This window comes from Equus quagga, chromosome 17 (genome assembly GCF_021613505.1).
Source record: "Equus quagga isolate Etosha38 chromosome 17, UCLA_HA_Equagga_1.0, whole genome shotgun sequence".
In the NCBI taxonomy this organism is placed as follows: domain Eukaryota; kingdom Metazoa; phylum Chordata; class Mammalia; order Perissodactyla; family Equidae; genus Equus; species Equus quagga.
Window position 1 is genome coordinate 13871301 of NC_060283.1, and position 72089 is coordinate 13943389.

Sequence of the window (72089 nt, forward strand, 5' to 3'; positions counted from 1 at the left end):
TATTACATTTTAAACAACTACTCCCTTAAAAAACAGACCTAACTACAAGAATCTGTGGTGCTGGTTAGATTTATGATATGTATAGATATTGATAGCTAAAGTTTTTAAAGCCACTGGTAATGGTAGATTAATCTGAAATAAAGATAAATTATGAAATCATATCATGGAAAATGCATATTTCTGTAAATAGGGAATTTCTGAGAATATAATTCCATCTTTGAGAGTATATTTATTCATTGAGTGAAACACAGACCCGTGAAGTGCTAGATTAACATAGACAGCACTTCTTTAGTACTCAGAGACTATCACAGGGAGTTGTTCCAGAGAGAAACAAGACTTATAAGATAGAATTCTGTAAGCAGTGCTGCTGATCTTGTTGTGCCCACTCTGAGTACTAGGATGTTGGCTTAATTGTTGACTAGGACTACCTGGTAACCACCTGGAGAAGGTCCTTTGACTTGGGACTTGGTGAGAAGGACTGGATCTACACTTTGAAATAGAACTCTATCATTTGCTGTGCAAAATTATGTAACATAGTCAAAGGCTTTGATAAGGGTCTACTTCACAAAGGCCCATCTGGATCTCCTTCTATGATCCCAGGTTCTTCTTATCCCTTGAACCTGGGTGGGGATTCCAATTTCTTTTTTCAGGGTCCTTAGTCTTTGTTTGGTCTCTTCATTTTCAATTTTTAGATGCCAAGTCCTAAGCAGTTGATCCAAGGTATGTTTGTCAAATGCTGTCTTTGCTATGGAATGCCACAGCTCTCTGATTCTCTAAATTGAGTTTTCTTTATCTATATCCTTGTTTCCTTTGGTGACTTCATTGTCATTGGTCTAAATAACATTCTTGGCCACCCATGGCAAGATAGGAGCATTCTGAACTCCTCTTAGCAGGAACTTAAAATGAATCTCATTGCCCAGAAACATGGATGCCTTGATACCTTGTCATTGCCATCCCTCCTCAGGGAGCAGTCCAGGAGCACTGTCATTTAATTAATAGATGCCCAGCATTTTGTGGGCTTCGTTAGCATCCTCACACTCTCATGGAGGTGGAGGGGCTTCATTTAGAGCAGACTTTGCTCTATGTGACAGTCACCTGTCCTCATCTACCCAAACACAGGCAGCTAACAAGAGCAGGTTCTGGTTGTTTACTTCTTATAAAACAGGTTCACAATAAATATATTCAGTTCTCTCTGATCAGGTTAGGTTGGAAATGTTAGATCACAAGCTCTTTGTGTGTAAGGACTATACTTTAACCTCTCTGAAGGTCCCTCCCAGGACCTAGCTTGGAACAAGTTTCCCACAAAAGTTATTCAGCAACAGATTAAGAGATCAGGTTTGCCATTAAGTATAATTTTATGGAAATTTTTAACAAATGCTAGTTTAACTCTTGCTATGTCCCGGGTACTATTCTAAATGCTTTATAAATATTAATTCATTAACTCCTCATTGATAACTCCACAAAGTCGATGCTATTATTATCTTCCTTTACACACAAGAAAACTGAGGTACAGAGAAGTTAGATAACTTGCCCAAAGTCAGGCAGCTAAGAAAATGGCAGAGCTAGGGATTGAAACTCGTTCATCTGACTCTTAACATCTGCTCAATGACACCCTTGGTAAATTGGTCCTTTCTCTTGGCATCAGTTCCTTTATCTGTAAAAGGGCAAGGTGGACTGGATGACTTCAAATATCCACCACATGAAGGTTTAATATGTGCTGAGCACTTTCACACATTTTCTTATTTCATCACCATAACAACCTGAAAATGAAGGCTTAGCTCACTTTACAAGGGAGGAAACTGAGGCTCAATGAGGTTAAGTAACATGCCAAAGTACACATAGCTACAACACGGGGAGCCAGGAGGATCTGCACCAGGTCTTTTTGACTCCATTCAACCATACCACCTCGATGTTTCCTCTCAAAGAGCTCTTCCAATGCTAACTTTGCATAAATTGATTTATTCATTCATCAACCAACTATTCTGTCTCCTCTCTGTACCAGGCACTGGCTCTCTGCTGAGGGGCCACAGGATGAATTAGACCAGATGCTTCCATCAAGCACAATATTATTTGTAAACAAGTCTCCTCTCCCTCTGGTAGAATGAAATGCAAAATAGAAGCAGCTAAGTGACCAGGAGGAGTTAAGACTAGCGTGATGGGGCTCAGAGGAAGGAAGGTTTTCCTGGTGGTGAGCTTAGGGAAGGCATCCTTGAGAAAGCAGCACTCTTTATGGTCCACTTCTAATTTTCTCATTTGAGATGATACCTGCCAAGCATTTGTTCTTTTGTGTTCTTTTTGGGATGGAAAAGGATGATGTAGCATTTGGGAAAGAAGAAGCAGGACATGAGGCCTGCTCCTGATGCTAAGATGGCAAAGACCTCCACAGCCACTGTGTCTTTGCCTTGGGCACTCATGTAGGCAGGGATGAAGGACACCCAGACACAGGAGCAGACCAACATGCTCACTGTGATATGCTTTGCTTCATTGAAAGTGTCAGGCAGCCGGCGGGCAGGGAAGGCCACCAACAAGCTGACCAGACCTAGCAAACCCAAGTAACCCAACATGATATAGAAAAGTTCCAAAGAGCCCTCATCACACTTTACAGTCACTGTGGACCCAGGCTCTGTAGAGTTCACACGCCTTGGGGACCATCTGGTCACCCAGAGCACACACATGGTTGTCTGGACCAGGGAACAGACAGTGGGGATGGTGGTAGGGAGAACTGGACCCGTCCACTTCCTAATCCAAGTGTCTGGCCTGGTGGCATGGAAGGCAGCCACCACCACGATTGTCTTGGCCAGCACAGTGGACACACAGAGTGTGAAGGTGACCCCAAAAGCTGCTTGGCGCACAGCACAGGTGAAGGGCCCTGGATGCCCAATGAACATGAAGGGGCAGAGGAAACAAAGGGCCAAGGAAGACAGCAGAAGGTAGCTGAGCTGGCGGTTATTGGCTCAGACAATGGGAGTGTGGTGGTGCCAGATGAAGACACCTAAGATGGCCAGAGAAAGAAGAAACAGCAGGGCTGTGCAGACAGCCAACACTGTGCCGAGGGGCTCATGGTAGGACAAGAAGTCAAGGGTTTTGGGGATGCACTGACTCTTCTCCACATTGGGCCACTGGTCCTCAGGGCACTTCTCACATGCAGCGCTATCTGAAGGGAGAAAGAGAAACTGGGTCAGAGAACAGAGTGGAGACTCTTCTGGAAATGTTCCCATGGTAAAGCAGTTGTATGAGTTGTGATGGCTTTTTGGTTCACTGTATTTCAGTCTTGTTACTACCAGTCTTCCACATTGCTGATGTCCTTACATCCAGGGCCAAAGACACAGATGGCAGAAATTCTGACAGCTGCTGCTTATCATATATCACACTATAGTGAAAAGTCATTGACACAACAACCTATGGAAGCTCTAACTCCTCTCTAGGCTTCAACACTTTGAACTGAACAACAATTGCGGCAATGTCGTAATTGATAGTCACAGCTAATTTATGCATTTAGTAGTTCATCAGTCTGTTTAATTTAAGGAATGTTTATGGGAGTGCTTACTATGTACACAGACTCTCTCTCTTTTTTTATGGAGTCATCTTTTTCTAAATCACTCCTTTGATAGGACTTATCAGAGCTTTGCTTTATGTAGGGATTTTAAGGATACACTTTGTGGCTGGATCTCCAGAGCAGTCATACATTCTTATTTAACCTCCTTACTTGATTTGTTTATATCTCCATGTCCCTAGATACTTTGATTCTATGCCTTAGTAATCCACAAGTCCAAGGATTTCTTCTTATTTATCACTTCCATCATCTTTGTAGCATCCTGTGACTCCTCCTCAGCAGTGCCTTTCTCTTCAACTGGGCAAAAATTATCCTCAAAATCCTCATCTTTCCCACACTGAGAGTTTTCAGTGTGAGGAGACACCTCGTCCAAACCTGTGGCTTCAACAATTACCTTGATTCTCAACCTGGTCTTCCCGATCAAATCTCGGTCCTTTTCATTGCATTCATTGCCTATTAATCTCCTCCAAACACATATTGAAATGTACACTGCGTCTCTTCTGAAGTAATTGAATGTTTTCCTATTTCCTACACAATAGAGTCTTTGCTCCTGAATCTGGCAAGGAAGGCCCTCTGTGATCTGGCCACTTGCTTCTTACATCTCTTATCACAGTCTGTACTAAAGCCACTCTCAAATACTTATTGCTTTATGCCTTGAGCCTGCCTTTACTAAGTTACTCCTTGGCCTCACCTATCCTTATCATGCTTCATTGCCTTTGAAACTCCACTTGTTGTTCAAGGCCTACATCCCATGTCACCCTCCTCAGTGAAAAGTCCTTCTACATTAGAATAATGTACACTTTATTAAAATAATTGTTTCCATGATATATGCATCCTCATGTTTACTGCAGCATTAGTTACAATAACCAAGTTATGGAAATAACCTAATTATCCATGGGTGAAGAAAAAAAATTTCTTTATATGCATACATATATATATGTATAATATATAGAATATAGAATATTATTCAGTCATAAAAAGGAATGAAATCTTGCCAGTTTCGACAATGTGGATGGACACCAACGCAGCATCCCTCTTTACCTGGTCTCATGGCGATCTCCCCTTTGGGGCAGGGAAGGCAACTGTAGCAGCAGTTTGACTTCTCAGATAGGGTTGACTTCCTGGTCCCCACAGGGCATTTTTCATTGCACATGGAGGAAGGGACCTACATATGAGAGGAGAGAGAGAGAGTTGGGGAGACTGTGGGCAAAATTGAAGAATATCTGTGCTATCAGGTCCTAGAGGAATTAGCAACATCATTCTGACTTACTGGCTCCCTCCATATCTTCTTCTTTGCTCCCTCTCCTTCATTTTTATTTTTTTAATCAAAATCCTTCTAATCTCCTTTTTCTTCGTTTGCCTCTTTCTTCTCTCTCTTCCCTCCCTTTCTTACTCAATAGTTATCAATATGTTCCATGTATCAGTTACTGTGCAGGATATTAGGGAAATAACAGTAGGAAAAACTGAGCTCTAAGGATTTCACAGTCTGGGGGGTGGATGGGGAACCAAGAAATCTTGAAAAGAAAGAAATGAGCATCACTGCTCCACAGACAAAAGGCTGGCCACTGGCTGTTGGGTTGAAATTCGGGTTCCGCCATTTATAGGCTGAGTGACCTTGGGTTTAACCTCTCTCAGCCTCAGTTTCTTTTCAATAAAATGGGATTAGTAATAATATCTATTTTGAAGATTGTGTGAGTATTAAATGAGATGATTTAAGTGAAGCCCATGTTATAGTACCCAGAATAGTGTAAATTCACAACAAATGCTAGTGAAGCAGGATAATATTCTGAATATTCAGAGAAGTTTGTCTTCCACTCTGAGTTCACTAAATCACTTCATTTTATTTTGCAGGGCTCACTTTCCCCCAGCCCAGACAGAACTGAGCCAGTAGATCAGAAACAAAGGCTGCAAACACTACCTAAGCCACTAGTCTATGGATTCTCAACCTTATGCACTACTGGACACTTGGCTGGGCATTATTTGTTACAGAGGGTAATATTTGGATAATCCTTTGGTATGGAGGGCTGTTTTGTGCACTGTAGGATGTTTAGCAGCATCCCTAGGCTCTATCCACTAATGCCAGTAGTATTTCCCCCAAATTGTGACAACCAAAAATGTCCCCTGACACTGCCAGTGTCACCTGGGAGGCAAAATCACTCCCAGTTGAGAACCACTAGTTTCAGATCATGCTTGCAGAATGCATTTTCTTGTAAAGATCTGATACAAGGATTCTGTGGTCTGGAGAAGGGGAAGTGAGTGAGAAGATGCCTAAAACTGTCCTGATTGAAGACCACAACAGCCAGGGGCCAGCCCTTTGTCTGTGGAGCAGTGATGCCCATTCTTCCCTGGAACTCTACGCTGTTCCCTTGCTCATCATCCACCTATTGCTTTCTCCCAGGGTGAGGGATTTGGACATTGAGGTGTGACAGTTGTGGGAATGCAAAAAGAATTACCAGACTAAGATGAGATCAGAGGGAACCAGTTTGCAGTCACTGAGAATGGAAACAAAGCATACTATCCCAGATATGGCAATTTTCTTACTCTTATTCTTATTATAGAGATATGTGGAAAGTGCTTTAGATGCTCGGAGAAGCGGGGGCTTAATCCTCCTAGGTGAGTTGGAGAAAACTGCAGGAGGCTTGGTGTGATAGTTGAGATGCAATAGCACTTAAATTAGAAGTCCCCACCTGGTCACCTTAGATATTTGGGGTCTAGGAAAGGACTTGGTCACCTTAGCTATTTAGAGGTCTGGGAAAGGACTAATGAGATGCCAAGGGTGGTTGTCCATCGTTTGAAAAATCTTGGCATCAATTGTCTATTTCTTGACATAAGGCTGCAAGGCTAAAACAGTAGTTACTCCAGGTAGGCACTATGGCTATCTCAGGGAAATCTTGAACTGGCAATTACAGATAATTTACTTTCCCATTTGCTCATGACTTACCCTTGCCTTTAGCAAGCTCCTTAGTTTTGGGAGCCAGGGAATAGTTTGGGAAGGTGTTATTTGCTGCACAGCCTCAGAGTTGCATAAGTCGATAATCCACCCTACTCTCCCTCTGACCAAGTACCTTAAGTCAGTTCAACACAACAAATACCGCTGGGTGCTTAGAGGTGCAAGGTGCTATGTTGGCTTGGTCCTTAGGGAGCTCTCACCTTTGAGATTCCTTCTTTCCAGATAATAGCGCTGTCATTTATCAGTAGCTCTTCTCCAGGAGGTGCTCTGAAATCAAAATATCCAACAATCGCTGTCTGTCCTCTCTGGTCTGGGAGGATGTACATGCTTTTAATGTTAAGTGTTGCCAGTATCTCCCCATCTTTGGTGAAGAAAATCTCTTTCTGGGCTCTGGTATGGAAGCGAACCTTCTGAGTGTAATGGAGTACCTGAGACAGGGGGACAGAAAATAGAAGGAAAGAAACTGGTTAGGAACAGAACAGGCGGGGGGACTTCCTCCACATCACTGGACCTTTCTCTCACTTCTGTATTTTCCAGAAATTGGAGGAAGACACCTTATCTCTGCACATTTTGTGAAAAAAGAGCTCTGTTTTTCTCATTTCCCAAGTTTGTGTTAATCTGTGTGGGTAGGAAAGTGAAACATAGAGGTGAAAATTGAGTTAATGGAAGTCTGGAAGTCTCGGGTCTTGCCTAAGATCAGTTCACAAACAGGCTGCTCTTACCTTCCAATTTTCCACCATCCAACCACACAAATTACGTAGGGTCTTTCTTTGTGCCAGACATGATTGGTAGCTAGTATACAAAAGCTCAGTCCTGACTTCAAAGGCTTCTCAACAGTGTGGTTGATAGAAAATGTTTTTTTGATTAAAAGAAGATGTAGACTGTGGATTGAAGAGTATGAGTGTTTCAATGTATTCCAAACTCTTCGTAGCTGAGAGAACATCATATTATGTGACTATCAGAGTCCTATTATCATTCCCTTCTGGCAATAGCATAAGTAGTAGAAAAGGGAAGACAGGCAGAGTGCCTTTGGGAGCCCACCAGAAACTTTAGAGTGGGTGGTTTTTTGAACATCTTTGAAAGATGGATTGCCTTTAATCTGTGATTACAAAAATGAGTTGTGATCTTTCCAAGATACCAGGAAACTTTTAAGAAGACCTTTGAAGGTCCACTTGCCCTTGCAATCCTGTCTTTCTACGATTTTTTTCCTTACTCTATCCCATGCTTTGAACCTACTGAAGAACTTTCCTACCTGTTCATGCCATATTCTCTAATACTTAGTAAGTACGATTATTTATTACTCTTTCCAACTAGAGTGTAAACACCTTGAAGGCAAGCATACATTTTGCACATTTCTTTATCCCCCATTGCTCTAAGATGCATGAAAATTGCTTAGTAAATACTTGTGGTATAAACACATATTTGTTGAATTAGGCCACAGAAGCCAAGTAAGACTAGAGGAGGGAGTTTGAGCAAATCACTCGATCAGGGGGCAGAGCTGGGTCTAGAATCCTGAAAGATTTCTGACTTCTTCAGCATAGAAGGCAGTAGAGAGCAGTGGCCCGGTGCCCAGACTCTGGATCCAGGTTGCCTGGTGCGATTCCTGACTCTACCTTGAAGCAGCTGTGTGTTGGACATGTTGTTCTATCTCTTGATTTTCTTGTCTGTAGAAAGAGGACCTACCCCATAGGGTCATCATAAAGATGAAAGGTGTTAATACATATAAAGTGCTTGTAACATTACTTGGCGCAGACTAGCACTCAAAAAGTGTCAACCATTTTTACTCTTACAACCTTTAAGAACTCATACAATGTTAATACTGATAAAATTACCTAAAACCCACCTTAAAGAAGCTGTGCCTAATTTGAAGACTGTTTTTAATGTTAAGAGGACTTTTCTTCTTCTCTGACTTCATTTCTATAACTTTGCTTGGACATTGGCAGTGGTGTGCTGCTAAATGTTTAACAATTGGCTCTCTGGGGAAAAAGCTAAGATTTTAGTGTTTGCTGATTTCCATGGTTTAACAAGCAATTTTCATAATTCTTCATAATTTTACAACTGACTCTCATTGCCAGTAGGAGCCAATTCTCTTTTCAAGATCTTGACCCCTGGTATCTTTAGTAGTGAAGGATTTGAGCCCAAGTCACATAGGCCCTAAATTGAGTACTACTTTCATAGATCATGCTGCCTGTCTGCTAGTCTGTGGCCCACAGCAAGCTGGGATGGACAAGGACTGGGCAGGCTGTCTTGGCTGCTTACCTGCCAAGGTCTGGCGCTCTGTGCATCAGCACAGGTGCCTCCCAGGAACGGTCCTTCTCCTGGAGAGCAGGATAGCAGGTTGTGATAGGCGGCCATCAGGGCTTTGGCTGCCAGGTAAGCTTGGTAAGTGGCTGTCAGATCATGAAGTTTGAAGGCAGACAGGTGGACAGCTGTCATGTTCTCAAGCCCTGTGCAATTCTGAGACCCTTCTCTGGAACTTTGGGTGGAAGCCCCTAATCCAGACCACCTGCATCCATGCAGCTCCTCCCACAGCTTCCTCATCAGACTATTGCCTGGGTACATGGCTGGGCGAAGTGCTAACAGGAAGTCCTCAAAGCCAGGCATTATTCCTGAGGCTATGGTCAGGTCTAAGCTGCCGTTTAGCAAGTCTTGGGTCCTGGGTCCCAGCACCAGGGGGTTATAGGAGAAGGAAGTAGAGAAAATCCACGTCCTCTTGGTCATGCCATTCTCCCAAAGGGCCTCAGCCAGGAGCCTGAAGTGAAAGTGGTAACAGTCACAGATGATGACCGTGGCAGCAGGGCTTGAGGCAATGATGTTGGCTGTGCCCTTGATGCTGTCGCCCTGGCTAATGATCATCTTTGAGAAGGCCACACAGCCACCTGTGTACCTGATGGCCTTCTGCAGCTGCTGATCCAGCCACTCAAAGTTGCCATTGTTGGAACCCACGAGGCCCACCCAGGTCCAGTTAAAGTGATTCAAGAGTTTGGCTAGAACCCAGGGCTGGTGGGCACTGCTGGGCACCGTGCGGAGGAAGGATGGGTACTGGAAACGATCAGAGAACTGAGGGTGCTGAGATCCATGGCTAATCTGGGGGAAGAAATGGGGCTGTAAATTCCTGGCCAGAACATGCTACCACTGCCCCTGCTCTGTCCCCACAGAAGCTCTCAGAGCTGCCCTGTGGCTTGGCTTCATCCCTGTCCTCTCTGTCCCTTTATGTCTCTACATACAAAAAGCTGTGCATAATTAACATATACAACTTGATGAGAGTGGAGATAAGTATACACTTGTGAAACCATCGCCACAATAAACTTATCCACCACATTGAAAAGATTCCTTCTTACCTCTTATTTATTATCATTGTGTTTTTGTGTGATTAGAATACTTAACGTAAAACCTACCCTCTTAGTTAATTTTTAAGTATACAACACATTATTGTTAACTATAGGCACTATGCTGGAGATCTCTAGGACTTACTCATCTTGTATAATCAAAACATTGTACCCTTGACTAACATCTCCTTGTTTCTCCCTCCTCCCAGACCCTGGCAACCACTATGCTACATTTTGCATCTAAGAGTTTGACTATTTTAGATTCACCATATAAGTAATACCATGGAGTGTTTGTCCTTCTATGTCTGTCTGCCTTTTATTTTTAACTATTTTTAACTAATCTCTCACTGGTCTCTGATATATACTATGTTCAGTTCCTTCCAAAGCCTATGGGCTCAGCCTAAGAAGCCATGTCACCTTAAGAAGGAATGCAATGGACTACGGAATCTCTCTTAGGGTGCCAGTGGAAGAAGCAGAGAAGCAAGCATGTGCTCAGTGTGTGTCTTTATACATTGCATAATTCTTGATATTGTTTGACAAATACAAATTCAAGTGATTAAAACTGAGTAATCATTAGAAGAATAGAAACAAGATCTAGAACTTCCAAACACCAGAAGGAAAATTATAGATTAAAAGATTAGGAAATTTCAAGACAAGAAAAACATGAAAAAAGCACAATAAATTTAAAAAAGTAATCATAGAAATAATAAATGAAAGCATAGAAATGCCTTGTAACTAAATTACAAATAAAAATGTTTTCTATTCATTATTTCTATTATTATTATTTATTATTAATAAATAATATAAAGGTATGACAAAGCGAAATAAATAGAGAATTCTATAAGAGGGTACAATAACATCAAGTTCATCAGCAATCAGTAAATGTGACAGGTTAAATTACTCTAGTTAGGAAGAGCGAGCTGTGTTCTCTGTCTGCTGTCTAGATGAACTTTACAGCTGTCTGTAGCCTCTGGGCCCTCTGTAGCCTGACGTCTATGGACCTCATCAAAGAGATTCCCTTCTCTCTGTATTCCAGGAGGAGCCCAGGGCTTAGAGGAGAGTGTGGTTGGAATACTCATGCCCTCAGGGCCCTCTCCGCTCAGCCATGGGTTGGCAGTGGCCACAGCTCTGGTCGGAAAGCCCTTTCCTCCTACCTCCTCCCCTGCCAATGGGCATATCGTCCTACTGTGGCTGTCCTCTAGGTGTTCCACCCTTAACCTGCCCACTGCTTTGAAAAGAGCACCTTCATCACACTTTCGTTGGAGCATCTAGATGTGTTTTGCCTTTTCAAGGGCACAGAGGGGAGGATTGAGCTGTCCTGACACAAGGTAGTTAGAGAAGAGATTCTGACTATAATAGACACTTTCAAATTGTATATAAGCCAAAAGTCATTTATTTGCTATTTAGAAGAGATGTGCTTAAAGCAAAATAACAGGAAAATTCAGTATCAGGGGATGGGTACCATCAAAGTCTTAGGTGAGTCCACTTGCCCTGGAGGCTCTCCAGCCCTCCAACCTAAGGAAGGATGTGAAGCTTTTGGAGAAAAGGGGTCAGAGTTTCAGTCAGTGCAGAGTGTGATTTCTGGTGGGCAGATCAAGTGAGTACCCATAAGATGTGCTAAGTTTTCCTTAACCCAGTTGTTGGCAAAAGACTTCTCATGGCATTAGAAGGATAGTACTGTGGTTAGGTGAGTATAAAAGCTAAGAAACATTCACGGAATTAAGAGAGCATTTTTTTTCCCATGGAGTAACATAAGAACTAAACAAAATATGACTTGTCTATTGATTTCTACCCCATAAAGCCTTCCATGATTCCTGCCCCTCAAACTGGGATTGAGTTCTTACTTCCCGGTCCATGCCAACCCAGGATCCTCCTCATCATCACATATCACTGAGCTCTTTTCACCTCAGACTGTTAGAGCTCATGTCTTTTCCCCTCCAATTAGACTTTAAGTTGGATCCATTTTATTTATCTTAGCTGTTGAGTGCATGAATGAATGCATGTTTTTCTCTCTCACTTCCTCTTCCTCTTCCTTTCTCCTACAGGATCCTCAGGTTACTCAGGGCAGGAGTCTGCTGTCACAGACATTCCCCAGCTGTAAGGAAGCTGTCCCACCAGGTATGTGCTGACAAGTTCTTTTACTTAATGTCTTTGCTGACTCTCTGGTCCTAGACCAGGCAAAATTATACACAGTACTTGAGAACTGGATTTTCTCAAAAGTTAACTACTCCTTCCAGGTTTACACTGTTATCATCATTATGTCAATAACAATAACAATTAACAGTAATGAGCATTTGTTATATTACAAGCACGGGTCATTTCATTGTTAACACCCACGATACCTCTAAGAAGTAAATCCATCGTGGTTAATCTTTTTTACCATCATTTTATACATAAAGAATGTGAAGCTCAAAAGGGATGATTCAGTTTGTCAAGATCACATAAATAGTAAATAGTGTTGTTAAGATTAGAATCCAGGTTTACTGACTTTCAAGCCAATGCCCTTCATAATTTCTAGCTCTCTGGCTTCCCAGTGCATCTCTGTCCAGTCCCCTCTGCTGGTGCACATTCCGGGATTTGTGAGAAACAAGGAACGCCTCTACCAGGTTCTTTAATTTTATGCATTCTGGGGTTTTGCAAAGCCAGAGTTGGGAAAAGCAAGGGCTATTGCCAAATGCTCAAGAATGTCTTAAGATGTAATGAATTTGGAGTTCCCTTACATTTTGGTAACATAAAGATACCACCCAACAGAAGTGGGGTCCCCATTCTTAGAGAGAAGATGAACACACTCGGAGTCACTGTTTGGGCCTCTAGACCCAGAAGTGTGTGGCCTCCAAGGCTGATTGTAAGGAAAACTCACTTAAATGGACTGAGGTTAATCTCTTCACAAGTGACCCATTGGGCTATGATGCTGGTGAGACCTAGGATGTGGGCCAGGCTTTTCCTTAGGTCTGGCATGGAACTAAGTGAGTCTCTCTTCCAGATAGGTGACAATACAGTCATTAAAGAATGACCCAACTTGCCTGGGTGTTTCTGTCCTCTATAAGGGAGAGGACATCTCAATTGAGCTGGACAGATCAGGTTTTATAGCAAAAATAGTACAGTCTCATCCTTATGCTCCAAATCTAGGCTCATGGATTATCCTTCTGAGAAGAATTTGTCTTCAGGTAGAGTCTTCTCTGCAGATAGAGAATATGCTGACCAACCAACACAAGGCAGAATGAGAGTCACATTTCCCATTCTGAGTTAATAAATAGTGTCTGGTTTTGAGAATGACTCTGCACAGCTTGAGCCATACTAGTCATTTCTGGATGGGAACCTCCTTCCTGGAACTATAACATCATCTCCTTGTGCTCTACTCGACTATGATCTCTTTGACATTGGCAGCTGGGTCTTACTCATATTAATACCTTGGGGGATTATGATCTGGCATGTAGCTTTTGTTCAGAAAACATATATTGAATGAGTATGAACCATGATATTTCTAGAGCTACAAAGCAGAGACTGTAATAATTAGCACCTCAGTGCTGAATGTATCTGAGGTTTTATGTTCCCTGCCACTCGACAGTTAACGCAGGAGTGATGGTTTGCTACAACAACCTCCTGAGGGCCATGAGGCTGGATGAGGAGGCTCTACCAGGGAGGGGTGACTTTGTGGGAAGGATGGTCTTGGGTCCAACACCAAGCATCATGTTGGAATGGGAGCCTCAAAGCAGCCTGTAATTGTGGGGACTGAACTGATTTCACGCACTTTAACATTTTTTCAGTTAAAGCAATTAAGGGTTAACAAAGTGACTTAATTTTGTAGGTTTTTTGGAGAGGAAGATTGGCCCTGAGCTAATATCTGTTGCCAACCTTCCTCTTTTTGCTTGAGGAGGATTGTCACTGAGTTAACATCCATGTCAATCTTCCTCCATTTGGTACATGGGATGCAGCCACAGCACGGCTTGATGGGCAGTGTGTAGGATCCTAACCCATGAACCCTAGGTTACTGAAGTGGCTCGTGGGAACTTAACCACTATGCCACTTGGCCAGCCCCCAAAAGTGATTTATTTTTATGCCTTTGTAAAACTTTTCATATAAATAAAAAACTAGGAAAAACTATCTTCTGTCAGCCAAGGGTCCTGATGTCTGACTCAGAAGGTACAGCCACCATTACCCAGCACTCCAATTTGGAACCTTAAGGCTGGGTTGTTTTGCCCTGATCCTCCCACGACAGACCCTTTGAGAGCCATGTGGGTGCCTTGGTGTAAGGACTATCTGGGTTCATGTTTGTCTTCTTGTCCAGAATGTGAGTTTTTCTGAGCACAGGGCCCCGGCCCACATGTGCCTCATGAGAACGTGTCTGTAGCACAACGCTCTACACCATGAGTACTGTGCTGAGTCAAAATTTTGAAAGAATAAACAAAGACCCAAAATAGGCAGCAGTCTCATTTAGGCAAGGTTTCCTCCTCTTTGGTTCTGTATCTTCTACCCCTGGAGTCAAGTTGCCTGGCTTTGAATACCAAACTACTACTTATAAGCTGTGTGATTTGGGGCAAGTGACATTTCCTCTTTGAGCCTCAATTTCATCATCTGCAAAATGGGAATAATAATAGTATCTACCTCACAAAGTTGTTGTGAGGATTAAGTAAGATAACAAAAATGAAGATGATGATAATAATAATAATAATAGGAAATACTGACATAGAACTTACTATAAGTCAGGCATTTTTCTGTTTGCCACATATTAAATCATTTACTCTTCATAAGAATTTTGATATAAGTGTCTAAAAAGCAGTTTCCACAAGTGGTAATCATTCAATAAATGATAGATATTGCTGCTATTGAGTCACTCTCAGCCAATATTGCAGAAGAAAGTGTGTGATAAACTCATTTACCCTGGGGTATGAATGACTGATAATAGCTACACATCACTGCCTTATAGCTATTGAGAATTAAGTGTTTGCATCAAACTGGATGATTTCTCAATTGTGGCATTTGAGGTCTCATCGGAATCTGGAAAGTAAAAGACTTTATATTTCTTGGGGTGTTTTCTAAAGCTCACAGTTCAGCAGTCATGTACTTTACTTCCAGACATACTGGGGGAAAATACAGATTTGTCACCTGGAAAATGATTTGTTAGACATTGCTTCTCTGCCTAATATTTGATGTATATTGATGATCAAGCAGAACTCAAATCTAGGCAAATCTTTCATAGAAACCTCAAGAGATCCAGCAGCACAGTCTGTTACTAGTTCAACTTTTCAGCTTTCTGAGAAGGATGGAGAGGAGGAATGAGCTCATCCTGGCCCGGGTGATAAAAGGTAAGTGCTCTCATCAGCCCTTGGATCATGGGCTACTAGAGAGTATGTGTTCCTGGCTGCTTAACATATCAACAGGAAAATTATGAGACTTTGGCCTAAAGTTACTAAATTTTAACTTTGCCACAAAAGTTTGTTGGAAAAATAAAACCACTGTTTAAAGAGGGCTGGCAACCTCACACTGACAGCTGTGTATACCATGTCATTTCCTTGTCATTTTGTTGCAAACCAGAGAAAATATCATCATAGATCAGCACCAGTTCATGGACCAGCATTAGAGAACTACACCAATCTGGTCCAATACCTGCTCCCTCATTTTGTGGAAGGGGGATCCCAGGACCAGGGAAGGGAAGTGACCCTTTCAAGTTTGCAGCCTGTGATCTTTCTACCTGATTGCAGCTCTATCCTCCAGCACCCAGACAGAATATTCTAGTGATTCCCGTTTTCTAGGTCCATCTCTCACCTGAGGGATTCTGTACATGGAGAGCAGCACAGCCATGGGCTCAGACTCTGGGGAGGTCATCCCTCCAACCACCCCCAGAAGTAGTTTTCGAGGACCGCAGCTGAAGTTAGGCACGGGCCGAGGCTGGTTGGACAGCAGAGCCAGGGTGCCCCCCAGGGCCTGGATCCCTGAGACACAGGAATCATAGATCTGCAGTCCAACGGTGAAATTGGGCAGGGAGGCTGGGTCCCCTTTTGCCTCGGCCACAGCAAAGAGAAGGCCCAGGACATTCAGGAAAAAGTGGACTTTGAATCTTAAAGAGGGGAAAAGACGGGGGAATTAGGATTAGTCAGTAGTATTCTAAAGAGCCACACAACACAGCCCCAGAGAGCCTCTCCTTGGAAGGAGGGAGGATAAGATTGGATTGAATTTAGATGTATGTTTGCTGAAAGATAGAAACCTTGAGGGGATTGGAGATTCTAGGGAAGATTCTAGAGAAGACACAAGTAGACAGACATGGAGAAAAGCTGGCAGCTTCTCTGAGGTGGACAAAGAGACACACATAGTGACACAAACACACATACACACACAGAGTTGTGGACATGCAGAGAGAGGCTGACAGCTATGTAAGCATATACATAGCATCAGGTCCACAAACTCAGGCAGACACCGGACAGAATGGATGTGACACATAAACAGGCAGACACGTGGACTTGGACCAATCACTCAGACGCAGAGACACGCAGACACACAGAGGCAGACATTCAAGTGGATGAGACAGGAAGACAGGTGACACAGACTATAGAGGGTGGGACAGACACACATAGAGATGGGTGGCCATACACACAGGCAGACAGATGGGCACAGGCACAAGCAAACACTTGCAAAGACAAATAACCACACACACAAGCAGAGAACTACAAGTAGGTGCAAAAGATGCATGCTAGAATGCTTTTGACAGAGATTTAGGCGGGAAGAACTAAGACAGACATGTAGTGACACAGGGCCCTGGCTACATACCTCCTGGGTATCTCTCTGGATAGACCCTGCAAACTCAGAGACTGAAATCTGTTTAGAAACCAGTTAAGCCTTGGAAATAACTCAGATATCTGTGGATGCTGGGCTCGCAGGAGAGAGTTACTGACAAGGACAGGCCTGGGGCTGCCTTCCCTTTGGTTGCATGAACATGCTCATAAATGCATCTTAGCACAGCTCCCACCGCCGTCATTCTGAAACTATTCCCAGACCTAAAGCTACTGAGCTCTTCTTTCCATCAAATTTAATGAATGTTAGCATTGTGCAGAGGAGGGCACAAGACCTAGAGAGAGAAGGTGGCTTGCCTTCTCGCACAGAATGGCTCAGGAGAGCTGGGACTAGAATTGAGTCTCTAACACCCAGGTGCACAGAGCGAGGAGCTGACCCTGCCAAGGGTCTCACTGCCAGGGAGTCCTGGAGGATAGGTAATAGATCTGGGACTCCCAGCTGCTACAGTGATCAGGAAGGCTGCTCTCCTTCTTCCCTCTTTCTTCCCTTCCTCCCCAGGGATAAAGAGCATAACCCACCGTTGGCACAAAAGCTGCTCCAGAGGCTGCTGGAACGTGACTTCTGGCTGATCCAACACTGTGTGTAAGGGGGTCACAGCCCCGATGAGCACGTCTCCTTCAGTAGAGAAGATGTCTAAGGGCCTGGGTATTGTCAGGTAGCCAGGGGCCTGGACAGTGTGCCCCATGGACATTTCTGAGAGCAAGGCCACAAGGACAATTGGACAGGGCATGGGGGCTGTCCTTTCCTGTAGATATGAGGCTAGGGGTCCTTTGGTGTCAGATATCCTGGGCCTGGCTTCCTCCAGGAAGCTCTAGGCACATCTGCTGGGTCTGCAGGAGACTTCCCAAAAGAAGGAGAGTGAGTACAGCTGAGCTCCTAGCCTTTGCCCTACCTGACTATACCTTCTGAGTTCTCAGGGACTCTGTGACTCCCTTCTGGCCCTGGCCACCAGCAGCCCCCATCCTTGCCTCTCACATCCTGACAACTACCAACTTTCCTTATTTCCTGGCCGAGGTAATGGGGGACACTGGGAGCAGGAGATGTGCCCTGCCCATCAATACCTCTTCTCTTCCAGGGACCCTGCTATGGGGGCCTGTGTTTATGAAGGAGTCAGTCCTGCCTGCCCCAGGGCCTCCTGGGCCTGCTCACACCCCATAATCTTCAAAGCCAGAATTAATCCAGTGATGTACCGGAGGGACCAGAGGTCTCCAAGGAGGGGCTGAAAAACAAACACTGCCTTGTCAAGTCTATGGCCTCGGGCCTCTCTCAGGTCTTGTCCCTAGGGTGGGTATACTTGACATCATGGTCACAGTGAGGCATGGGCCAGGGGAGGGCTGGCCTTAGGGTTCAGCTTCAATCTGTTTTTGTCCTGAATTCTGTCCCCAGCTCTGATATGACTGCTCTGAGTGATCTTGGATGACTCACCTCCTCTGTCTTTGGCCTCAATTTTCTCTTCGGTGATAGGAAAATATTGAATTCATCATACAGTTCACAAACCCTATTTCAACAGCCAAACTCTTCCATACTACACTACAGAAGCTCAATGCATAAAACCAGACGGGGTAGAGATGCCCTCTGTGAGATAGGGACGAACAGTGGCCTTGAGTTTTGCCTGCAGGGCTCTGCCTTGACCCTCTCACTGGTTTCTTGAGCCTCTTCAAATAGTCTTCCACTGATAAGCACCACAGTTTTATGTAAAGGGACTGAATTGCCTCTAAGGTTCTTTTCACATCTGATTCTCATTTTCAAGTGAATCTGGTCAGGTGAGCATTGGAATAGTCATAACTCTTTTTTTTTCCTGAGGAAGATTTGCCCTGAGATAACTTCTGTTGCCAATCTTCCTCATTTTGTTTGTTTGAGGAAGATTTGCCCTGAGTTAACATCTGTGCCAATCTTCCTCTATTTTGTATGTGAGTCACAACCACAGCACGGCTGCCAATGAGTGGTATAGGTCTGTGCCCAGGAAACTACCCTAGGCCACTGAAGTGGAACACATTGAACTTAACCACTAGGCCATGGGGCCAGGCCCTGAGAATAGTCATAACTCTTGACCCAGGGGAAATTGGGGCTGAGGGGAGGCCAGGGAGAGTCCATACTTGGGCTAGAATGATAAGTTTTAGACTTGTGGGCTGTGCGCTGGGAGAGACTAGGAACATCAAGTGGGCAGGAACCATTAATAAACTAAGATCCAGACAAACTTTGTTTCATTATGAATTGTGCCAGACTTGGCTGAGTGAGGCTGGTCTCTGGGACAAACGGGGCCATGGTTCCAGAGAGATCCAGGTGAACACCTGAGGGCAGGTAAGAGGAGGGCTGGTGCAGGGGCCTCAGAAGGGCCGTTTCAGGGGGCAGTGACAACTGTTTAGTGTACAAAGCATCCTTGAACCCAGTTGCCATTTGGTCCTCATGCAAGTCCACGTAAAGCAGGAGTTATCATTCTCATTTTACAGACGGGAAAGTGAAGTGCAGAAGGACAGAGTGGTTTGCTCCAGGTCACACAGGCAGTAAATGGAAGATATGAGCCTAGAACCTGAGTCGCCTGGACCCTGCCCCACACCTGCAGGGAGGTACAGGTGGCCATGCAGAAGTGGGACAGGGCATCATCTGCCAGAGCCACCGGCTGACTTGTCGGATGAAGCTCCTGATGCAGTTGTGCTGCCCATGTGTTTTGGAATATTTCCCCTTGGAGGTAAGTAGGAGGAGCTTGAGCCATGTCCTTTCCCCTGCAAGCTGTCTCCAGAGCACGCTGCACACCCTGCCCTGGGCTCCAGGAAAGCCCCAGGAGGCCCAGAGCACTATGTCTCTGGCCTGGTTGATGGTTGAAGCCTAGGGTTCCCCTTTGTGATTGAACATTCCTCTTCCAGCCCATGGGAATGAGCCCATGTCACATAGGAGAGTCCCCTTAGTGTGTGCTCTCAAGAGACAGCTTAGATCATCACCAGGATTCGAATCCTGACTCATTCACTCCTGGGTGTGTGAGCTGGGCAAGACATTCATCCTCCGTGCATTTCAATTTCTTCTCTTAAAAGACGGGAGCAATTATTCCTTCCTTGCTCACCTGGTTGTTGTAAGATTAAAGATGAGAGTTCAGCATTTGAAAGAGCTATGTAAAGTTAAAGTGCTATGAAAAATAAGAGACAGTTATCCAGGATTGGAAACAACAGCATATTAGGATCAATAGCAGCTCTCAGGGATGCTCCACAGAGCAGTTTTGGTGAGAGGACTGGGAGGGGGGCAGGGACTGTGCATTGGCCAACCTGAAGGGGGCACCAGGGATTAGGAAAAATTCAGGATTGGAGGTTAGGGTTCCTGAATCTGGTCTGCCACATGCTTTTTTAAATAAAGTTTTGTTGCAACACAGCCACACTTATTTGTTTAGGTAGTATTGCCTATGGCTACTTTCTCACTACAATGGAAGACGTGAGTAGTTGCAACAGACATTGTTCAGCCCGTAAGACCTAAAATATTTGCTATCTGGTTCTTTACAGAAAAAGTTTATTGGATGCCGTATTAAAACAAGCCTTTAGGTTATAAGAAATACAGGGAAGATTGAAATGTGTTAGTTTTCTATTACCAAGTAATAAATTACCTCACATTTAGCAGCATAAAAACACACAAATTTATTATCTTGTAATTTCCATGAGACAAGTCAGGGTATGGGTTATCTTCATCCTTTGCTCAGGGTGTCCCACGACTGAAGTCAAGGCAGTGGGTGGGCATCAATCTCATCTGAGACTCAAAGTCCTCTTCCAAGCCCCATCAGGTTGTGGGTACATTTTGCTGCTTTGCAGCTGTGTGACTGTGGTGCCCATTTCCTTGTTCACTATGGCCAGGGACTCGTCTTGAGCCCATCCTCAGGTCTTTGCCGTGTGTCTCTGTCCTCTCACAGTGCTGCAGCTTACTTCTTCACGGCAAGCAGGGGAATGTCTGTGCTTGTTTGAATTTCTCTTTTGGGCTTTCTCCATTAGGTCAGGCCCAACCGGGATAATCTCCCTTTTGATGAACTCAGAATCCATTGATTAGGGATCTTACTTATAGCTTCAAAATCTGGAAACCTAATAATGGGAATGCTATCCCATCATATTCACAGGTACTGCCCTCATTCTAGGGGAGGACATTATACAAGGGCATGTGTCATTGAAGATCGTTTTAAAATTCTGTCTACCACACATCTTAGCAACCAATCAGACAAATCTAGAATATAGAATATTTATAACACAGCCATCAGTGCCTCAAAGCAAATGAAAAGGAAGGGGAACTCTATTAGATTAAAAGAATGTAAAAATAAAATGTAACAATCAAGTGTAGTGCTTGAACATAGGTTGAATTCTGATTAAAACTAATAAAAATAATAAAATCCATTATTGGATAAATAAGGAAAATGTGAATGCAGACTAGATATTATATTAGGTAATGGAGTCATTGGTCATTTTCTTATGTGTGGTAATGGTATTTATAATATGCCCATTTGAAAGAATATCCTTAATATCCATAACACTAAAAAAATTATTGAAATATAACAAACACTCAGAAAAGTTAATATCATACATGAATTTTCACAATCTTAACATAACTGAGTTACTAGTACCAGATCAAGAGTCAACAAATCACCAATTCTAAAACCGTTCTGTGCACCATTCTGCTTATCACTCCCAATTCTAATAGCATTGATGGATTTGCTTACCTTTGTCTTTTTTAGATCTAGAATCATACAGTGCGTACTCATTTGTGTCTGATTCTCTTCATTTAAATTATGTTAGTGAGATTCATCGAGATTGTTACAGTAAACTATAAAATTTTTGATGGAGCAGTGTTTTTTCTTCATAGAGGTGTTTAATAAGCTTTAAGAAAATTTTGATGAATGGAGGATATTCTCAATTCTAATTGTTTTTCACATTAAACTGTATATATATTTCAGCCCCTGTATTTTCACATGTGCATGTTTTGGGCTCTAGTTAGAATATCTTTCTCTGACAAATTTTTATGAGATAAAATCATAAAATTTTGATTTTTTGGAATGTTTCATCAAATTTAAATGATGATGACAGTATAGACAAATATCAAGTCATTATGTTGTACACCTGAAACTTAATAATGTTATATGCCAATTATATCTCAATAAAAAATGTAAATGCTGAAAAATCATTGCCTTTTTGGTTATTTCACTCCAGATCAGAATTTAATCTTAACTAATTAAAATTAGCAGTTTCACCAAAAGTCTTGCCAAAAGATAACATATTCCAAGCCACAATTATATAATTTCAGAATTACTTCTTGTACAGTTTTTGCTTGTTTATTTTGTTTAGTTTTTCCCTTCCTATGGAAGGAATAAATTTCAACGCCTTCCAGTTTGCAAAATTTGTTTTCAATACTTTGAACTTACTAAAGCCTTCAAAATGAAGGTTTTTATCCTCCATTCATTACATACTTTGATGAAAGATACAAGATTTCTAACTGATTTTAAATAAGCATAACAAAACTTTTTAGCACATTTTAACAGATAAGTTCAATATTATTGTAGCTCACACAGGCTGATTAAGCAGCATTTCGAAGGCTTACATACTTAATACAACACTATGGATAAGAAGCAGGAAACAAATGAGCTGCCATACAGAAGAGTTTTTGTTTGTTTTGTTGTTTTGGTATTCAATCCCATGTTGGTCAAACAATGTTGTAACTCCATTTCTCTAATTGTATCTATATGGAAACATTTGTAAATTTTAACAACTATAGCTTCTATTTTGATGGAAAGACCATATAACTTGTTTGGAAGCAAATCTAAATTATGTGTACCACAACTGATTCCAAATATATGTCTGTTCCATGGTTTCATAATTCAATAAGAACATGATTGTTATCATGTTACTGTGCTTCACCTAAATTTGTATTTGTATTATCACCACAAAAACAAGAAGTGTTGTCTTCATGGTAGAAGTTCTACACTGAATTTACAACAGCTTTCCCAATAATGTCATCTCATCTCTGACAGAAAGAACTTTTGACAGCTTTACTTTGATGAATTGGGTGAAAATATCAAATTATTTGAATAACAGGTGATTTTCCATTTGAAGCATTTAATGACACTGATATAAAACTGTCATCATTCCACTGTGCGTAAAACTCTTCTTTTCTATTGGAGCTGATGCATTACCAAGTACTGCTTTACTTCTCCTTCATGCACAAAAAAATGGAATTAAATATATGTGCTAAATTACCTTTGATGTGAAGGAAAATTCATACTTCACAGAGTGGAATATAAACACATCTGCTATTTTAAAACATTATTTTCAGGCACAGTCTTTGAAAGCAAGTGTTAATCATCTTCAGCACATTTGCACTTTCTACTTTTCACGTCCTTGTGGACATCACCGTGACTCCTGTGATGGATGAAAAATGCCTTCAAACATCTTGTGCAAAATACATGTTCATCATCAACTTCCTGGAGTAACATGCACTTCCATTTTTGAATTTATTGCTACCCAAATTGTTTATTGAAAAATATAAAAGTGATACCAAACAATAAAAATAAAAAAATATATCGCTGTGGCTTTGCACCATACAAAAATAGACCAAATGATGGTACCAAAACCACTGTAGCAAAAGCTTCAGACTACTCTCCATATGCTCTACAGTGCTTCTTAGTCTCTGTGTTCTGGACATTTTTCGTGTATGCCTAAGTGCCTGTCAATGGACACCTGTTGGCTTCATGTGCTTTGGCATGGGCTGCAATACAGCTGACTGGTGCAACAATGGCTGCCAGGAGCAGCAGTGTCAAAAATTTCTCTCACCATCACTCTAGACCAGAGAAATCAGCCCTCCCTATATCCTTGTGTCTGAGTGATTTTTTTTCTTTTTTCTTAAACAGGAAGCGTCTCGTGTGCTGTCCTCGGACAAGAGATTTGATTTTGGAAAGAATTAGGAGAATAGAGACAAGATATGGCTGATTTGTCTTTCAGATTTAAATATATGTCAAAGTGACAACTATATTCAGTCTCTATGTGTCTCATACACTACTAGGTCTGACCGTGGCAGAGCTGGCAGTGCAAAATGGAAGTCTACCAAAAATATTAACAATAAATAAGTAAATTAATTATAGAAGTCAAGAATATGGGACAAATGCTACATTGACTAAGATGCCAGGACAACAGGTGTAAATAGAGACTGTCCTGAAAAACCATCAAGTTGTAAATGTGCTTTTCTTTCCTTTCTTGTAGTTTGGGTCTGCTGGCAATCATTAATGATGGTTTAATTTATATGAAAATGTCTCTTTAACTTTCATTGTCTAATTAGGCTCATCTTTAACTTATCTGAAAATGTCTATTTAGCCTTCATTGTTGAATGATATTTTCACTGGATATAGAATTCTAGGTTAATATTTGTTTTTAGCACTTTAGAGATGTCATTACATTCAAAAATTTCTTTTCTCCCATTTTCTCTGTGCCTTCTTGTGTCCCTCCAATTACACATGTTTTCCATCAGTTGTATTTTCCCAAATATCTCCGACATTCAGGTTTTTAAAAAAATTTCTTTTTCCTCTCTCTGCTTCAGTTTGGATGAATTTGTGTTTATTTTGCTGTATCCAGTCTGCTTCACTTCACATATTGGGTTATTTAGTTCTAGACCTTGCATTCTGTTAGATTTTTTGTTTCTCTGCTGAAGTTTCCCATCTGTTCACCAATTTTATTCTTTTCTTCTAAATTCTTTAACGTATTTTCAGAAGTTATTGTAATATCCTTGTCTCTAATTCTAATTGTGCATCTGTCTGAATTTTTCTTTTGGTTTTGGGTCAAATTCATTGCCTTTTTTCATATCTAGTAATTTGCGTGTGTGTGCGTGCTGTACTTTGTGGATGATATATTACAGATATTCGGAAAGGTAGATTGCAATAATAGCCGCAATTATTTGCTGTTTTTTTTTTCTGTTGGTTCATAAAAGTCTCAGTAAGGGCCCTTTAATTAGCCCAGTTTAATTAGCCTTAAATTTAGCTCAGTTTAAAACTAAGTTCTTTACTCTTTCACTTAGACACCTAAGGCATTTTCTGTTACAAGTTTACAGAGCTTTTAAATTATTTCATGTGTAAGAATTCTCTTCTCTGTTTGAATTTGTAGTTGACCTATCTTGGCATATCTGTATCTAATGCTAATAAAATTTTACCAGTAGCTTTGGAGAAAATTAGCGTTGGTAGAATTGGGGCATGAAGAGAATCGGCTTTGCCTTGCAAGGGAAGTACCAGCAGAGATAGAGACAGGAAGCTCTATTAGACAGAGGAAGAGGTGACGCTTGACCTAGCAAGAGAGGCTCAGTGGGGCTGAGATTTGGGGTACTTAGAAAACTACCCAAGTCTTCCCTAATGTTGCCATTGCAGATTGTTGCCACAGCAAACCTAGCCTATTCTGACTAATCCAAAACTCTAGATTAATTGTCATCATCTTATTTAATTTTTATAACAATTCTTTCAAATAGGAAATATTAATCTTTTTTTGATTTGAGGAAACTGATGTTCTAAGAGGGTAAGATAGTACCTGAGAAGATAATACCATTTACAGCTTTTTTCTTTAGGTCCATCATTGCTGACTTTGCAGATGCTGGGAATGAGTTCATTACAGCAATAATGTCACAAGTCAGGCACTGTGTCTAGGAGGAGGAGAAACAAAGGAATAGGAGATTCAGAATGTAGATAATTTCCACTTGAAAGGTAGGTACTAAAGTCCTGGAGATATTTGGAACCATTTGGGAAGACAAAAAGAGCAGTCAAGAAGAAGTACCCCTTCCTTTACTATTTTAGTCTGTACCAATTGGAAATTCCACTGGGCTCATGGTTCTTTTCATTAACTTCCTCATAATGAGCTGACAGGTTACCCATACCATAAAAGAAAAAACTCCCCTTATTCTCCCATTAGTATAATTCTCAGCTATAATCTTCCACATAGAGTAAAAATCAATATCAGTGAGCAAAGAGATATAAGGAATTGGCTCATGCAATTATGGAGGCTGAGAAGCGTCATGACTTCCTTCTTGCCAACTTCCTGGGTGCCACTGAAAGCTACCCACTACTGTCCATTCTTGAGAGCAAGCACCTTATGGTGTTGATGCTTATCAGAGTATGAAGATCTTGGGAAAAGTTGGATGAGGATGAAGAACCCTCACCAAAAGTGATATCTCTTGGGAACTGGAGTTTACCAATGACTTTTCTGAATGTGGTTTTTATATCTTTGTTCCTCAGACTATAGATCAAAGGGTTCAGCATAGATATGACCAACGTGTAAAATACAGACACAATTATGTCCTCCTATGGGGATTTCTCTGAGTTACTTCTCTGGTACATGAAGACAAGTGTCCCAAAGTAGAGGACAGCAGTGGTGAAGTGGGAGTTTCAGGTGGAGAAGGTCTTGGCTTGCCTACCAGCAAATGTCACCCTCAAGATGGCTCTGATGATGAGCTTTTAGGAGACCAGGATGATCAAGCCATTGGCTAGAAATAAGAGTTTTGGCAAAAAAGAGGATGTTAATATAATTTTGTGAAGCTACCACTGGCGAGCTTCCACACAGGTGGGAGATCACAAAAGAAGAAGTTGATCTGATTGTCATCACAGAAGGAGAGGGTGAATGTGCATGTGGTATTCAGGATGACACCTGACACCTCACAGACATGGGTGCTGGACAACAAAGTCCTGCAGGTGCTTCGAGTCCATCGTCACATTATAGCTCGGTGGGTTGATACTGGCAACAAAGCAGTCATAGGCCATCACTGACAGCATGTATCATTCTGTACCTCCACAGATGGTGAAGAAAAAGAACTGGGTAGCATATTGGTCATAGGAAACAACTGTCTTGCTATAGCCAGTGTGGCTAGTATCTGAGGGGTTATGATTGAGGCATAGCAGACATCCTGCAGGGCAAGATGGCTCAGGAGGAAGTACATTGAGATGTGGAATTGGGTATCCACTTGGATTAGAATAAACATTCCAATATTTCCCAGAAGGGTGACTACATAGAAACTGGGAAACATTCAGAAGACTGGAACCACTAGTTCACTAGTGATGTGTGATACTAGGGTGATATGTGAAACCCACAAGAAAGAACTTTGTCAACGTGATGAGATTTCTTTTGGTCTAAGACTCAGTATAGCTGGGTGGCCTGAGGAGAATGGAATTAGATTTCAAAACTGAAGGCCTTTGTTTTCTTCAGTCTCTGATGTTAAGTGACTATCTCAGATATTCTTTGCTTAGAGAGAAAAGAAAATGTTTACCATTTTAGGAATCCACAATTGGTAATTACTATGGAGAGCTTTCACCTGTCTCTGTACCCCTTCTGAAACTAGACCTTGGGTAAACATTTCTTCAAGTTCACTTGCTTTTTGTCTGGGGCTTTCTTTAAAACCAGAGAACCTTAGACTATCAAGACTGGAATGAATCAATCTGGAATCCCTTTCTTGTAGAATATCCCCAATAGATTGTCATGTAGCCCAAGTATACACCAGGGCTGCCTTATATTGCAAAGAGAGTAGTCTTTAAAAAGAAAATTTGATTTATCCAGCTTCCTGTTTTTGGAGGCCAGGATAAAATTTAAAAATTGAATATATGTAGCCAGTCTACATATTATCTGTCTGCTGTGTCCAAAGGGACTATTATGTGATAGAAAATATAGCTTTCATTCCTTCAGCAGAGCTGTGGATGGAGCTGGCATTATGACATTTCTTCTAGATTTGTCCTTACTGTTTTCAAGCTTGGTTTGGAAATTTTTAGTATAGAGATTCTGAATTTGCACTCGGATCTATTATTCTGCTCTATGACTCAATAAGTCCTTTTTTCAAGTCAGCAGTTTTCATCCTTATTTAGCCAGAGAGCCATTTTTTCCTTCTTTCCACAGGAATGGAAATTTAGAGATCTGGAGTCTGTGCTTTAGGACAGGCTTAACTGGACGTTCTCCAAGGACTCTTTTCTTGCTATGTCTATCTCTGAACCATAAGATTATAAATTTATGTTTCTTTGAGGCTCTTAAAAGACTATTCTGAATGTCTCAATATTTGAACTAAATAATCAGAAAATTCAAATATCTAAATAATCATATGCACTGTAGACTTATAGCAATATCTTAGTAGGATTGTGCTTAGTAGGATCTGTGCTGTCATGATTGGCCAATCACAGCAACTTTTTTCCCAGAATGGTCATAATCTTTCAGTCCAGCCCTTGGACATGTCCCATGATACTTGCATATCTTGGTTCATACAGCCTGTCAACAGACACCATCATGCCCTAATTGACCCTTTTTGCCATTTGAAGGATGCATTCATCTGGCAGTTCTCTCATGCACGGTGGCAACTACAACTTGCATCTATTCAAGACATTGATTGTCTCAATGAGCAAACCTCACAATAAGAACATCCTTGAAACTCTGAACTATTATCTGTTGTCTGTTAGTTTCTGCATCTATAATTTTCTGATGTCTGATATTTGAATGTGGCATTATGTCAGATGAGCATCTGGGTGACTGGTTTCTCTCTCTCTCCAGTGTTTGGAGGGTAACCGTGCACATAAACCTCAGGATGGGCTCAGTGAGGCCTGAGACACTGAAAATGGTGGCTCACATCTCCTCTCGACATTTGGTGAAAAGTACCTGCGACCCTCACCAGAGACTCCAGACTTTATAGACACACAGAATCTTGGAGGTGGAAGGGACCTTGCGATGTGGTTCTGTGATTTTCTGGCTCTGCTCCTCAGAGGCCCCAGCTTTCATGGAGATGCCTCAAGGGTCACAGCAGCAGGAAGTAGAGGGGGCTCTGAGCAAGTGGGGAGCTGCCAACTCAGCCTGAGCTTCAAACAAAGCAGCAATTCTCTTAACTCTTGTAAACAATCAGGTGCTTCGGTTCGTTTTGTTTGGAAAGGGGATTGTTAAAAAGAGATTTGAATGCGGGCCCAGCCTGGTTATGTAGCAGTTAAGTTTGTGTGCTCCGCTTTGGTGGCCCGGGGTTCACAGGTTTTGATCCCAGGTGATAACCTACACACTACTAATCAAGCCATGCTGTGGCAGGCATCCCACATATAAAGTAGAGGAAGATGAGCATGGATGTTAGCTCAGGGCCAATCTTCCTCAGCAAAAGGAGGAGGATTGATGGTGCATGTAATCTTCATCAAGAAAAAAAAAAGAGAGAGAGATTTGAATGTACTTAGTCTACTACATTCTCTTCACTTGGCAGAAGAGAAAGTTGAAGCCAAGAGAAGAATTAACTTTAATCCAGTATGCCAGAAAACATTCCTTCTCAAATTTGTCTCAGTGGGGCCTCAATACTAGTGTCCTGTTTTGTGCTTCAGGAAAGGCCATGGAGTCATGAAAGAACAAACCAGCACTAACAAGTACAGGATGGGGCCACAGGGATGGGAGGATTTCTACAACATAGCTGGGACTCTCAGAGGCCAAGCCACAGCAGTTCCTGATTTGTCACCTACCTCAATGCACTTTCCTGGCTGTAACATCCATTTCCATATTATCTTATCAAAGCTTCTCATTCCACTGTCTCTCTGACCTCACCAGCTGAGACAACCTTCTCAGAGAGACCTGGGTCCATTCTCAGTCATGCTCTGAACACTTGGTTACTCAACAGTGTGAGTGTCAGGGGAGTAATAATATCTGAATGCCAGCTATTGTTCCCTGTCCTCGACATTTTTGTTACTAATTACTGTAATTACCAGCAAGGTACGTGTCCCTATGACCATTTTGTAGAAGATAGAATTCAGCTTTGGGGAGAAAACTTGTCCAAAATGTCAAACAGGTAAGATTAAAATTATGTTCAAAAATTTGGAAAGCACATTTAGTAGTCTGAAATATATCTGGTCTCCCAACATAGTTACAGGATTCACCTTTCCTCACAGGGAAAGAGCTGGTTCTTGAGCTCCTGTGAGGGGCTTCTATGATGCACTGTTGATGTTTTCTGTTTTCTGAGCAAGTACAAAGTGATTGCTGCTTTAGTGATCTGAAAAATGTAGAAAATGCAATTACCTAGTCTTTTTGGGCCAATTTTATGCTTATGCTGGAACTCATCTTTGGATACACTTTTAGCAGGTAGCAGGGCCAGCCTGGATGCCCAGGTTTATCCAGCATTGCTGGTGAAATCCAGAGCTTGCACATTATAGGTCCTCCAGGTGGTCAACTCTTTTGCCTTACTGCTCAGACAACTCAATTAGGATCACTTGTTTCTGAATCATTGAGTTTTCTTATCCAATTGAATTCTTTGGTTATTTTAACATCTTGTAAATATCTCCTAAGATGATGCTTGTGTATAAAGATGATAATGATAAATGAAAGACAGACCTTTTCTTTTTCTCTATGATTCACTGTGATGATTTACTTGCTTTCAATGGGTGTTGTGTGAGCCCAGACGTGCTTGAAAATCATAAAATGAGTGCAACAGGGTTTCAAATTTCTGATATATATATATATATATGTGTGTGTGTGTGTGTTCATATATATAATTTCTGTTGTCAGGGGCTTAGGCTTCTCTTTATTTCTGCTCTGCTGCTTTCTATGCATGGCTTTCATCTTCAAGATCACCTTATGGTCCATAACGGCTGTCAGTGCTCCGGGCATCACATTCACACTCCAGAGCAGAAGTATAACAAGCTAAAGGAAAATGTTTGAGTTTTATGCTATTACAAAAATGATTTATGAGCATTCTTATACTCATATCCTGGTGGGTATAAGCAACAGTTTCTCCACTGTGTATAATTAGGTCACTGGAATAGTTGGGTCACTGGTTTTGTGTATCTTTGATTTTTAAAGGATAATGCCAAACTGCTTTACAAAATTATTTAACGAATTTATACTATGCATTGTTCATATCCTTGTGAACATAGTGGAGTCATACTTTGAATTTTTGCTAATCTAGTGAGCAGATTGTGATTTTTAATTTGCATTTTCTGATTACTAATGAGAATAAGCATCTCTTCATAGGTTTATTGGCTGTTTGGATATTCTTTTTTGTGAATTATCTGTTTGAGTCTTTGTGCCGTCTTTTCTTAATGATTTTTAAATCCACACACAAACCCACACAAAAGATAGTAGTTCTTACTGATTGCATGTCTTAAAAATATTCTCTCCCATTCTGTGTCTTGACTTTTCATTTTCTTAATCATGTGTTTCAATGAACAGAACTTCTTTAATGAATGTCACATTTAGGATTATTTAAATTGATGATTAATGCTTTCATTTTGTATACAAGAAATTCATCTATATAGTGAATTTATGAGAATACTCTTTTCTATTATTTTATAAGATTTTTTTTTATTTGCCCTTTGTATTTAGGTCTTTGTTCTACTTTGAATTTATTTTTATGTGTGGTGAGAGGTAGAGAGCTGTATCAGGTAGGGTCCCTATAGGTAACAGATGACATTCAAATTGTGTGATTTGGGGAGAGTTTAGTAAAATCACCATTTACAAAGGTAAGGACAGAATTTAAGAGAACTGGGATGGGATGATGCAGTACCTTGCAGTGAGTAACAGAGAGGAGCTATAACCAGTCCTGCAAGTAGCGTTTCATATTGTGCCTCTATGACCTTCAAATTGTGGCTTCCATAGTCACTGTGTTCTATTGCCTCAACCCAGCAGAATAGGAAGAAGCATGGCTTGGAAGTGGTCTATATCACGCATTCAAACATTCTATTGGATAAAAATCTCAGCCACTTGTCCATACTTAGCTGCAAAGGAGGCTGGGAAAAGTAGTTTAGCTTTATAACCAGCTCTAGCTGAATAACATGAATCATTTAGGGCGAGAGTGTAGATAGTGGTAGGCAGCCCCTAAGATTCTTGACTTCTGGATTTCATGTCTGTGATGAGTATTCTTCTCTCCGAGTATGGCCTGTATTTAGTGACTAACGTTTAGTAAACAAAATGTGATAGGATATTACTTCCAAGACTAGGTTTCACAAAGACTGTGGTGACTGTCTTAGGAACCTTCTCTGAAGAAAGAAAGTCAGCCATCACATTGTAAGTTGCCCTGTGGAGAGAACGATGTAGGAACAAGCTGACATATTTGGCCTTGGCCAACAGCTGGAAAGGATCTGAGGCTTTCCAACAACCAGTCATGTGAGTGATCTTGAGAGTCGATCTCCCTTCAGTCAATATCAAGATGAATGTATCACTGGCCAATATCCTAGTTACAGCTTGGTGAAAGACTCTGAGCCAGAGAATCTAACTAACCTGTGCTGGGACTCCTGAGCCACAGAAACTGTTTTATAGTAAATATTTCCTGCTTTAACCTACCAAGTTAACACTAATAGACAACTAACATATCCTCACACCAGACCTGGTGGTCCAGTGGTTAAGATACAGTGCTCTCATAGCCACGACCCAGGTTTTTTTCCTGGGTCAAGGAACCATGCCACTTGTCTGTCTGTTGTTGGGCTATGGTGGCTGCATGTTGCTGTGATGCTGAAAGCTATGCCACTAGTAATTCAAATGCCAGCAGGGTCACCAATAGTGGACAGGGTTCAACAGAGCTTCCAGACTAGGAAGATGGACCAGGCCACCCACTTCCAAAAAAATTGGCTATGAAAATCATATGAATAGCATTGTCTGATATAGCATCAAAAGTTGAGAGGCTGGCACAAAAAAAACAGATGCAGAGTTTTTCTCTGCTATACACAAGGTTGCTAGAAGTTGGAATCGACTAGATGGTACCACCACCAATAAAAATATCCTCATAGGGAGATGCCCTCAATGGGAAATGGCTTCTGTGCTCTGTTTACTTCTTAGGGTTATGAGCTTCCTTTGCATTTTACCTTTGGATTTCTTAGAATCTTTTCACTTCTTATTTATTTTTCACTTTTTTTTTCAGAGGCAAGGTTAATTAGAAAATTCTGGTCCATCGTGTTTTCAGAAACGGAAGTCCTATTCATTTATATCTTCTTTCCATCTTTCAAGAGATATTTATTGAAGGCCTACTGTGAATCATGAGGTGCACTAAAATAGCATATAGTGTTTGCTTACATGGAACTTACATTCTGCTGGGGGCGGGGATAAAAAACAAACATAGATATCAAGTATTGTTAAGTGTCTTGGAAGATTCTATAAGTAACAATGTCAGAGTGTAGCAGGAAATTTTGGGTGTAAAAGAATGGATTAGAGGTGGGAAAGAGGAGAAGAACAAAGTACTATGGATTGCTAGAGACAACTTTTTACCATATTTGCAGTTTTTCTTGTGTACCCGGTGGCACCTATCTACCTTCTCTCTGTTTGTGGGTATGTGTTGCATATAGTGATGGTGCCTACTAGATATATTGGCATGGCAAGAAAATGGACCAAGAAGGGAGGTCCTCTATCCTAGATCTACATGCTCTGGGACTCCTAGAATCTACCAGTGACCTTTCTGAAGGCAACTTTCACATCCTTGTTTCTCAGGCTATAGATCAGCGGGTTCAGCATGGGGATGAACACAGTGTAGAACACAGACACAACCTTGTCTTCCTCTGGGGATTTGCCTGATCCACTCCTCAGATACATGAATGTGAGGGTCCCAAAGAAAAGGGCCACAGCAGTGAGGTGAGAGGCACATGTGGAGAAAGTCTTGGTCCTGCCACCTGAAGACTTCACCCTCCAAATGGCCTTGATGATGAGCAGGTAGGAAATCAGGATGACCATGGCATTGCTCAAAAGCATCAAGTTTCCAAACAGGACAAGGACAATCTCAGTGTTTGTTGTGTCACTGCAGGTGAGTTTCAGCAAAGGTGGAACATCACAGAAGAAGAAGTTGATCTGATTGTTGTCACAGAAGGGGAGGGTGAAGATGCATGCGGTGCGCAGGATGGCACCTGACATCCCACAAACATAGGCTCCTACCACTAAGATCCAGCAGATTCTGGGATTTATGGCCACAGTGTAGAGAAGTGGCTTACTAATAGCAACATAGCGGTCATAAGCCATCACTGAAAGAAGAAAACACTCAGTACCTGCACAACAGGTGAAGAAAAAGAACTGGGCAGCACATTGGCCATATGAAATGATTGTCTTACCTGTGGGCAGTGTGGCCAGGATCTGAGGGGTGATGACTGAGGTGTAGCAGGCATCTAGGAGGGAGAGGTGGCTCAGGAAGAAGTACATTGGGGTGTGGAGTTGGACATCCACTTGGATCAGGATGATCATCCCTGCATTCCCCAAAAGGGTGACCAGATAGATACTCAGAAACACCAGGAACAGGGGAACTTCCAACTTGGGGTAGTCAGTAAAGCCCATGAGAATGAATTCAGTTACCATGGTGAGATTATTCTTGGCCATGGATTCAATGTGGGCTATTGAGCCGAGGATGAGAATGAAGTTTTTAAAAATCCCAGAATTGAATGGCTGATTCTTACTCTCTATGGTAGAAGTTAGGTTTATACTTCTGGGCCAAATTATAAAGCTTGTTTTTGAGTAATTCTGTACCTGGCTGATTCTCCTTGGTCATCTATGGTCTTCTGCATTTTCTGGAGCTTCTATGGGCTGATGTTTCTGATTCAAATAAATTCTGGTTTATATTTTGAAATTTCTGTGAAGATAAGAGACACACAGATTCTCAATTTGTAAGGAATCTAGTCAGCATCTGTTGTAATCCCCGTTGGATGCTGGAGTCTCCTCAATTGCATACTCTCTGTGTGTATCACAGAGAGCTATATGAGGCTCCACAGGTGACAGTTCTACATGTTAATTCCCCTTTGAATAAGGATTCTCTCTCTTTATCTTCCATCCATTGGCTTTAGTTTCATCTCTTCCAGACACAATTTTAATCCATTCTTCCCATGAAAGTCTTTCAGAAGTTGGATGATGATGAATCTGCTCTTTATATTGACTATTCCCTCTTATTAACTATTTATATATTCTTTCTTATTATAAATAATTATAATTATCTATGCATCTGGTCAAAAGTTGTCTAGTCAGATGGTATTAAAAGAGCCTGTTTAAGGGGCTGGACCCGTGGCCGAGTGGTTGGGTTTGCGCGCTCCACTGCAGGTGGCCCAGTGTTTTGTTGGTTCGAATCCTGGGTGCGGACATGGCACTGCTCATCAAACCACGCTGAGGCAGCGTCCCATATGCCACAACTAGAAGGACCCACAACGAAGAATACACAACTATGTACCGGGGGGCTTTGGGGAGAAAAAGTAAAATAATAAAATCTTTAAAAAAAAAGAGCCTGTTTAAGGGTACAAATTTGTAACTAGTAGTGTTAAGTTTTGGAGATCTAATGCACAGCGTAGTGATTATGTTCAACAGTGCTGTATTATAAACTTCAAATTTGCTAAGAGACTGGCTCTTAATCGTTATCACCACAAAGAAGACATGGTAATTATGGGATCTGATGGAGATGTTAGCTAATGCTATGGTGGTAATCATATTGCAATATAGAAATCTATCAAACCAATACATTGTATACCTTAAACTTACACAATGTTATATGTCAATTATATCTCAGTAAAAAAAAAAAGATAAAACTCTTTGTCTTCACTTTTATCTCTACCACTTTAATTTGGGTCAGGAGCCTGCTCCAGGTCTAATCAGGGCTCACTATTTGGAAGAAGATACTGACATATATAAAACGTGTCCTCTTAGCACTGTTCCCTCCACCTCACTCCAGCAGTACAGTCTTGTGATGAGTTAGCTGCTTTGGAAGGCCTTCTTGCTATGGTCAAGCTCCATGGTTACCATCTCTAGGACAGATAGTAACTAGCTGAGTAAGCTTCAAAGGTTCTCTTCCCCTCCTTGGGCTTTACTTTCTGTTCTGTAAAGTGGTGGGGCTATACTATGTGATCATAAAATTCTTTTGTCACTCACAATCCTAGACTTTATGTTTAGGTATGTGGGGTAGATGAGGCTCTTGAAAGGATTTTCCTAATATCTGTGTTACTACAAACATGCATACTCTTTAGCTACTCATTACTCACTACATAAAGCATGTAGACACTATTTCAAGAGATTTATAGTTACTTAAACATAATATATGGGATCTTGAGTCAAAACTTGAGTTAGTCATACTCCTTGGTTCCTGATGAAACATCATTATTGATCAGGACGAGGCCCTTCTTCATTTTATTTATTTTTCCCTTCTCTCTTCAACCCCACTCCTACCCCTGCACCTCATAGGTGTTCACTCTAATGTATGCAAAATATATATCCTTCCATGTTTATCTATTTTATATCTATCTAGAAATATGTGTATCTTTAAAAAATACACTGATTTTAGTATCGTAAAATTGACATACATGATCTTGTGCTACAAAGCCCATTTTGTTTCTCTCTTTTTACACTCATACTATACTTTTATGACTTGTCCATGGTAAGTAGGTAAATCTAGACTGTTATTTCTGATTTTGTTATGATTTTCTTTGGAATGTTCACAGTGCATTTTACCTAATCATTGCTCTAAAAATTTTGAGGTTTTGCATATATTTTCTTCTTCAATCCTAGAAACAGCCTTTGAAGCAGATATTCTTATATTATTTTCTACCAATGAAGAATTTGAACATCAGGGAGATGAATTTATCTAGGGTCAACCATTTCAAAAAGTGAAGTATGGGTTCCAAATGCTAATGGTTTTATGGCAAATTCTGTGCTCTTTGCTATAAATTTATTTTGCTGCCTACTTGCATTTTACTGCATCTTTGTGATTTATGGAATCAAAGAAATATCCCTGAAGTTCTTAGGCTAATCAGATCATTCTTACTTTCAAATCATGAGAAAACCTAGCTAATTTCAGCATGTTTTTCAACATCTAATTCTGAAATTTTCTCAGTACATTTTCTGTTCATCTCATAGTAATTCCCAGAGTTCCCTCTGATTTAGGGACAAGAGCATACAATGAACACAACCAGAAATTAAGTGACAGGTAATTGGGGTACAGATGCAGCCACACTGGGTTTGTGCCACATGCATGTCGGCCCATTTCATACATTAGCTCTAATCTTCCCTCAACCACACAAGTAGGGTATAGCCATGACAATTTTGTGGATGAGCAAAGTGAGGCTTAGAGAGAGTAAGGAAGTTGCCCAACTTGCCACACACCCAGGAAGAAACAGAATCAATATTTGATCTTGGGACTTTCTAACCCTAAATTTTTTCCCTTTTTTACCACATCATGATATCCTCTTTAGGGAAAGAGAATCACCCTTCAGCAGACTCAAGTCTCAACTTCTAAAGTCATAGCACCTCTAAGACTATTATGCAAATACTCAACTTCCTTGAGAGAAGAAGATTCTTCGATTTTAGAGTTTTTTGGTGGTCCATGTCTTTTCTTCTTCTCCAAACATTTTGTGTTAAGATACATATAATTGGACCATATCCCTCCTTTTGTATGCTCCTGGGAAAATTGCTTAACCAATGAGAATCTCAATTTTATCAATAACAAAATGGGAACATAATAAGGATTTTTGAAAACATTGAATGGATTTTTGTCTAATGTGGTAGAGTGTGCTTACATTTCAGAAAAATAACTTCCAGAATATTTCCCAGAAGGAAAAAATTCAGAAGCAGGCTGGTGACACCCAGTTTTATATGATCTTATTTAAGTAGGGGTTTGGGGTACCAGCAGCCTGGGTTGTGCCCAGAGTAGAGGGCAGCAACAGACTCCCTGAACGTAGAAAATTGTACAAGAGGGAAAGCAAAGGTTTATGGCCAGTAGACATTTTAAGAATGCCTAGGGACTCTTACAGGTTAACATTATTACTTTTAATACATTTTGATTATTGTATGCAATGTAGAAAAATATGAGATTTCTGGAGGGGGTGGAGAAAGAGAGACAGTTTTACTAGGGGACACCCTTCAGAGAAGAGATGGCCCCTTACCTTGTGCTTGCTTTATCTTGGTACCTTCTCTGAAACTTTTCTTTCTGTTGCTTCTGAATGTTGGGTCCACTGGGGAGAATGAAGGAGCGCAACACAGTTAACTCTCTCACAGTTAACTCTCACCTTACTTGGATTGCTGCCTTAAAGGATTATTGTCAACATTTACCGAGCTCTTACCCTGAATCAGGTACCATGCTAAGCACTGTAAATTCTTTACTCATGTCAACTTGACAACAACATTATGAGAGAAGAATATTTATATTCCTGATGAGGAAACTGAAGCTTTGAAACATTATGTATTTTGCCTGAGGTTTCATAGCAAGAAAGAGAAGATATTTAAGTCTTAACCCTGGTCTCCCTGACCTCAGAATTGGGTGCTGAGCCACTATGTTGTGCTCCTTTTGTTAATACTGTTAGCAATCTATTGAGCATCTGGTGAGTGCCAATCAGGAGGTTAAACATTATACACACATTATTTCGTATAATTCTCACCTTACATTATGATAGAGGTATTATTTTGTCCTGGAGGAGACTATGACTATGAATGGTGAAGTAATTTTTCCAAGGTCACGTTACTAGTCAGTGAAAATGTCCAGATTCTAACTCAGGTCTGTCTTATTCTGAAGCCAAAGCTCTAGTACATAGGATTAATCCCACCTCCAGCATCATTACAGGAAATGCAGTAATTTACAGTGAAGACTCTTGTCTAAGCTCTGCAGTGTAGTCCTCGCCCCTACCCCGAGAAACTGTTTACATGTTCTAAGCTTTACCTAGTGATACACAAGCCCAAAGAGATTACAGCTGTAGACCCCCCCCTCCCTAAAACATGACCCAGTCTTACTTGTCTATTTCATACAAGAGTTGAAATCCCAGTCTGGACATGATCCATTAAATGACAAGTTCTGACAAAAATGGTCTGATTCTCTGCCAGTTTCACCTTCTGTAGTTTGTGTGAACATTGCTTCAGAGCCAGTGTCCTCTCAAAATGACCAAAGTCACAATTATATCTTAATTATCTGGTAGAATAATCCAGTTGGGTTCATCTTGGTTTGGAATCAAACTAATCTAAGGCCATTAAAGCATTCTGTAGAAGGCACCTAGCATTGCTCAAATAGATGAATGTAGCTGACAGATTTGAGGTTTCTTCTTTCCTAAGCAAACCAGCTGGATATTTAAAATGCTTTGGGGGATGGTTTTGTCGGAGGGATGCAGTGAGCACAAAGATCACCCCTGAATGAAGAATCAGCTCCCAGGACAGCCCCCCAGGGTTCCCAGGAAAAGCCGTCTTATCAGGGAGAACACACTGTAGCTGGGGCTCATTATCTCATCTTCTGCATACATCTGAGAGGATAAAAACAACTCTTGTGGGATTTCATAGCAACTCCTAAGTCTTGTTAGTCTCAAAGCTCATTTGCTCATTTCTGTAGGGAATGCACTTGGTTCCTTTCTTCCAGGGGCCCTCAATGTCTTGCTGTCCCAGTTAGCCAGTTGTGGTGCCAGGACTAGAACCCAGATCCGAAGACTCATGGTGAAGTTCTCTTTACACTGTGTCCATCCTCAGATGTGATGTCAAGTCTCATCTCAGGGGCTAAAACTGAGCTACATTGTCTACTCAGAATCTCATCAGGAAGGATGATTATTGGTTCAGGAGGGAATGAGGCTAGAGAGATCTAAACATGCTTCATTTGAATCTGTACCCTGAGTAGCTTGGTGATTTACAGTCCTTGAAGACCCATTCCCAGAGGTTTGACACACAGCTTTCTCTAGTTATTCTAGTTATTCAACTAGTTATTCTAGTTACCATTTCTTCTTGGTCTCTGAAACTCACACTCCCTTTGTTAGCACCACACAATGCGACACTTAATTCCGCTTGTTTTTCATTGTTCGTGGCTTTTCCTAAGTGGTTAGTCTCATCTCCCCAGCTAGATTGTAGGTTTCTGGAGAATTTACCTTTGCTTTCTTACAATAACTTGTGTTCTGGTTCAGTAGAATCACTTCTCTGCCCTGTACTGTTTCATCTACTCATTAATGGAGGATCAGAACTCTTTCAGTAGGAGGGGTCTCAGAGAGGCATGTGCCCCATTCACTGCAAAGTAACGTGACTAGAATAAATCCCTTTGATAATTAGCAAGCATTTAGCCTAGCCAGGGTGGCTTTTGCAATTACACATTCCAGATGATACAAGACTATGCCACAAAAAAGGCAGCAGCCACAGACCAGGACTTCCAGCAGCACAGGATATTCTATCTTGTTGTGCACTTTTGGACAATATTTATCATCATTTCCTGTAATTAAATACCTATTGAAATAGCTTTGTGGTAAGGTTATATGTACTGTATTGCAAATGTTTTCTGGAATGCTATACGGTGGAGTGATAATTGGGACAAAGTAGAGAAAAAGGAGGGAGAATATGCCAGTAATGATAATGTTCCATTTAATGTTCCCTGGGAGCTTATGGAAGTGGGTGATTGTATATAATTCATTATCTTTGTCTCCTTGTGACAGTTTGAGGGGATCTAGAGTGCTTTGATGTATCACATGATGATTACTGTTTTTGTTAATATTAAACTGAGAACTTTTTTTTTGGATTTATGGGAACAGTTATGTCTTAGGTTTGGTTCCTTAAAAAATGACCTGAATGGGGGCTGGCCCTGTGGCCGAGTGGTTAAGTTCGCGCGCTCCGCTGCAGGCGGCCCAGTGTTTCGTTAGTTCGAATCCTGGGCGCGGACATGGCACTGCTCATCAGACCACGCTGAGGCGGCGTCCCACATGCCACAGCTAGAGGAGCGCACAGCGAAGAATACACAACTATGTACCGGGGGGGCTTTGGGGAGAAAAAGGAAAAAAAATAAAATCTTTAAAAAAAAAAAAAAATGACCTGAATGACCGGCCCCATGGCACAGTGGTTAAGTTCAGCATGTTTTGCTTCAGTGGCCTGGGTTCGGGTTCAGATCCAGGCATGAACCTACAGCACTCTTCAGCCTGGCTGTGGTGATTTCTGACATATAAAGTAGAGGAAGATTGGCAAGGACGTTATCTCAGGCTTAATATTCCTCAAGCAAAAAAAAAAAAAATGGGGAAGTTTGCCACAGACATTAGCTCAGAGCTAATCTATCTCAGCAAAAAAAAAAAAAAAGAAAAGAAAAGAAAAGAAAGACCTGACACAGATTTTTGGGCCCGTGTTTCACTGAGGAAGTGATCACAGAAGAAATCTGTAATGGAGCGAAGGAGGTAGGAAGGAGCTAAGCAAAGACATAGTTTCTGTTGGAGTCTAGCTTTGGCCTGATCCTTAGGGGAATTCTGGAGTGTGAATTATACCTCTCACTCACTTCTGCCTCTAGACAAGGGATTTGGACTTTTGAAGTCCATATTGATTACCCATTGACTGTGGGCTGCCCCCAAGAGGTGGGATGTGACCCCCTAAGTATTTCTGGGAGAATTAGATCCCTTGGCTGAGGCAGTACTCCAGAGAAGCCAGTAACTGTGAGCCATTAGCACCCAACACTCACAGCAGCTTTGGGTGGCTGTATTGATCTGGTAACTAGGATACCTAAGGATGCTGTTTCTTCCTGATAGACTTTTGAATATTTATATCTGGGGTTTCTGATGCTACTATTGGGTAGACATAGCCAAGAGAGGTTTTAAGAAGTGGACCAAGGAAGACTGGCTTCAATGCAATTCCAAACCAAAATTCCAATGGCATTTTTCACAAAAAAAAGAATAAACATCCTAGAATTTGTATGGAGCCACAAGAGACCTCAAATAGCCAAAGCTTGAGAAAGAAGAGCAAAGCTGGAGACATCTCACTTCCTGATTTTGAACTATATTACAAAGCAATAATAATAAAACAGCATGATATGGGCATAAAAATAGTGTCATAGACCAATGGGACAGAATAGAGAGAAGGTTAGATTCCACATATAAGTAAGATGATACAGTATATGTCTTTCTCTGTATGACTTATCTCACTTAGCATCATGCCCTCAAGCTCCATCCATGTCACAAACAGCAAAATTTCCTTCTTTCTTATGGCTGAATAATGTTCAATTGTATGTGTGTGTGTGTGTGTGTGTGTATACCCCACATTTTCTTGCCTCCCTATAATCCATATCCCTCATATAACCTGGAGAAATCGTTTAAAACTTACATCAGATTCTTTGACTGCCCTATTAAAAACCTTCTATTGGCTTCCAGTCACATTGAGGGGAAAAACTTAATTTCTTACTCTGGCCTGAGATCTTATGTGATCTGGCCCCCGCCCACCTTCCTTCTTTATCTCCTACTGCCCTTGTACCTGTTCATTGAGAGCTCAGCTGATTCCTGCCTCAAGGGCTTTGCACTTGCTGTTCCCTCTGTCTGGAATGCTTTCCACACAAGAGGATACTCTTATATCTTCTTTCTATGCATGTCCCATGGTAAATGCCACATCAGAGAGACATTTTCTGACTTCTAGGAGTCCCCTTTCTCTTCCACTACCCCAGACAGTTCCTATCTCATGCCCTGGCTCTATTTCTTTATAACACTAATTTTGAGGGCAGGAAATTTGTCTGTTTTGTTCACTGCTATATCTCCAGTGCCCAGAACAGTTCCTGGCATATACTAGGGATTCAATAAATATTTGGCAAACAAATGAAAAGAGAGATCCTTAATGTTTCGATAGTTCAATCAGAAAAGTCAAATATCTTATTAGAAAAATAGGCAAAGAATTTGTATGCTAAAGTGACAAGGGAAGAAATAGAAGTGGCTAAATAAATATGTGAAAAATATTTAACATCACAAGAAATAAAAAATCACAATTTATGCAGCTGTGAGATAGCTATAACTTTTTGTTTTCATAATCACAAGTATTTAAAGGAAGATTATAATATCTACTATGGAAGAGGTGCTGGGATTACACTGCGGAGTTCTTGGGAGAACCTTGAAGTCAGTTTTATTAATTTGTATGAAGGCCCTTAAAAATGAAAATGTCCTTCTCTCCATAGTTCTGCTTCTAAGAGTTTATCTCAAGGAAATAATCATTAACAGCTACAAAGACCTATGGTCATGGTACTGTAATTTTATAGTAATTACATTTAAAATGTCAACGTGTCCACAATTATTTAGGAGTAATAGAATATTTTGAATTGAGGAGTTGGGATTCAAATGTAAGCATTTCTCAATGCATACATTTGCTTTTAGTTCTTGGATGTTGCATGGGTGGAGTTGAGAAGGGCCCCTGATCTACACAGCAAGCTGAAGAATTTCCCCTGAGATAAGGGATTCAAACTCAGACCTCCACAGAGGTTCAGGGGTGTAAACTGTCCTTGGCTGGGCTGGGTTGGGAGTAGGTCTGTGTAGAACTCAGCATAAGAGGATGAAGGGTCTTCCTGGTGGGCAGCATCACATCACTGGTGGTAGGTGATGGTGTCAGACGTACAGAGTAATAGATGAGGAGATCATTTCCATCTGGCTGTATTGGTGGATGAAAGTGGAAGATGGGAGTGATTTGAGAGTTTAGCATGTTGGGATGGGAGCTAATTTACTGTGGCACTGTCTCATTTACTGTAGAGCAGGTTGGCAGTGCAAAAATGGTGATCAATGCTAGACATCTCTGTCAAATGGGCAGGAGTTCTAGGAAATATTGAGATGGAGTAAAACATGAATACAAATGTGACCTCATATGACTCTTAAGATGAAAAATGCTCAGGATATAATGCTAAGAGGACAGCAGAGTTCAGGATACAAATTTTCTCCATCATATTTAAGGATATGAAATACCACATAACTTTAAAAAATACAAATGCTCATAAAATTTTGTTTAAAACGACTTTCCAAAATAATGAAGTGACAACTGTTAGAGTTCAGCAAAGCTTCCTAATAAAGCACCTACACAAATAATAATCAATAGCCTTCCTCTACATGAGTGGTAATCAATAAAATAATGAAAAGGAAAAGTAAAGCCTTAACAAATGGACTGAATGAATGGAAGGGAGGTGTCATGTCTCCTGGATTGATATAAACTTAGAGTTATAGGCATGTGTGCCCTGTGTATAGCAATGAGAAACACCACATATCCTAATAAATGTTTTCCAACTTAGGTAGATCTGTATCAATTTCTGTTCAGTGGAGATTCAAAAGATATTAAATCACTGATGTTTATAAATATATGTGTGTGTGTGTGTATATATATATATATATATATTTGAGAATTTCCACACTTCAGAAAATTTGGGGACATCTTCTGTCCCCAAGTTATCATGATTACCCTTGAGTATGGCCTAGATTTAGTGACTCACCATTAGTAAATAAAATGTGATGGCATATTACTTCCGAGATTAGGTTTCAAAAAGACTGTGGTGTTTGTCTTGGGCAGCTGCTCTGATGAAAGTCAGTCATCATGGTGTGAGTTGCCCTGTGGAGAGGACCACGTAGCAAGTAACTGATATATTTGGTCAAGAAATGGGAGGAACCTGAGGCTTACCAACAGTCAGCCATGTGAGTGATTGGGAGTGGATCTCCCCTTAGCCAACCTCAAGATAACTGTATCCTTGACCAACATCTTAATTACAGCTTTGTGAGAGACCATGAGCCAGAGACATCTAACTAACTAATCCTGCCCCACAGAAACTATGTTATAGTAAATATTTGCTGCATTAAGCTACCAAGTTAACAGCAATAGACATCTAATATAGCCTCATGCCAACCCTGGTGGTCTAGTGGTTAAGAGTGAGTGCTCTCACTGCCACACCCTAAGTTTGTTTCCTGGGTCATGGAACTACATCACCTGTGCGTCGGTTGTCATACTGTGGTGGCTGCATGTTGTTGTTATGTTGAAAACTATGCCACCAGTATTTCAAATACCAACAGGGTCACACTTGGTGGACAGGTTTCAACAGAGCTTCCAGACTAAGACAAACTAGGAAGAAGGAATTGGCCACCCAATTCCAAAAAAATTGGCTATGCAAACCCTATGAATAGAAGCGGAGCATTGTCTTACAGAGTACCAGAAGGTGAGAAGATGATGCAAAAAATACAGGCAGGGTTCCATTCTACTGTTTATAAGGTAGGTGGGAGCTGGAATTGACTTGATGGTACCACCACCAACAAAAATATCTTCTTAGGGAGATGCTCTCACTGGCAAACAGCTTCAATACTCTGCATACTTGTTAGGGTTTTGAGTTTCCCTTTGATTTTAGCCTTGGATTTCTTAATATGTCCTCATCTTTTAACTATTTTTCACTTGTTTTTCAGGGAAAACCTTTATTAAAACTCCTGGTCCCCTGTATTTCAAGAAATGGAAATCCTATTCATTTATATCCTCTTTATGTTTTTTCAAGAGATGTTTATTGAATGCCTACTGTGAGTTGAGATGCACTAAAAATAGCAGTCTTTGCTTCCATGGAAGTTACATTCTACAGGGGTTGGGGATAAAAACAAACGTAGATATTAGGTATTGTCAAGTGTCTTCAAGATTATATAAGTTATGTTGTCAGAGTGTAGCACAAGAATTTTGGGTGCCAAAGAATGGATTGGAGGGGGAGAGGGAGAAGAATAAAGTACTATTGAACTTCTGGAGACAAATTTTACCACATTTGTGGTTTTTCCTGTGTGCCTGGAGGCACCTGCCTATCTTTTCTGTTTGTGGGTAAGAGTTGCAAACTGGTGCCTACTAAATATATTGATATGGGAAGAAAATAGACCAAGAAGGAAGGTCTTCTCACTTGGACCTACATGCTCTTGGACCCCTGGAATCTACCAGTGACCTTTCTGAAGGCAACTTTCACATCCTTGTTTCTCAGGCTATAGATCAGCGGGTTCAGCATGGGGATGAACACAGTGTAGAAGACAGATACAACCTTGTCTTCCTCTGGGGATTTGCCTGATCCACTCCTCAGATACATGAATATGAGGGTCCCAAAGAAAAGGGCCACAGCAGTGAGGTGAGAGGCACATGTGGAGAAAGTCTTGGTCCTGCCACCTGAAGACTTCACCCTCCAAATGGCCTTGGAAATCAGGATGACCAAGGCATTGGCCAAAATCACAAAGTTTCCGAAGAAGACAATGACAATCTCAGTGCCTGTTGTATCATTGCAGGCAAGTTTCAACAGGGGTGGGAGGTCACAGAAGAAGAAGTTGATCTGATTGTTGTCACAAAAGGGGAGGGTGAATGTGCATGTGGTACGCAAGATGGCCCCCAACATCCCACAGACATAGGCTACCACCACCAAACTCCAGCAGATTCTGGGATTTATGGCCACAGTGTAGAGCAGTGGCTTGCTAATAGCAACATAGCGGTCATAGGCCATCACTGCCAGTAGGAAGCACTCAGTAGCTGCACAAATGGTGAAGAAAAAGAACTGAGCAGCACATTGGCCATAGGAGATGACCATCTTTCCTTTGGCCAGTGTGACCAGGATCTGAGGGATGATGACTGAGATGTAGCAGGCATCCAGGAGGGAGAGGTGGCTCAGGAAGAAGTACATTGGGGTGTGGAGTTGGACATCCACTTGGATCAGAATGATCATCCCCACATTCCCTAGAAGGGTGACCAGATAGAAACTTAGAAACATCACAAATAGGGGAATCTCCAACTTGGGGTAGTCAGTAAAGCCCATGAGAATGAATTCAGTTACCGTGGTGAGATTATTCTTGGCCATGGATTCAATGTGGACTATTGATCTGAGGATGAGGATGAAATTTTAAAAATCCCAGAATTTGAAGGGCCAATTCTTATTCTCTGGGTAGAAGTTAGGTTTATATTTCTGGGCCAAATTATAGAGCTTGTTTTTGAGAAATCTTGTAACTTGCTGATTCTTCGTGGGTACCTAGGTTCTTCTCCTGCATTTTCTGGAGCTTCTATGGGCTGATGTTTCTGATTCAAATCACCTCTGCTTTAAATTTGGAAATTTCTGTGAAGATAAGAGACACACAGACTCTCAGATTTGGAAAGCATCTAGTTAGCACCTGTTCTAATCCCCATCGGTTGCTGGAGTCTCCTCAATTACATACCTTCCATGTCTATCCAGCTGGATGAGCCTCCATTGGTAGTTATATCTACCTGTTTATTCTCTTTTTTATCTGGATTCTCTCTCTTTGTCTTCCACCCATTGGCTTTGGTTTTACCTCTTTCAAACACAATTTTAATCCCTTCTTTTCATGAAAGTCTTTCAGAAGTTGGAAGATGATGAATGTGCTCTTTATGTTCATTCCCTCATATTACCCATTGATATATTTTTCTTATTACACAATTATAATTATATAAATATACATATATATATATAATTATTCACCATGTTGTCAAAAATTGCTTAGTCAGGTGGTATTGAAAGAGGTTGTTTAATGGTACAAAGTTGTAACTATTAGATAAGTTTGGGAGATCTGATGCACAGCACACTTATTACAGTCATCAATATTGTATTACAAAATTCAAAGTTGCTAAGGGACTAGTTCTTAACCATTTTCACCACAAAGAAGACATGATATTTATGGGACCTGTTGCAGGTGTTAGCTAAAGCTATGGTGGTAATCATATTGCAGTATGTAAATGCATCAAACTAACATGTTGTACACATTAAACTTACACAATGTTATATGTCAGTTATATTTCAGTAATAAAAAATATAAGTAATATCTTTCTCTCTAATCTTTACCACTTTAATTTGGTTCAGCAGCCTCCTGTCGCTCTAATCAGGGGTCCCTAATGAGAGGAAGATGCTGACATATATAAAAGGTGGCATCTTAGTGTTGTTCCCTCCATCCCCACACCATCAGCACAGTGGGGATGAGTTAGCTTCTTTGGAAGGCCCGCTTGCTATGGTCAAGCTCAATGGTTACCATCTCTAGGACAGATACTAACCAGCAGAGTAAACTTCAAAGTTTCCCTTCCCCTCCTTGGGCTTTACTTTCTGTCCTGAAAAATAGTGGGACTTGATTATATGACTATTAAAGTACTTTCATCTCTCACAGTCCTAAGGTTGTATGGCTAGGTATATGGGCTAAATGAGACTCTTGAAAGGATTTTGCTAATATCTGAATTATTAGAAAGATGCATACTCTTTAGCTACTCATTATTGAGTTTATAAAACAAGTAGGTGCTATTTCAAGTGATTTACAGTTACTTAAACATAATATATAGACATATATATATGAGTCCAAAATTGAGTTAATCATACTCCTCAGTTCCGGATAAAATACCATTATCGATCAGGGCAAGGCCCTGCTTCATTTTATTTTATTATTTTCCTTCCTTCTCTCTCTATCCCAACTCCTTCCCCTGCTCCTCATATGTGTCCACTCTAGTGTGTGCAAAATATGTGTCCTTCCACATTTATTCTTTTTATGTCTGTCTAGAAATATGTGTACGTTTAAAAATATAGTGAGTTTAGTGATGTAGAATTTACATATATGACCTTGTGCTACAAAGCTAATTTTGTTTCTCTCTTTTTACACTCTTACTATACTTTTATGACTGGTCCATGTTAACTGTGTAAATCTAGTTTGTTATTTCTGATTTCGTTATGCTCTTCCTTGGAATGTTCTCAGTGCCTTTTATCTAATCATTGCACTAAAGCCTTTGAGGCTTTGCATGTATTTTCTTATTCAATCCTGGAAACAGGCCTTCAAGCAGATATTTTTATCTTATTTTTTACCAATGAGGAGTTTGAACAACTGGGAGATGAATTTGTCTAAGGTCACCCAGTTTAATAAGTGGAGAATCCGGGTCCCAAATGTTAACAGTCTGATGGAAAATTCTGTGCTCTTTGCTGTGAATTTGTTTTGCTGCCTCTCTGTATTTTACTGTAATTTTAAAACGTACAGAATCAAAGAAATCTCTCTTTCAACAATCATATCATTTCTACTTTCAAATAATGACTACACTTGGTTAATTTCAACATCTTTCTAAACATCCAATTCTGAAATTGGCATAGCCCATTTTCTGTCCATCTCATGGTGAATTTCTGCAATTCTCTCTGATTTTCGGACAAGATTGTTCAATGCACACAACCAGAAATTAGGTGGCAAGTCACAAGGGGACAGATGTAGCCAACTGGATTTGTTCCACTTACATGCCAGGACCACCTCATACATTAGCTCTAATCCCTCCAGGAGCCCCGCAAGTTGTATATAGCTATGACTGATTTATGGATGAGAAAAGTGAGGCTCAGGGAGATCAAGAAAGTTTCCCAACTTGCCACAAACCCAGGAAGAAACAATCAAGAATCAAATATTGCCAAGAATCAATATTTTAATCTGCAACTTTCTAACTCCAAATTCTGTTCTCTTTTCACCACATCATGATTTCCTCTTTACGGGAAGAGAATTACCCTTTTTTCAGACCCAAGTCTCAACTTCAAAATCATAGCACCTCTAAGACTGTTAAGCGAATACTCAACTTCCATGGGAGAAGAGGATTAAGTTTGATTTTGGAATTTTTTAGTTGCCCATGTCTTTTCTTCTTCTTCCTACTTTTTGGGTTAAGATACACTTAGTTGAGCCATATCCCTTTCTGGCAAACCTCTTGGAAAAATTGCTTGCCAATTAGAATCTCAATTTTCTCAATAATACAATAGGAACATAATAAGAAGTTTTGAAAACTCGGAATGGATCTTTGTCTAATGTGGTAGAATGTGCTTACTTTCCAGAAAAGCAATTTCCAGAATATTTCCCAGAAGGAAAAATTTCAGGAGCAGGCTGGTGACACACAGTTTTATATGACCTTATTTAAGAATGGGCTTGGGGTACCAGCAGCTTGGATTGGGCCCAGAGTAAAGGGAAGCACCAGACTCCCCGAACCCAGAACATTTTACAAGAGGGAAAGCAAAGGTTTATAGCCAGTAGACATTTTAAGAAGACCTAGGGACTCTTATGGGTTAACATTACAATGTGTAATATGTTTTATGTTTCAATTAAAATAGGTAATGTGGAAAAATATGATATTTCTAGAGGGTGTGGAAAAAGAGAGACATTCTTACCTGGGGGTACCCTTCAGAAATTTAGAGCAAAGTCTCTGGTCCAAGTTCTACAGTGTAGTCCTCACCCATGCCCCATGAAACTGTTTACTTTTTCTAAGATTTACCTAGTGACACATAAGCCCAAAGAGATTATAGCTGTAGATCCAGCCTCCCCTCCTCAAAATGAACCAGTCTCAGTTGTGTATTTCATACAACAGCTGAAATCCTAGTCTGGACATGGTACAATAAATAAGTTCTGATGACAATGGTCTGAATCTCTCCACTGTGAACATTACTCTACAGCCAGTATCCACTGAACATGACCACAGTCACAATTGCATCTTAATTACCTGGTGGAATAATCCAGTTGGATTCGTGTTGGTTTGGAATCAAATTAATCTAAGGCCATGGAAGCATTTTGTAGAAGGCAGCTAAGATTGTAGCTGATAGATTTTAGGCTTCTTACTAAGGGAACCAGCAAGATATTTAAAATGCTTTTGGGGATGGTGCTGTGGGAGGGATTCAGTGAGAACAATGATTGTCCCAGAACCATGAATCAGCTCCTGGGACAGTCCTAAGGGCTCCCAGGAAAAAACACCTTGTCAGAGAGAACGCACTCTAGCAGGGGCTCATTATCTTATCTTCTGCATACATCTGAGAGGATAAAAATAAATCTTGTGGGATTTCATACCAACTCCTAAGTCTCATTAGTCTCAAAGGTCCTTTGCAGTTTCTGTAGGGAATGCACTTGATTCTCTTTACCAGGAGCACTCAATGTCCTGCCATCCCAGTTAGTCAATTGTGGTGCCAGGACTGGAACTCAGATCTGAAGACTTCTGGTGAAGTTCTCTTTGCACTGCGTCCAACCTTAGACGTGATGTCAAGTCTCATCTCAGGGGTTGGAACCTAGCTGCATTGTCTGCTCAGAATGTCTTCTGGAAGGATGACTATTGGTTCAGAAGGGAATGAGGCTAGGGTGGTTTAAACATGCTTCATTTGAATCTGTCCCTTGAGTAGCTTGTTACTTCACCTTCCTTAAAGATCCATTCCCAGAGTTTTTATAGGCAGCTTTCTCCAGTTAGTCTAGCTGCCATTTCTTCTTGGTCTCTGAAACCCATACTCCCTTTCTTAGCACCACACAATTTGGCACTTAAATCTACTTGTCTTATATTGTTCGTGGCAGTTCCTATGTGATCAGTCTTATCTCCCCAGCTAGATTGTGGGTTTCTGGAGAACCTATCTTGCTTCCTTTTAATAACTTGTGTTCTAGTTCAGTAGAATCACTTCTCTGCTCTGTGTGCTTTCCTCTACTCATTAAGGGAGGACCAGAACTTTTTCAGCAGGAGGGTTCTCAGAGAGGCATGTGCCCCGTTCAGGCAAAGTTACATGGCTCGAATAAAGCCCTTGGATAACTAACAAACATTCAGTCCAGCCAGGGTGAATTTTGCAATTGCAGATTCCAGATGATGCAAGAATAGGTCATAAAGAAAGGAGGCAGCCACAGACCAGGCATTCTGACACCACAGTGATTTCTATATTTCAATGCATTTTTGGATAATATTTATTATAATTTCCTGTAATTAAATACCTATGGAATTAACTGTATGTGTACTGAATTGCAAATGTTTTCTGGAGTAGTATAGAGGGTGGGGTGATAATTGGGACAAAGTAGAAAAAAAGGAAGGAGAATATGCCAGCAATGATAATGTTCCATTTAATGTTCCCTAGGGAACTTATGGAAGTGAGTGATTATATGGTATTCCCTATCTTTGTCTCATTGTGAAAGATTGGGGGGATCTGGAGTGCTTTGATGTATCACACGATGATTACTGTTTTTGTTGTTGTTACTAGTATTAAGCCTAGAACTTTTGTTTGGACTTTCGGGAAGAGAAATGTTTTGGGTTGAGTTCCTTAAAAAAAGACCAAAACAGGATTTTTGAGCCCGTGTTTCATTGAGGGAGTGATCACAAGAACCCTGTAATAGAGTGAAGGAAGCAAGAAACAGATAAGCAAAGATGTAGTTTCAGTTGGATTCTAGCTTTGGTCTGATCCTTAGGGGAACCCTGCAGTGTGAATTATACCATGTTCTCAGTTCTTCCTCTGGGCAATGGACTTGGTCTTTTGTAGCCCGTTTTGATTATCCATTGACTGCTGGTTGTCCCTAAAGGAGGGGGTATGATCCCCTAGGTATTTCTGGGAGAAGTGAATCCCTTGGCTGAGGGCAGTACTGCATAGAAGGCTGTAGCTGGGAGCCATTAGCAGCCAACACTCACAGCAGCTGCAAGTGGCTGTGCTGATCTAGTATCCTGAATACTAAAGGATGCTCTTTCTTCCTGGTAGACTTTTTGGTGTTTATGTCTGGGTCTTCTGATGCTACTATGTGGAATACACACAGCCAAGAGAGGTGTTAAGAAGTGCACCAAGAAAGAATGGCTTCAATGTAGTCTATATCAAACTTTAAATGGCATTTTCCACAGAAATAGAATAAATAATCCTAAAATTTGTATAGAACCACAAGAGACCTCGAATAGCCAAAGCAATCCTGAGAAAGAACAACAGAGCTCAGAGGTATCACACTTCCTGATTTCAAGCTATAGTACAAAGCAATAATAATTAAAACAGCATGGTACTGGCAGAAAGATAGCCATATTAAAAACACTTCATTGGTTTCCCATTGCCCTTAGAAAAAAGCTAGTTTCTTACTCTGGCCCATGAGATCATATGTGATCTTCCCCCTGCCTACCTTCCTTATTCATGTTCTATTGCCTTTGTGTCTTTTCCTTTGAGAGCCCAGCTTATTCCTGCCTAAGTGCCTATATACTTGCTGTTCCCTCTGCCTGAAGTGCTCTTCACACAAGAAGATGCTCTTATGTCTCCTTTTTACACAGATCCCAATGCAAACAGAACATCAGAGAGATCTTTTTGGACTTCCAGGAGTCCCTTTGTCTCTGCCACTACCCCAGATAGCTCCTATTACATCACCAGGCTCTGTTTTTTTATAACACTATTTTTGAGGGCAGGAAGCTTATCTGTTTTGTTCACTTCTGTATCTCCAGTACCTAGAACAGTTGGCATATACTAGGCACTCAATAAGTATTTTTCAAACAAATGAGAGGAGAGATCCTTAATGTTTTTATAGTTCAAACACCTCCTTGGAAAAATGGGCAAAGAATTTGAAAGTTAAATTTACAAAAGAAGAAATTAAAGTGGCTAATAAACATGAGAAATGTTTAACATCACAAGCAATAAAAAATTACTATTCATGCAGCCTTGAGATACCATTTTTCTTTCATAATCATCAAATATTTAAAGGAAGATCGTAATATCAACATTTTCAGAGGTGCTGGGAAACAGGCTCACTCGTGCAGTGTGGAGTGCTAGGGAGCACCCTGAAGCCAGTTTTATTAATTTGTACAAAGATCTTTAAAAATGAAAATGTCCTTCTCCATATAGTTCTGCTTCTAGGAAGTTATCTCAAGGAAATAATCATTGAAATCTACAAAGATGTGTGGTCATGGTCCTGTTATTTCATAATAAATAAATTGAAAATGTCAAAATGACCACAATTATTTAGTTGTAATAGGCTATTTTGGATGTGAAGAGCCAGGGTTCAAATGTAAGCATCTCCCAGTGCATACATTTGCTTTTAGTTCTTGGATGTTGCATGGGTGGAATTGAGAAGGGACGCTGATCTACACAGCAAGCTGAAGAATTTCCCCTGAGATAAAGGATTCAAACTCAGACCTCCATGGAGGTTCAGGGGTGTAAAATACCCTCAGCTGTCCTGGGTTGGGGCTGGGTCTGTGATGAACCCACCATAATGGAAGGAGGGGACTTCCTGGTGGGCAGGATCACATCATTGGTGGTGGATGATGGTGTCAGATGTACAAAGTAGTAGATGAGGAGATCATTTCCATTCCGTTGTCTTGGTAGATTACAGTGGGAAGTAGGACTGCTGTGAGAGTTTAGCACTTTGAGGCAAAGCTAATTTACTGTGTCACTGCCTCATTTACTGTGGAGCAGGCTGGTGGTGCAAAATGGTGACTCAACACTAGGGCATCTCTGTGGAATGAGCAATGGTTCTAGGAAATATTAAGATAGGGTGGAGTATGAATGCAAATGTGACCTCATACAACCACTAGGGTGGAAAACGCTCAGGATATAATGCTAAGTGGACAACAATGCTTGGGACATAAATTTTGTTCATCACATGTGAGGATAAAAATACCACATAACTTTAAAAATATATGCACAGAAAATTTTATTTATAATGAAATTCCAAGATAATGAAGTGACAACTATTGGAGTTCAGCAAGGTTTCCAGGTAAAAGTACCTACATAAGTAGCAATCAATACCCTTCCTGTAAGTGAGTGTTAATCAATAAAATAATGAAAGAGAAAACTAAAGTGTTAATGAAGGAACTGAATGAATAGAAGGGATGTCTCATGGATTAGTATACGTTTAGAGGTATAGGTATGTGTCTCCTGTGTTCAGCAACGAGAAATACCACATATCTTTATCACTGTTTTCTAACTTAAATGTATCTGTATCAATTCCTTTTCTGTCAGGATTAGAAGGATATTAAATCTCAGATATATATACACACATTCTTTCTTCTGTAGGATCTCTCTGTTACCCAAGAGCTTTGAGGATTTTCACATTCCAGAAAATTTAGGGACATCTTCTGCCTTCAGGTTATCATAACCAACTTAGAGATTTTTCAAATTCATGTGCTATATCTGACAAAGGCAATTTTTTCAACTCTGTGGCAAGTTTGAGAGTGAAGTTTTCTCTTTTCCTGTGGTTGCCTAGACTTTTAGGGTATAGAGTCTCAGGGTATAATGTTTTATGGCCCCAACATCATGAGTTGCCTAACAAGAGGTCTCACCACTTTCCAGGGTATTGCAGTGAACTATAGTTCTCTCCCACTTGAGTAACTTTATAACAGTTAAATTTTCTCTTGTGAACTCACCCCAATGGAACAGTATAAAAATATAGCATATGAACTTTGATCCTGATTTTTTTAAAAAAAATGTGTAAAGTCTATAGAAAAGAAATTCTGGAAGGATATTAATAGTACCAGACCCTGTTCTGTGTGTTTGACTTGTATCACCTTTAACCTCCATTCCATCCCAGAAGGTGGGTTTAGAGAAGTGACATAAGTTACTTAAATTTCCAAGGTAAAGGAGGACCCATCGCACCCAAGCAGCCTACTGCCAGATCTTATATGCTTAATAACTATGTTCCAGTGCCTTTCGCTCCAACTGTTAACAGCGCTTATTGGAATGAGGTGATTTTAGTCCTTTAAATGTCTTCATTTATGCTTTTTTGACATTGTCCAAATTTTCTATCCTAAATAATTGTATTTATAATCAGCTAACTTACATCATGAGGTACAAGCTGGTGGTGAAGAGCAAGGTGTCTGGAGCCAGACTTTTCTTGTTCCAATCTCAGCTTTTCCCCTTTATACCTGTGTGAACATGGGTGGTTATTTCACCTCTCTGAGTCTCAGCTTCCTCACTGGTAGAGTAGAATAATAATAGTATCTATCTTATAGGATTGTTGTGAGGAGTCATGGGTTAAACATAGTAAAACTAATATGGTGAGCTAGGGACTGCTCCAAGTACTTTATATGTAGATAATTAATATTAGCTGAGTAAATGAGTAAGCAGGCTGCAGGACTTCACATAATCACTTATTTCACTTGTGCCCCATAAATGAGATTGGTCATAAAGGGTCACCTTGGGTTGGTGACAACTCCTCAAAGAGCAGAAACTTCTCCTCATCCCCAAAATGAGATTAAATTATGGTGGAGACTGCTAGACAGGACAAGGGTTGAGTAGGGAGGAACTGAGAAAGCTAACTTTGCAGGGGCCCTTTTATGAAGGACTCTCTCCTATGGGAATCAGAGAGTCCTAATTAGAAGCTTAGGGTCTGATTAGAGAATCCCAACCAATGACAAATCCCCCTGCCTGTGTCTTCTAATTGCCCTCCTGGAGCACCCATGGTAGGGCAGAGATCCAGGCACCTGTTAATGGGTGTTCCTCTGGATGCTGGGGATCATCAACTCCAGGTGCTGACGATGTTTATTTCTCTGTTCCCAAAAATTCGCAATTAGACACCACATTCTGCTCCCACCCATCCAAGTCTCCTAGATAGTGGAAGGACTTCTTGGTCCTGCTGAAGGTAAGTGAGGCTGTAGCAGATCAAATAGAAAAGGAACCACAGTCCAGATTCAAAATATTCTTGACAAACTGAATCTTACTTTCTTCTCATCTAAAATGGGTTTCTCTCCTCTTTATTTAGAGAATAGGGTCAAAGATAGTGTGGTTTTCTGGGAGCACAATGAGCTGGGTGTTATTAGTTTCACTTTCCCCTTGCAGTGATGCAAGACCTTTGGCATCTTTGTGTCTCAGTTTCCTCATTTATAACATGGGACTGATAATGCCTCTCCTATCTGCTTCAGGTGATTGCTTTCAGAATCAGAAGAGCTAAGGTAGGTGAGACCATGAGGAAAACTAGAGAGGCTGTTTAAATTCAAGGGTTTCTATTGAGAAAAGGAAAAAAGCAAGCATCAAATCTTGTTGAATCTCTAAGAAACATAAAACTCTGGCAGGTATTTGGAATGTGGTGGTGCTGAAATTACAGAAAGAGCTGTAAGCTATAGGGAGGCTCTAAAACAGAATGAGCTCCTTTGTGGGGGAGTAATTTTGCCATCATTGAAATTGTTCAGGTTCACAAATGTAATTAGTCGGAAAGAGTCACAGTTAGTTCAAAGACCAGCCATCAGTGATGCTCTACAGGGGATTTCTGCTGTGAATGGAAGGTAAATCTAGACCCCTGCAGTTCAGAGTCCATGAAGCTACTTTCTGTGGGTGCTTGGCTGAGCCACCCCTAAGGCATAGAGAATTGAGGACTCTCATTTAGAACTGGTCAGCTAACCACTGACTTTAGGAGAAGCTCTTAGGAGGCTTGGGGGTGAAAGAGCCCCATCCAGAGCTAAAGATACCTGATGCTTATGCTCTGTAAGCCTGGCTCTGCCTAGGTATCCTCATTGCCATGACTCCTTTCCCCTTTCAATCTCTCTTTAAAGGAAGACAGTTCATCTGTTCTCACACACTCTGAGAAACAGAGAATGTAGGTAATTCTGGGCATCAGAAAAGCAGTGCTAAGACTCTGAAAAGGAGGAGCAGCCCAGGAAGTAGAAAGAGTGTCACACTGCAGATCTGGACTCTAGATACTCTCAACTTTTTCCACTGTCTGTTTGCTTCTGGGCAAGACCCACCTCATCTCAGGGCCTCACTTTCCCTCATCTCTGCTTCATCTGTCTGAAGGCAGAAGGGCAGAACCATGACCTTTAGAGACTCCTTCAAGTTCTAAGATGCTACTGCACACTGAGGCCATGGAGCAGGTGGGCCAGAGTGAGTGTGCATTGGTGAAGGAGACGTGTAGGGGATTTGAGGTCAGCATTAGGACAGATTTTACATGCCATTCTGGAAGTTTGTTGCAGGGTCACAAGTGAGGAAAAACCTCAAGAATACTTTTCAGGTCTTTCCCTCCACACCTCCTATCTCCAGCTGGGGAAGCTGTATCTCTATGATTACCATGACCTTTGGATCTTTGGACAAGTCAGTTGACCTCTCTGAGTCCCACTTTCCTTACCTGAAAATGGGTTGTGTGAGGATCAAATGAGATCATGGGCATACTGTGTTCTAAATTGATGTATCGTGAAAGTAATTTGTAATTTTGGGGAGAGGGAATTCACACCTTCTGTTGTATGCAACAGAACCAAACTTTGTTGGACACACAATATGTCATCTCATTTCATCCTCACAACACTCCTGTGAGTTAAGTAGTATTCATGGCCATCTTACAGATGAAAGAGCTGAAGTCAGAGGATTTAAGCAACTGGCTGAGATTTGACCCCACTGTGATAGAACGTCCAAAATTCTCGTTCCATGACCCCATGCTTGTTCTGCCTTTCTGCTATTTTTAATGAGCCTTGCTGGAGAATATTTTCCTATCTTTATGAGTTTAAATTCAAATATAAAATGACCAACTAAAGTTTTTTTCCAAAAAGTTTCTGATGGAAAGGGGAGCTTTTAAATAGAGACTCTTTTCATTTCTAGGTCGAGCTGCTTCTTTACCTGAACACAGAGTGTAGGTGGAAGGAGCTGCTATGTTTTCTCACTATTTAAACATTCTCTGGACCCAAGTCCATCCTCACACTTTGAGTGGCGGTCAAAGAATCTTGTACCTCATTCATTTATTCCTTTTTCTCTTCAGGTCATCACAAGCAGATGATGTCAGTTCTATCATAGTGACAGAGGGAAAATTATTATCATCTACGTCTGTTTGGTTCTATATAGTCATCATTACATCCACAGTGTCCAGCATACTGCCTGGCACAGAGTAGAAAGGCAGATACTTTATAAATCTTTGTTGCATTCTTCCAGCTGACAGCAATGGTGACATAACTTTAGGCACATCATATAACATTTATACCTGACCATTTTAAAATAACTTTAAACCTGATATGGAGGATCTAAGTAGATTAGTTTTGCTGAGCTATATAAATACTCTTGAGATCCATGGCTAAATATTTTCCAGCAGTATTATAAAGCTATTGTTAAGCTAGTGTCTGGGAGTTTATAACAATTCCTTCCAAAGGTGAATTCTTTACTTTTAGAATTATCTTCCCATATATTTTCTTGTTTGGTCCATAGTAGCCTCTTGGCTCCTAGTCAAGTGTTTTCTGTGATCCAAGATGGCAGGTGGAGCCTATTAAACACCAAAGCCTGCTAGGCTTTCTTTTCTGAAGCCCTTATTAATTTTTTGAGGTTTAGTAGAGGTTTGGGGAGCATTAACAGTCTCAAAGGGCAGACAAATTCAAGGTCTTTTTCCTTTAGCTTTGCAATGTGGAAGAATTACATGTCCTAGGTGTGTTTCCCATTGGCTGACATAAAACAGAGGCTGTGGGTCTTGAACAGACATGAATAATGTGGGGGGAGAGATAACCTAGAGTTACAGAGGTCCACCAGGAGTGGTCTTTCGGGAAGCAAAATATTTCTGTGCCTGATCAAAAATTAGATTATAGTTCACTGAGAATGTTAAATGGTGATGTTACTCAATACCATGGAGCATGATGCGTTTGTAATGGCATTAAGGGTTCACTTTCTTCCTGTGCATCCTTAAAAGCCATCAATTTCAACTATTTTGATGGGCCTCAAAAACAGGAAACTGTCACTTCTGTGTTCTATTCATAAATCTCAGCAAGTTAGTTTATCTAAATTGCCTGAGACCAAATATTTCCTCTAAGGTCACACTGATCCATAGTTCTTCTCCCTGCCTGGAGATTTTAGGAAGCCGCTGATTGTTTTCCCTAATCTTAATCATTAGGAAGCTGATTGGATCCTCTACCTAGAATTATCAATCATTTTGGACGAGTTCAGGAATTTAGACAATACATCACAAGACAAGTTGGAACTGTTCTTAGAATCAAACTTCCCAGCTCCTCTGAAGATCAGCAAACACTGGTCAACCTGAGTTTTCTTTAAAATGCTCCTCTGTCCCTTGCTAAATGGACATACTTGGTTCTCAGAAGGATCACATTAAGATACATTATGAATTAGGAGAGCTTGAATGCTGCTCACTGTTTCAGGATGGAGGCCCAGGTCACTATCTTGGGGTTTGGATTTATGAAGATGTCAGGAGCTGACTGCAGTAGCACAGACTTGGAGACTTCCCCAAGCTTTTACATTTTCTCCCTTGAGCATCTGCCTTTCTTTATCATCCATAGATGAGTCTGATTTAGATTGAACCACTGTTTGTGCACTGTCTTTCCAGAACCCATTTGGCAAAATATTCTGGCGGCACTATTACTGGTCTGATGCGGATAGGGCTGAACATTCTGATTATCCTGGCAATTGAAAAACAGGCAATTTTATTTTGTGCTTATTTATTCATCAATGCCTCTTTCCAAAAGAGATTTAAAGTGGCTTATAAAAATGTATTGCATCCAGCAAGATAAAATAAATAAAAAATGAAGACTGAGGCTTGGGCAAAGGTAAAGTATAGGTAGGCAGATGATAATGAGGAGCCAAGAGCAAGGTTGGTCCACATGACTTTGTCTTGCCACTTCAACCTGTGCTGGAGGTGATGGTTCCTGAGGGCTGCACCCTCCTCTTTAAAGTTTGATTCTGATGGCAGCCCTGAGCATCTCTTCTAATCTCCTATGCCTGCAGACAAAAATGATGAATAATTTTGATATTACAAAATGAAAATATGTGTAATGTTTCTAACTCAGAATTGGAGTCAATTTCCAAAGTATTTATTTAGCTTATGTTATTTTCCTCCTTATGCAAATGTAGACTGTAATGTATGTAAAGCTTCTAAAAGTTTCTGGGCATAAAAATCGTGCTCATTACATGGTAACTCATTATTACCATACTTGTGAGCAATGGGATAGCGATTAGGAGTCCAACAGATCAGGGTTCAAATCTCAGCTTAGTGGTTTATCTAAACTAAGTTACTTAATCTCTAAAAGTCTGTTTCCCAGTCTGTAAACAGGGATAATAACAACACATCTTGCATTGGGGTGTTGTGAGAAGTAAACAAGACAGTTTATGTAAAACAACTAGAACAATATCTGACACACAGTGAGTGCTGTCTTAATATTCTTCTTCATTATTATTATTAATACATACTCTTTCCCTCTTTCATTGGAATTTTAAGAGGAGAGGAGAGACCATCACATTTTAGAACAGGATGCAGCTTTTGAGGTCCTTTAGTGTATCCTTCTCATGTGAGGACACAGTCCCAGAGACAGGAAGATAATTGCTTATATTTACACAGTACATCCGTGGCAGAAAGTGGACTTGAATCCAGGCCCCTGAATGCTTTTCCCAGCCTTCCTACCATATGCTCTCTCTGGTTATCATGATCAATTGCCCATCCTCCTCCCAAAGGAAAATAGCTCCCCTCCCCAAGGGGAGATCTAAAAGTGTCATTCAGGGGAGTGGTGGAATGAAATGGGTCTCCTGGTTTGTGCCTCCCCAGCTGAGGCTGCCTGAGGCTGGGCTACAGTGTCCCACTTCCCAGGCCAGAGTGATGAGCCATGGTGTAGATTAATGGAAAGCACAGTGAATTTGGAGCCAGAACTCCTGGTGGCATTTACTAACTATGTGGTCTTGGGAAAGATGGTTTAACTACCGTGAGACTCATTTTACTCAGCGATAGAATAGGGATAAGTTAAAATTTTAAATGACAGAACAAACTAGTGATTGAAAAATCACTTTTGTAACAATTATATTTATTGAGTGTTTACTCCATACTAGGCAACAGTGTGTGTGTGTTTTCATGAATTATCTCTTTTACCTCTCACAGCACAGCAGAGCTATTATTGTTATCACATAGATGTTGAGACTGAGACTCTAGAGGTCAAGTAACCTGCCCGAGGTCACACAAATAGAAATGATTGAGTTCAAGTTTGGAACAGGCTCTGTCTGACTTCAATTTTTTATCCACCATGCAATATTGTTGGTATTCCAGCCTTACATTTATACTGAATGATTATAGTCTGATCACCAAGCCTCTAATCCCTTCTCTTTGTATTAGGAGGTTGACTTGTCTGAAAAAACTTGCCTTGAAAGTGTCTGGCAAGTACTTGAAGAACTCTGTATACTTTGTAATGGGAGTGTAGTGGTCCATTGGTGGAGATTTGTGCCTTCATTTTCTGCTTTCTGTGGATAAATGATGCGTACAAGTAAGCATCATTACCTGATCCCCCAGAATTTCTGCTAAAATGTCACCTTTTCAATGAAACGTCCCTGAGAGTCCTTGTTAATATCTTTCTCCTTACTTTAGATCTCCCAATTCCCCACACCCTGCTGTGTGTGTGTTGTTGTTTGTTTGTTTGTTTTTTTAGTTTTTATATAGTACTTACCATCTTCTATCATGATAGAAAATATGCTCTAAAAAATCCCATGTATTGAATATGTCTGGCTCTTCTGCTAGAATGACAGCTCCACAAGGATAGAGATCTTTGTCTGTTTTGTTCTGAGCCAGAAGAGCAACTGGCGCATTGTAAATTCTCTGTAGATTCTTACTGAATAAATGAATTAATATTCTCTCCCTCTCTCTTTTTTGTCTCTCTGGCCAGGATGGTTTGTGTGAACTCCTTTTAGAATACAGCAAGACATTATTTTGGTCAAAGGTCAGTATTATATTGGGCTCTAAGGGAAGGAAAAACACCTCCTAAGTATTTACATTATCAGGAAGTCAGTGGAGGGAAAACACCAGATGCTGATCTTTCTTTCATCACTAGATCAGCTTTTGCCAAAAATTGATCAATGTTTCATTTTCTTATGTATCTGAAATCCGATGAGATCTTTCTCAAATTCAGATTATTTTTCAAGGATGGAAGGAAGACAAGAAGAATCACCTTTGAAGTGCACATTCAGTGTTTCCATTACCCAAAATTATCAGCATCTAAAGATACAGAGACAAGATGGTCCAAATACCTGGCAAGAACTCTATCCATATTAGAGTTCTAAACTCAATGTGCTGGCTTTGTCCCTTAATGAGATTTACAGGTTAATTCTGGACTGTCTTGATTCATGTACCTCACTGATTGATAATGAGTTGACATTGTAAAAAATGAGACAGGTCCTTTTGAATAAGAGAACTTAGAAACCAGGCGATGCTGCTTTACAGGAATAGAAAGGAAGAGACTTAGCAGGCAACAGCTTGTAGAGACTCTAACAGTGCTTACTTTCACAGCTCACTGTCTTGCGTCTAAGTCCATTGTGTTCATATGCATATTAAAAACAACCACGAAGAAAGATAGGGTTGATATTGGGATTCCAGGAACCTGTGGACTTGGAGATAAGAAGATTCCAGGATGTACATGGACCTAGGAGCATGTTACTCACATTATTGGAGAATTAAAAAAAGTATTTCTAAGTGTGTCAGACCATTTGCTAAGCACAGTTTGTAAGCTATGCCCTTCACAATACTATTGTGACTTTGGTATTTCAATCCCTATTAAACCAACAAAGGGACTGATGTTCAGAAAGATGAACTAACTTGCCTAAAGACTCAACGGATTTGAACCTAGGTCTGATTTCAAAGCCCATGTCTTTAATACTATCCACTAGGGTTTCTCCAAACAAAGTGGTATTTTCTGGCTCTGCAGTGAAGCTGATGAAAGTTTCCTATTTGGAACCTGTCAGAAGTTTGGAAATGACTAAGCAACTGAGTTCTAGCTCTGGCTTTGCGTTTTTACTATGAAATCTTTTTTCCTCAGTTCTATTGAGATGTAATTGACATATAGCACAGTATAAGTTTAAGGTGTACAGCACAATGATTTGAGTTACATATATCATGAAATGATTACCACAATAAGTTTAATTAACATTCATTGTCCCAAATAGATACAAACATAAAAGAAAAAGAAAAAATGCTTTTTCTTTTGATGAAAACTCGGGATCTATTCTCTTAATAACTTTCATATATACCATACATCACTGTTAACTGCAGTCATCATGTTGTGCATTACATCAATAATACTTATTTATCTTTTAACTGGAAGTTTGTATGTTTTGACCACCTTATGCAATCATAAGCTAGTCACTTCACTTCTTTGACCTTCATATTCTTCTCTCGAAAATGGGATTAACATTATGCCCTCCCAAGGATTTCTGAAAGATCAAAGGAAATAAAGTAAAAATTGTAAAGTACTTTACAAATCTAAAAGATTATTATCGTTACTGAAAATAATCATATCAAGCCATGCTCACCTTAATTTATCTTCAGTGAGATTTTTTTTTTATTATTTTAGTGGGCTACCTAAGATTCATGGCAGAGAGTGGCACTGTGGTGACAGATTTTGTTCTGATAGGGTTTCAACTGCGGGAAGAGCTGCAGATGGGTCTCTTCTTTGTGTTTCTGGTCCTTTATCTCATCACCGTGGTGGGTAACTTGGGCATGATAGTGCTGATTCAGAGTGACCTTCACCTCAAGACTCCCATGTACTTCTTCCTCAGCCACCTTTCCCTCCTGGACACTTGTTACTCCTCTGTTATTGTCCCTCAGTTGCTTGAGACTTTGGGTACTGATAAGATGGTCATCTCCTATGAGTGCTGTGCTGCTCAGTTCTTCTTTTTCACACTCTGTGCTAGCTCTGAGTGTTTCCTTTTGGCTGTGATGGCCTATGACCACTATGCGGCTGTGCGTAATCCTCTCCTCTATGCCACCACCATGACACCACAAACCTACAGGGGCCTAGTGTCTGGGGCATATGCTGGTGCTATGGTCAATTCCACAATCCACACTGGGTGTACCTTCTCAATCTCCTTCTGTAAGTCCAACCACTTAGACTTCTTATTTTGTGACTTCCCACCTTTGCTGAAGCTTGCCTGTAGTGAGACCAGGCCACGGGAACAAGTGGTCTACCTCTTAGCTTTCTTGGTCATTACAACCAGCATTACAGTGATTCTCATATCCTACCTGTTCATCATTTGGGATATTCTGAAGATTCGTACAGCAAGTGGAAAAGCCAAGACTTTCTCCACCTGTGCTTCTCACATGAATGCAGTGGCTCTTTTTTGGGGGACACTTATGTTCATGTACTTGAAAGGTAATATGGGAAAATCCCTCACGGAAGACAAGATTGTGTCAGTATTTTACACTATGGTCATCCCTATGCTGAACCCAATGATCTACAGCCTGAGAAACAAAGAAATGAAGGAGGCTCTGAAGAAAGTTCTCAACAGGATGAAGGTTTCTCAAGTAGAGTAAAACTTGAGCTCGATCAATTAAGAAGTTTCTGCAAGTCATCCTTTGGGCTTTTGGCTTGTTCCCTTAACACATGAACCAGATCTTGTATTGATAAAGACATATTGAGGCTAAAAAACATAGATTGGGGTTCCAGCAATTTCATTATTAGCCCCTGACCTTGAGCCAGAAATTCCCTGCCTCAGTCTTCACATCAATAAAAATGTATGCCTTGCTATGATTAAGAGAGATGGACTGTCAAAGGGATTTATCACTGATAACATGTTATAAGATGTAAATTTATTTTTCTTTCCTGTCATGAGTATTGTTAAGTGTTTTCTCAGTTACTTGAATTTTTTCTACTAAGCTAATATTTTCACCTTTGAATATTTACAAAACAATAGCTTAGTATTTATATAGTAAGGGCAGTCACATTCTTTTGTTGTGGATAGTGAGGTGGAAACCAGCCTTGACCAAAGAAAATTTTCTCAACATTCAATCATTTCTAATTTATGGATTTGTCAGGCAAAATACAAGTAACTAAACAGAGGAAGAAAAATAGAGGAGAAAGAAGATATGAAATGAGAAATGTTCAACTAGAATATGTTAGCCTACACCCCAAGATGGCATAAAGGAACAAGACACTTTAGAATGACAGATGTAATTATTTACATATATTGGAAACAGTTTGCTCTTGATGTAGAGGTGAACAAGTCCCATATATAACTTTTGAAATATTTCTTTATCATCAAAGGTAAGAAGCTCTATTTTATTTCTGAAGCATTATTCATGTGCTATCTGCCTCAGTTAACTCAAGCTATTTTCTATTCTTCAGTAATGAAAACTACTATCTATTTCTGTCTATGGTAGGACATTTAATTTATTGTCAGAATGTTAATGCATAAAGGGCACAATCTACTCACAACAAGACAAAAGCCAATCATCAAGAGGCAAGATGACGGCAGAGAAAGGGCATTTTAGTTCAGCTTGCTAGCAAGGGTGAGGATGGCCAACTAATGTCTGCAAGAACCATCTTAAGGGGAACACAGAATCTTGAAGCAGTTATATAGGCCAGTGGGTTATAGAGGAAGGAGTTAGGAATGTTGACCCTCTGGTACTACAGACTGGGAATGGCCACACCTGATAGACTCTCTGTTTGGGGATCATTACATTCCTAAGGCACTCAAAAAACCCCAAAGTTATCTTCTTATTGCAGCTGAGAGGTACATGAACAAGCAGGGGTCATAAAATCTATAGAGTAGTTAGACCTCCTGGATGATGCATATCCAGCTGGGTTAGTTACTCCTAGGTCAAGGGTTGACTTCTCTTATGTCAACCTTGTGTTGAGCTGGTATCAATTCTCCCTGTTATTTTTCAGTCCTCAATCTTGAGAGATATCTTGCTGATGAGGGGCATAGGTTGTTCCATCTCATTTAAACAGTCTCTTAGTAAGATTGTGATGCAGGTGGGCTCCCAAAGTTAGATCTATATTGTATAAGCAAGCAACGACATATTTAACAAGAAGCATTTCTAGAGAAACAAAAAGGAAAACAAGGTTAATGGTTGGAGAAAAGTATAGACCAGCTTCTGAGCCTAGGGAATAGCAACCAAAGGATTTCTAGATGTTAGAGTGGAAGAATCTTTTGCAGTTTGAAATGTCTCCAATGATGTCATTGGATGTTCAGGTATATTTCTGAGTAGCTTACACAGGAACATACTTGAATTTCTCTTAACTTTGTATCAAATTGCCCAGTTTCCATCTGCAAGGCTTCAGGGAAAGGGCAGCTTCAGTTCTCAATGATTCCAAATGTAAGTGGTGGAAAAAATTGAAAACATTACTTTGGAGATTTGTAGCCAGATATTTCAGGAGACTGGAAGAATTCAGGATCCAGTCCAGTTTACAGATAGAAAATAAAAACCCTCAAAGATAATTATCAGAGCTAGAACCTAATATTCATGAATGTGTACTATACTTTCTATTGAAGTATAATTTTTCTCTATAAAATCACCCTCATTTTTACCAAAGATAGCCAATTAATACTCATTCGTTTGCAAAATAAGTTTAGTTTCAATAAACTTAGCCCAATTATTTACATAAGTACAACAGGAATAGCAATTGATTATATAGGCTCCTTTAAATATGTCTTGCTGGAACTTATAGGGAATCTCGAATTAGACTTTAAAGGCCTCTTAAGACCAGGAAAGGCACGCCAAGGACTTGTCATCATATTTCACCTGCAGTATTGACAAATTTGGGTGGATTCCTCTCTTCTAGAGGTACCCCAAATATTCTGAGATTCCAAGCACCTGTCAGAGAAGGGACCTTCTTTACTCACCTGGTAAGGGTGCTGGGAGCCCTGTAAACAAGATAGAAGGCTGATATTTTCAAGTGGCTTTACTTCATAAAGTCCAATCTTTGTTCTTCAAAAGCTGTCTTGTCATATCTGAGTCTGCATGTTTCTCTCAAATATTACATTCCAGTCAAAGCGTTGGTAATATAAATAATGTTCCCAATTGTGCCCTTTCATAAGGAGAACAGATTCTTATTGAACTTATGCAAATAACTATATTGTCATAAAAACAATACTCACTCACTAAGAGTTTCCAAGTCCTGGAGGGATCAGATAGGGAGAAAAAAAGATGAACTTTTAAATTTTACTTACAAATGTAAAATTTTACCAAATTGCTACATCATAGTTAGCTTAAGAGAAAATCTGGAAAAATACCCAAACATCAAAAAATCAGAACTATCTCAAAAAAAATGTCATAGGGTGCCAGCCTGGTGGTGCAGCAGTTAAGTTTGCACATTCCACTTCTCAGTGGCCTGGGGTTGGCCAGTTCAGATCCTGGGTGCGGACATGGCACCACTTGGCAAGACATGCTGTGGTAGGCATCTCACATATAAAGTAGAGGAAGCTGGGCATGGATGTTAGCTCAGGGCCAGGCTTTCTCAGCAAAAAGAGGAGGATTGGCAGTAGTTATCTCAGAGCTAATCTTCCTCAAAAAAATCACAAAAATTATAATCATCCTCATCAGTTAATTCAATCTTGTGTAATTGATTCTTGATTTTAATCTTCTGTCAGCAGTTTCATGAAGTCATCAGTTTCTCTGTTAGAGTTATGTAATTTCTTACCAGTTCAGTTTTATGATCTGAAAATTTCTTAGAAACCTGTATTCTAGAATTAGTGTCAGAGTCCTTTCCATAGATCTCTCTGAGGATGAAACATATTTCCAAAAGCATCAGAGTAAAACAGCAACTACCTGCAAATGACAAAAGACTTAAAAGGACAATTGATAAAGAATTGTGGCTATTTCTGTGACACACAACACTTCAAGATAATAGCTAGAATTTTGGCTGACAATCAGGACAGAACAATAACATTTAACCATATAATACCACCTGAGATAGCTTATCATCACTTATTTGACAGTGCTCCCCATGTAATTAAACATACCAAATAAGCCTAATTAGTTTAGTATCTTTTTCTTTATTGAAAGGGAAAGAATGAATTTCTTTGAGTAGTTGCAGGGGTCCTCTCAAAATTCTGAAAGAAATATTTTTCCTTCAGGTCAAAAGAAAGACTTCATTTGGATTTGAATTTGGGGGGAAGCTTGTCAAAAAATATCAAAAGAGTTTAAAATACTTGGTCAAATAGGAAACAATGCTCACTGAAAATCAATGTTCAGTTATGTATTCAATCAAAGTGACAACAGAAACAGTCAAACGAACAGTTAAAACAGTCAAAAAGTCTTAATAGACTTCAGTCTTTTTGAAAAAAGGAAATTATTTTAACAAAACAGATTTTCTGTCTTTTTAGGTAGACTTATCCAAAAATAAGGAAAATCCTTTTATAAGCTCTTTATAAAGAGCAGACTAAAAATACAGGAAAATTATCCTTTGAAGAAAGAGAAAACCAAATTCTGATTTTTGTACCAGTTTACTTCTGATATTAAAACTTATTCATTTAATTGCGTTTGTTTTACTCTTAGCCAACTTAACCATGCACAAAATTCTTTCTTAGGGTTCCTCTTCCACAAACCTTCTATAACTTCCTTTCAACATTCAGAATTTGTCCCATGCCTTCTTTCTTCCCTTTTAGTATTTTAGAACAAATTTATCTTTCTTAAAAAAATAAATAAAAATATTTCCCTTATTTATACCTTCTTTAATGAAAACATATATCTTACCTTCCTTGAATACAAAGGTGTTTTCCTTATTAATTTTTAGTAGATTTAATTGCAAATAATAATTAAAATTTTTAATCTTTATAGACCTTAATGAAAACCAAAAGTAAGCAAATATGAACTGTCTTTTATATTAGCATTCTGTGGTGTGGCAAATTCAGAAACACTTTTCATAATTTCTAGAAACATGCTACGTCATAGAATAATCATTATAGACGTGTTTACTAATAGATCCAAATATAATTTAGCTTCTCTGTAATAAGAAGCCAAAAGTAGATAAACCAGATTTAATAACTAGCATCAAATATTCTATCTTATTTGGAAATGATCTGGATATTCAATGAATTTTTGTGATTCAGTTTAACCTAGCAAATCTTCAATGTTTCAAGTTACCAAAGAGATTTTGGAAGCTGTTTTAAGTACTCATGTCATAAACCATAATTATTGCTAAAAGTTTATCTATAAACTCTTATCTCACTTACATCTAGATCATTTGTAACAATCATATTTAGATTACTCACAAAAACTTTTTGTGACACTAAAACAGCTAGCCATCAAATAAGTTGTTTTAACACACACGTCATAACATGTAATCATTGTTAAAAGGTTTCTCAAAAAAATTTACCCTTTTTTTGTTAATTTAGTTTACCTATTTCCAATAGTTACTTACATTGCCTGAAAAGCTTCATGAGACATTAGACAAAATTAGCCATCATTTTAAGTTATTATTTTTGCTAACAAGTTTTGTGATAGAGATAACATCAGCTTATTTGACCAATAAGTGTAGAAAAAAGACTACATATCTGCATCGTAGCCAATACTGATAACTCTGGGGACATGTCCATTTTAATCAAACCAACAATCTTAAATAAATTTTCAGTTACAAAAGATTAATTTATATCATGTTAACTTGAAAGACATTTGGCTTAGTTCCTATTATATTTAGAAATAACATATATAATCACTTACTTTAAGCTAATTCAATAGAGCTCTTTATAAATTATACCATCCAGAGTAAAATATCACATATATTCATATAGACACACATACAAAGAGACTTCAAAGTCACCGTTTTAAAATTACTGCCATGAATCAGTTACAAGTCTCCATAGTTATGAATACAAATGTTGTTTTGAGACTTTTTACTATTATTTATGGAGAAGACACTGAAGATGTTAGATTTTTGGTGAGGGTCCTCTTATGGTTGTTTTTCTTTCTTTCGTTTTTCCTGTTTTTTCTTTTCCACTTCAGTCCTATGAATTAGTAATGGACTAGATATTCCCTAGAGGATGTCAAGCTCTTTGAGATAAGAGAAATGGGTGGAATCTGAACTGCCTCTAGAGCTGCATTTCCAGTCTTGCAAGGATTTTTTTAAAGGACAGTTTCTATTGATTTCTCAGCATTTGGGTGGAATTCAAATTACATTATAGGCTGATCTGTCTATCAAACTACATCACAAAGGCACAGAGAAAGCACTCAAGTTTTCTCCAAGGTGGAATTTCTGGGATTGCCTCATCAGTTTTTAATCTCCCAATATCTACGAGCATTTTGAGAGTAACACGGGAGGCTTTGGGATTGGAAAAGGACAAGTGAAATTTTAACCTCCTCCTAGAGCCATACCTCTGGCCCTGCAGGGATTTGCAAGACAAAAATGATTGTTTCCAGTTCCCCAAAGAACTGGAAAGAGGTTGACCCACACTTTCAGCTACATTTTTTTTTTTCCATTTAGGATTCATCCTCTGCTAGAACCCTTAGCTACAAATGGGAGTGCATCCTGCATTTCTGTCTGACCACCTCTGAATTAAAAATGCGGTGCAACCACATTTTTGTCCCACTATATTTTGGGACACCCCCGCCCCCCAACCTCATGATTATCAAGCCAAGCCTGGTAAGGACACAAAACAAGCTTGGTAAGATTCTGCTATTTTCTGGAAACATTTACAGATTCTGGGAACTTTCAGTTGAAAGGTGGAGTCCTTGACTCTTTAAAGATTTCCTTCTTTCTTAGTACGGAACCTCAAAAGGAGCCCAAAGTAGCCACTGTAATTTTAAATTATCCTGGGTTATCTTGCCAGCTGTTTACAGTGAACTCCCTCTTAGTGGGGTTTTCCCAAAGTGGTTGCAACAAACAGGTAATTTATAAAGAGAGTTTGTTACAATCACCAAGAAAGCCAGTCACCTCTGAAGTAAACACTCTCAAACCCCTGTCTCAGGGTCTGATTTGGAGGGAACCCAAGCTACAGCAGGCAACAAATAAATTCTTGTATAGATGAATCCAACAGTATTACAATTCATGTGTTACTGGCTGAATTGCTACTTGTTGAATTTTCTGCCAAATTCATATTCTGAAATCCAAGCCACCAGTATCTCAGAATGTGACTTTATTTGAAGACAGAGTCTTTACAGAGGAAATCAAGTTAAAGTGAGATCATTAGAGGGGGCCCTAGTCTGTTATGATCGGTATCCTTATGATAAGGGGAAATTTGGACACAGAGGCAGACATGCACAGAGTGAAGATGATGAGAAGAGACATAAGGAGAAGATGGCCATCCACAAACCAAGGAGAGAGGCCTGGAATAGATCTTTCCCTCGTAGCCCTCAGAAAGAACCAACCCAGCTGACACCTTGATTTTGGACTTCCAACCTGCAGAACTGTGAGAAAATAAACTTCTGTTGTGCAAACCACTCAGTTTGTGGTACTTCCTTATAGCAGTCCTAGCAAACCAATACTTACTGACATCTGTTGAGACTTACTATGGTCCAGGCATTATTCTGAGCATTCTGTATGCATTCTCCCATGTAATCCTCACAGCAGGCCTTTGAGGTAAATACTGATAATCTCCCATTTACAGATGAGGAGTTTGGGACAATAAAGTTGCCCCAAAATCATACAGACAACCAATAGCAAAACTAGGATTGAGCATTGGCAGTCTGTCTTCAGAGCCACACTTTTATCCATTATGAAGATCACATCCCGCTGTACTGGGCTCTTCTTTCAGGTGATCTGTTAGATGCCTGTTTTTAATTGGTTAGATGATGGTGAGTTTAAGGTCCTGTATTAGTTAGCGTTCTCCAAAGAAACAGAACCAATAATATATCTATGTCTATCTCTATGTCTCTCTCTCTCTCTCTGCTTCTATCATCTCAATCTCTATCTTTATCTATCTATCATATACCTATCTATCAGATTCTTTTTAAGGAATTGACTCACATGATTATAGGGGCTAGTAAGTCTGAAATCAGCAAAGCAGACTAGTAAGCTGGAGACCCAGGGAAGAACTGATGTAGTTTTCATTCTGAAGGCAGTCTGGAGGCAGAAGTCCTTCTTTTGGGGAGGAAAAGTATTTTTTCTCTTAAAGTCTTCAACTGACTGGGTGAGGTTCTCCCACATTATGGAGGGTAACCTGCTTTATTCAAAGCCAATTGATTTAAAAGTTAACCACATATGAAAAACACCTTCACAGCAATATTTATACTGGTGTTTGAGTAAACAACTGGGAACCATAGCATAGCTAGTTGACACTTAAAATTGATCATCATAGCTCACTTGAAGATTGTGTGGGATAAGCCATGACTCTTAAGGAGGCACTCACTCTCAGAATTATGCAAGTGCAGAGTCAGCACCTAAGAGTGAGTACTTCCTTAAATTTTGTGCCTTAGGCAACTCACCTGTTTCAACCTGGTCCTGGCCCTGCTGTCCATGAAAGAGCAAAGATTGTGTCTTTTATCTGGGCATTCTTACAATAATACAGCCTGGAAGTCAGATAGACTAAGGTT

At 40.2% G+C, this 72089-nt stretch overlaps 3 protein-coding genes across 3 annotated transcripts; 1 reads left to right on the forward strand and 2 right to left on the reverse strand.

Moving 5' to 3' along the window:
- Positions 1 to 32958: 32958 nt before the first annotated feature.
- LOC124229516 (olfactory receptor 9I1-like) lies at positions 32959 to 33885 on the reverse strand. The gene has a single exon (XM_046644753.1). The coding sequence runs from the start codon at positions 33883 to 33885 to the stop codon at positions 32959 to 32961; it is 927 nt and encodes a 308-aa protein (XP_046500709.1).
- Positions 33886 to 45127: 11242 nt separating this feature from the next.
- On the reverse strand, positions 45128 to 46057 carry LOC124229513 (olfactory receptor 9I1-like). Its single transcript, XM_046644751.1, has one exon. The coding sequence runs from the start codon at positions 46055 to 46057 to the stop codon at positions 45128 to 45130; it is 930 nt and encodes a 309-aa protein (XP_046500707.1).
- A 17152-nt stretch (positions 46058 to 63209) lies between these two features.
- LOC124229062 (olfactory receptor 9I1-like) lies at positions 63210 to 64151 on the forward strand. The gene has a single exon (XM_046644178.1). It carries the CDS (start codon positions 63210 to 63212, stop codon positions 64149 to 64151), a length of 942 nt encoding a protein of 313 aa, XP_046500134.1.
- The last annotated feature ends 7938 nt before the right edge of the window (positions 64152 to 72089 follow it).

Excerpts from the sequence above, each read along its gene's own strand:
- LOC124229062 (XM_046644178.1), top strand. The coding sequence starts at position 63,210 with ATGGCAGAGAGTGGCACTGTGGTGACAGATTTTGTTCTGATAGGGTTT.
- LOC124229516 (XM_046644753.1), bottom strand. The coding sequence starts at position 33,885 with ATGGCCAAGAATAATCTCACCATGGTAACTGAATTCATTCTCATGGGC.
- LOC124229513 (XM_046644751.1), bottom strand. The coding sequence starts at position 46,057 with ATGGCCAAGAATAATCTCACCACGGTAACTGAATTCATTCTCATGGGC.